Raw genomic sequence first — 72,089 nt, 5'->3', positions numbered from 1 at the left:
TTTAAGGAGCCCCACGGAACTCAGAGTACCTTTGTACTTTGCAGTAGGCAAAGGGCAGTCATTAAATGTTTTTCGTTTTTAAAATTTTTATTGGAGTGTAGTTGCTTTACAATGTTGTGTTAGTTTCTGCTGTACAGCAAAGTGAATCAGCTATATGTATACATGTATCTCCTTTTTTTCGTGTTACCCTCCCATTTAGATCATCACAGAGCACCGAGTAGAGTTCCCTGTGCTACGCAGCAGGCGCTCACTAGTCGCTACTTTATACAGAGCAGTGTATATATGTCAACACCAGTCTCCCAGTTCATCCCTCCCCCACTTTCCCTCCTTAGTATGCATATGTTTATCCTCTCTGTCTGCTTCTCTATTTCTGCTTTGCAAATAGGTTCATCTGTTCTAAGCATGGAGATGGCATAATCAGAACAGAATATTCTGAATATACAGCTGGTAGGACTTTTGAATTAATTGACAGGGGATGGACTAAGACAGGAAAAACAAAACAAAAATGTGCTGGCAGAATGTTTGGTATATAGTAGGTGTTGCAGAAGACTCTTGAGAGTCCCTTGGACTGCAAGGAGATCCAACCAGTTCATCCTAAAAGAGATCAGTCCTGGGTGTTCTTTGGAAGGACTGATGCTAAAGCTGAAACTCCAATACTTTGCCACCTCATGCAAAGAGTTGACTCATTGGAAAAGACTCTGATGCTGGGAGGGATTGGGGGCAGGAGGAGAAGGGGATGACAGAGGATGAGATGGCTGGATGGCAGCACCGACTCGATGGACATGAGTCTGGGTGAACTCCAAGAGCTGGTGATGGACAGGGAGGCCTGGTGTGCTGCAGTCCATGGGGTCGCAATAGTCGGACACGACTGAGCGAATGAACTGAACTGAATTGAACTGAAGCACTAATAAATGTTTGCTGAATGAGTGTATTATAATAGGAAAGGAAATACAGATTTTTTTCAAGGAAATTGACAGTGTTTGCAGATTGATTATGGGAGACAAGAGGGAAGTTGTGAAAACATTCACAGTTTCAGGTCTGGGTTCCTAGAAGTGTGGTATCATGAATAGGACAGGGAAAGCTTAAGCAGAACTGATTTGATGGCAAAGATTATCTGTTAGGTATTCAACAGGCTAAACGCAGAATATATTAGAGAGATATTCAATTGGAAACACCTAAGGACTTCTGTAATGGAAGATAATGGGAGACTGGGGCTTTAGAGAAAAACCAGGGTAATTGACATAGATAGAATAATGTGATAAAGACACGTGTGGACAGGATGGGCTTGGGAAGTCAAAGAAGTGAGGCTGATCCTGGGAAAAAATGACATTGAGGACAAGAGGAGGGGGAGGGAAGCTGAAAAGATAATGGCATGGCTGGAGAGGGAATTAAAAAAAATTCATCACTTCATATCCTGAAAACCAAGTGAGAGACGCTTTAAAGGAGAAAATAAACAACACAGTTAGATGCTCCAAGAGCGTAAGAAGGAAGAGAACGAGAAAAGGTCACTAGATGTGGAGCTTATTAGTCACCCTCAGAGAGAAGTTTCAAGCAGTGAGAAAGGAGGCCTGATTATCCTAGATTAAGGAATAAAAAATGATGGAACAAAATTAAAACAATGATATAGGCCAGACTTTGAAGAATTCCAGCAATGAATGGAACAAGGGAATCAGACAGTAATTGGATAGTAAGAGAATTTTTTCTTTGTTTTTTAAAGCTTGGAGAATCCTGAGTGTGTTTATAAGCACATTGGCAAAAGGGAAAGAGTTGATGGAGGGGAAGCTGATAGAAAAAAAAGAAAATTACAATCACGTTAAATTTTCTGAGTGATTAAAACCATACTTTCCAAATTCGGAGATACATTCAGTGAGAAGAGAATGGATGAAATGTGGACATAAGTCTTGTAATTGGATACTTATTGCATATTACAGCTGCATCTTAAGAAATCCCAGGAAATATACTTTACCTGGAAAAATGCTCTAGCATACCCAATTAGTCATCTGGCAAGAGAATAAGCAGCAGTGTTTTCAGCTGGCCCAGAAAACAGAGATGTTTAGTACCTTTAAACACTGCTATGAGCCATCATAACATGAGGCTGTTTGTTCACTGCATGAAAATATGGAGCTGTGATGCTTCAAAGAAACTAAGCTAACGTCCTCATACTTTGCCTAAGGCAGATTAAAACTCAGTCCAAGCCAAGAGGAGCCTAGGGAGCCACGAAAATCAAATGTCATGTGGCATCCTGTGGGTTCTTGGAAGAGAAGCAGACATTAGGTAAAAAATAAGGAAATGTGAATGAAGGATGTGTGTGTTAGTCACTCAGTCGTGTCTGATTCTTTGCAACCCAATGGACTGTAGCCTGTCAGGCTCCTCTGTCCATGGGATTTCCCAGGCAAGAATACTGAAGTAGGTTGCCATTTCCTTCTCCAGGGGATCGTTCCAACCCAGGATCGAAACCAGGTCTCCTGCATTGCAGGCAGATTCCTTACTGTCTGAGCCACCAGAGAAGGCTGAATGAAGGATGGTCTTGAGCTAATAATAATGTATCAGTATCGGTTCATTAATCATAATAAATGTAGCACACTAAGGTAAAATGTCAATAATCGTGGACACTGATGGCATGCGTGGGAACTCTGTTGTCTCAATTTTCCTGTATTCTAAAACTGTTCGAAGAAATAAAGTCTAAAGCAAAAAACACAAAACGAAACAAAACTCATTCAACCTCAGGGCCTGGAAACCGCACCTTAACTCTGGCCGTTTTTAATGTGTAAGACGTTAGAGCATAAATGCATGGGCCAGCTGGAAAATATCAGTGAGGTTAGTATGTACAAACACACACTAGCAGGGAGAGTTCATCAAGAACACTAGCTCTCTGCCTTGAGATTCTTTTTTTTAATTAAAGTGAGATATGATCACACTTTCTGTTTCGGCTACTGGAAAACACAGAGGCAGATTTGGGCCACTTCTGCCAAGCTTGATACTAACTTTAGTGCAATGATTGAAAACATGGAACCGAGTCAACTCTCAGGTTCAAATCCTGCCTCCACCACACATCAGCTATGAAAATTGGGTCAGTTGCTCAGCTGCTTTGGGTCTGTCCTCATCTATTAAATGGGGATGATAATGCCTCCCCCAGAGGGGCAATGAAATGAGTTAATGAATACCAAGAGATCAGAATGGTTATATTGTAAGACCTTAGCTATATTTGTGGTACTTTTGTGTGTTAGTCGTATCGTTTTCTTTCATTCAAAAGCAAATTTATTTCGCAGCCCTCATGGTGGCTGTACCCCAATGTCCTCATTTATTACTTTTTTTTTTTTTTTAACTGCTGTAGGCAGCATGCTGGATCTTAATTGACCAGGGATTGAACCCATGCCCCTGCGCTGGGAGCATGGTGTCTTAACCACTGGACTGCCAGGGAAATCCTTCATTTACTATTATTACTTTATTCCATCCTTTTGACTATAACATTTTGAGTCTTTAACCACATTAATTTTCCTTTAGGTAACTTAGGGTTGATTGTGGAGCTACTGATATTTTTCTTACTAGCATTCTTTTACAATTTTCAAAACTGTAAAATACACATAGAGTTTATCTTGAAGAAGTGAAGTGAAGTGAAGTCGCTTAGTCGTGTCCGACTCTTTGCGACCCCGTGGACTGTAGCCTGCCAGGCTCCTCTGTCCATGGGATTTTCCAGGCAAGAATACTGGAGTGGGTTGCCATTTCCTTCTCCAGTGGATCTTCCCAACCCAGGGATCAAACCCAGGTCTCCCGCATTGTAAGCAGATGCTTTTACCATCTGAGCCACCAGGGAAGTCTAATTTATCTTAGTGGGTTTTAAGTATACAGTTCAGTGATGTTAAGCACATTGCACAATCATTACCACCATCCATCTTCAGAACTTTTTTCATCTTGTAAAACTGAAACTCTGCACCCACTAAACAGTAATTTCCGCTTTTCCCCTCCCCACAGCCTCAAGTGACCACCATCACACTTTCCGTCTCTGTTACGATTTTGACTACGCCAAGTCCCTCAACTAAGGGGAATCATATGGCACTTGTGTTTTGTGACTAGCTTGTTTCACTTAGAATAATATCCTTCACGTTTCATGCAGTTGCATATATTAGGGAGCCTTCCCCAGTGGCTCAGACGTAAAGAATTCACCTGAAATGCGGGAGCTACGGGTTTGATCCCTGGGTTGGGAAGATCCCCTGGAGAAGGGAATGGCAACCCACTCCAGTATTCTTGCCTGGAGAATTCCATGGACAAAGGAGCCTGGTGACTATAGTCCATGGGTCGAAAAGAGTTGAACATGACTGAGTGACTAACACTTTCCCTTCACTTCCTTATCTATTCATCTGTCAACAGACACTTGGATTGCTTCCACATTTTAGCTATGTATTGTGAATAATGCTGCTATGAACACAAGTACATGGATATCTCTTCAAGATTCTGTTTTCAATTCTTTTGTGTATATACCTAGATGTGGAATTCCTGGATCAGATGGGAGCTCTATTTTCAGTTTTTTGAGCTACCCCCATACTGTCTTCCACAGCAACTATACTATTTTACATTCCCATCCAACAGTGCACAAGGGAGCTAGTTTCTCCATATACTAGCCAACGCTTGCTAGTTTCTGGTTTTGCCTTTGTCTATCCTAGAGGATATGAGATGTCTAACGGATATAAGATGGATTCTTAATGGATATAAGGCTATTTTTATGGATATAAGGATATAGGATGTCTATATATCTGAGAGGATATATTATGCCTATCCTAATGGATATGAGATGGCATTTCATTGTAGTTTTGATTTACATTTCCCTTGCTATTAGTGATGTTGAACATCTTTTCATGTGTTTATTGATCATTTGACTGTCTTCTTTGGAGAAATGTCTCTTCAAGTCCTTTGTCCATTTTTGAATTGGGTTATTTGTTTCTTTGTCACTGAGTTTTAGGAATTCTCCGTATATTTTGGATATTAATTTCTTATCAAGTGTATGATTTTCAAACATTCTTTCCCATTTTGTGGGATGACTTTTTATTTTGTTGAAGGTGTTGTGCTGCAAAAAATTTTAAAAAACTTTAATGAAGTCCTACTTGTCTTGTTATTTCTTCTGTTGCATGTGCCTTTGGTTTCATGTCCAGGAAATCATTATCACATTTTGAGTAATTTTTGAAACACAAAAGTACAAATTTTATATGCATGTCAGTTAGGATTTAGGTTGTTTGACATTTAGGACTGAATTTTAATATAATTTCTAAATGTCTGTGTTTCTGTGTATATATTTTATCTGAGCAACTAAAATCAGTCTGTTGAGGAAAATAGTTAACGTAAATGAAATGTATTATTTTGTGAAGCTAAGCCAAGATCATTTTGATATGCTAAAAATTCCCAATATAAACTGCATCTGTTGGTTCCGTAAATAAATTTAATCATCAAAGCGTCTAAGCAGTATACTCGACTAATTTTGCTTGGTGTTAATAGATGTCAGAATTAGCTCAACTTTAACTCTGACCAACACCCCCCCCCCGCCCACCATATGCAAAGAACTGTCAGTCTCCTGGTCCTTCAGGTATAATGTTTGTTTTTAACAGGGCCGAAAAAAGAGAAACTGGTCCATCACTTGTTTTTTAAAATATAAGAGGTTCCTATATTGAATGGGATGATTGAACTCATCATATGATAAGCCAACTTCCATATTAATGCTCAATCAGGGAGTCAGTGCAGAATGTTAAAAATAAAATTCTTTTTAGGAAGAAGGAGGGGTGGAGAGGTAAGATAGGGGTAGAGGATTAAGAGATACAATCTACTATGTATAAAATAAATAAGCCATATGGATATATTGTGCAACACAGAAAATACAGCTAATATTTATATAACTATAAATGGAGTATGGGGCGTCTCTGGTTGATCTGACAGTAAGGAATCTGCCTGAAATGCAGGAGATGTGGCTTCGATCCCTAGGCCAGGAGGATCCTCTAGAGAAGGGAATGGCTAACCACTCCAGTATTCTCACCTGGAGAATTCCATGAACTGAGAAGCCTGGTGGGCTACAGTCCACGGGGTCACAAAGAGGCAGACACAACTAAGCAACTAAGACTTTCACTTTCTCACTTTCATAAATGGAGTATAACTTGAAAAACTGTGAATTACTATGTTGTACACTTGAAACCTATATAATGTTATAAATCAACTATACCTCAATAATTTTCAAAGTAAAAAAAATTTACTTAAAAAAATGTTTAAAGACAAACATGTGTAAACTATCAATAAATGACACCCAGACCGTCTAAAAAAATTTCATAACAATGCTTTGATAAACTGGATCTGTTTTACAGTTCTGCAACTGTAGTTCATCAGTGGCATGGTTGGTCCAGAAGATATTAAAAAATATATATTTTCAATGTACTTAGCTTGTATAGGTGTCTTTTGCATACATGCTTAGTTGCTCAGTTGTGTTCAACTCTCTGCAAACCCACAAACTGTAGTCTGCCAGGGTCCTCTGTCCATGGGATTCTCCAGGCAGGAATACTGGAGTGGGTAGCCATGCCCTCCTTATAGATGTCTTTTCTCCATCTCCAATTCATTTAGTATAAAGGATGAGGTAGAGAAGAAGTTTACTTCTCTCCTAGTGACAAGGCAATTATCTCAATATCAATTATTCCATGGTCAATTTTCTTCCACTGGTTCACCATATTAGCTCTATTTTATATTAAATTACTTTATGCATTTGAGTCTATTCCTGGACTTGATGTCTGCCTCATTGATCTGTTTTTTTTTTTTTCCCTGCACCAGTTCAGATTTAATAACTATTGCTTGTGGCTTCATAGCCCATTTTGATATCCTGTATTTTATGTTACAGATATGCAATTTAACACTTCCTGGGAGCAGGATCCTTTGCTGTGTAACACTGGGAAGGTTTTCAGTGGTGGAGATGGGTCAGCAGCACATTGTAAACCTCTTAGAACACCACACTTCTCTGTCACAGAGCTGCTTTTTTCTTTTTCATCTGACACTTGTGATTTCAGAGTGTGAGTAGTAAGAAATCCCGGGTGTTCTGCCAGGGAACTGCCTGCTCCGTCTTGCTCTCATTCTTGGTTTATAGTTTTTTCCTCCAGTTTTATTGAGATTTAATCGACATGTAACATCATATTCATTGAAGGTATGTAGTATAATGATTTGTTATTTGTCTGTTTTGCAAAATGATGGCAACAGTAAATTAACACCTAGCACGTCACACAGTTACAGATGTTTCTTCTTATGATGAGAACTTTAAAACTTTACTCGGTGGCATTCAAATATACAGTGCAGTGTTGTTAACTGTAGTCACCATGATGCTTCACCTTACACCTGCAGAGCTTTATTGTATAACTAAAACTTTATACCTTTTATTACCTTTATCCATTTCTTCTGCCTCCCACGCCTGCCTCTGGGAACCACTAATCCATTCTCTGTTTCTATGAGTCCAGTCTTTCAATGTTCCATGTGATAGTGAGATGAGTATTTTGCCACTATTTGTCTTTCTGTCTGACTCCTTTCACTTAGCATAATGCTCTTGAAGTCCATTCATGTTGTTGCAAATGGCAGGATTTCCTCCTTTTTATGGTCGAATCATATTTCATTGTGTATGTACCATTTTCTTTGTCCGTTCATCCATCGATGGACACTTAGGTTGTCTCCATGTCTTGAATATTGTAAATAACGCTGCAGTGAACATGGAGGTGTAGGTATTTCTCTGAGACAGTGATTTAATTTCCTTTGGATACACACACAGAAGTGAGATTGATGGATCATATGGTTAGTTCTATTTTTAATTTTTTGATGAAACGCCATACTATTTTCCCCAGTGGCTGCACCAGTTTACATTTTGAAATTTACATAGTATATAAACTTGCATGTAAATACAGCTTATGTATATTAATTACATTAAAGCTGAGTCCTAAATACTGCATAGTTTAGAAGAGATCAAGAACCATTCTGGGTAGATAGAGCATCTGCTACGGTTTTATGTTTCTTTGAATCTCTTCTTGATTCTACTTGTGGGTCTCTTTACTCAGAAAGGATCAGATATGATCTCCATAAATTTTACTCTATGGAAATATACATGAGTATAAACTATGTCAACCTTCTTTGATGCTATTTTCCTAACAAATAAGTCATTTAGGTTATTATTTTGGTTCTCTTCCCTCTTCTCTTTTCTTTTCCCCTCCCTGTCAGTTTCCAATTGAGTCAAGTATCTTCTCCTTACTATTAGTATGCTGCCTAATGTATGCTTTCATTTTTACTACCAGTTATTATACTTTCATTCCTTGTTAAGCAAAAGGTAAGCAGCTTCCTTGTCTTTCCATCTCTAACCGAGAAGAGGGAGGAGGAGACATCACAGCATAGTCAGAGTCGACTCTGAAGACATGGAACTCAGAAAAAGGAAAGAAGGGGAAGACAAAGAGGAAGAAAGAAAGCCAGTTTATGTTTTCCTCGTTGGGCTGGCTGCCAGACGGGGTGTTAACTTTTTCCAGGCTGCCAGAGAGCCTATCCACATGAAGAAGAATCTTCCATCCACGCTTCTTCCTGCTGGGAAAGGCCCTTAAGTCTTGCCCTGCAAGGATGGGATGACTTTCTGGCCTGTCATGTGCTCCAAACTCTGATTCGAAGGAAGAGAAGGAGAAAAGCGGACCTGGCAATGGGAATGCCCATGGGCCTCTGGCCTCAGACTCTTCTCGCAAGAATGATCAGGATGGACTGAGTGGCTCACAGGTCCTACCAGTGAACGAGTTTCTGAGTAGGATGTGGTGACAGCCCTTTCCTAGGGCCTGGTTCCGTGTTAGTGTGACTGCTCTAGAGAAGAAGACCCAGCAGACTTGTGGGTCCCTGAAGGTGGTCACACCCCAGTGTCAGCGAGTGGATGCGCGAAGCAGCCCTAGGAAGCCAGAACAGCTGACCGAGTCTCCCCAGCAGCTGGCAGCTCACAGGATGCTCTCTTCAGGAGCCCTCCCTGACCCCTGGGCTACACAGGGCAGCTCCGAACTCCTCCCCAATATGGATTAAGCTTCATCAGGCATGTCTCTTGGATGCCTGTGCTTCATGGGCACAGACTATGTCGGTTTCACCTCAGGGCCTTTCAGAGCCTAGATCCATGACCCTATCGTCTATGGCTCAAGCCCACAGGGGCCTCTTTCCTTCCAATTTTTCCTATGTCCATGCTGGTATGCGTTATCTTATCACATCATACTTTGGCATTACTTTCAGAAGAGGGAAGTAGTCGGTGTGCTCTGTGAAATATTATAAAGAATCATAACAGTGGAGTTTGTTACTAGCATTCAGTTGAAAGATAAGACATACAGGAGAAAAGAATCTGTTAGAAGCTCTTTATTCTATTAGCCAATTTGATCTACAAGGTAATAAGACACCTAAAGTTTGACGACCAGAAGTGAAAATTAGTCAGCACCAAGTTAGAGGCATGCTTTAAATCCTTAGTTAAAGAAACAAACAATTTGAAAGAAATACAGTATCAGTATTATGTTTGCAGAAATACTAAAGGAACCAGAGAATTTTCTAAAATTCCATCTTTGGAAGTTTTACTTCAATGCATTAATTCTACAATGAACAATAAGGTAGAAATGAAGGCTTGAGAAGCAAAATATAAGATCGAGAAAACATAATTATATACTTCTCTGAAGAATTTCAACACTGAAGTCAGCTCTCTTTTATCACACATGGTTAAAGATCTCCCTATATTGGGGTTCTGGAGCATTTTCATGGAGTTTGATTTGGGAGTTACACTGGATATACTGCAATTGTTTGTTCTACCAGATTCATGTGGGAATCGAGACGTAAAAGACAACCCTTTGACCATATCCATGCAAGAGTTCGTATCCCGCATAAAGAGGCTATTAATTTTTACACACTTAGGATCTGAAGTCACAGCTTCTGCCTCTTGTATGAGACTGTTAGACAACACGCAGTGACACACGCCACCTCTCTCCATCCCACCCTAGAAAAGGAGGCAACTGAGATCACAAACAATAGTCTGTTTACCCAACTGGTTATACCACTGAAGATGCATATCCTGTTCTGAAGCTCAAAATCTCTGTAATTTCCTATTGGAACACTAGGCTTGAGCCTGGGCCGAGCACACTATGTTTAAGGGGCATGAAAGCCACCCTTAGCTTCCCTAAAATTATTCTTCCTAGAGAATTTACAAGGATTTCAGTGCTTGTTATAGCTCCTTTGAACCTCAGTTTCCTCATCTGTAAAGTGGGGACAATAGTATCCTCCAGATTAGGCTGCTGGGGACACACAGGAAGGCTGTGTGAGGTGAGCTGTGACACAGGGCTGGGCACTCAAGGGCACTGCCCCATGGAGGCTGACCATTCACATCCTGGCTGCTTGGCAGGCCCAGCCCTGCCCCCACACCTCCCCTCCCCTTGGGTCGGCCCAGGGTCTGTAGGATCCCCACAGGTTCCCCAAGAGTGTCCTGTCTGAGAACTCAGCTAGGGGTCAGTACATCACCCGTCAGGGAGGTGGATGGTGGACTGACCCATGGAGGTGACCACCATATCTGTCACGTGGTCCAGAGTCACGGCCCCACACCCACCAGCTAGAGAACCACAAAGGCATGCATCTCTCTAAAGTTCCCCTCTTCACTCAGGAAATTGAAGTAACTTTCAAGGGCAAACCTTCAAATAAATAAAAGGAAGACAAGAAAACTTACCTGTAGTTTTCTCTCCCAGAGATGGCTGTTGGCATCTCCAGTCTCTTCTGCTAAGCCTGTGTGTATCTATATTTAGATAAAAGGGACCAAGCTGTTTTTCTTTTTAATGGAATATAGTGTATGTCCTGGGTATTAGGTGGTTCCCAAGAATTATTTGCCGAAATCATGAGTTGAAATCAGCAGTATTTTGAGGCCAATAGAAGAGATGAAGCAAGTTGAGGCTGCTAGAGTTTGCAGCTCCTGAGTTATGTTGAGCAAATGCTACCAGCTCCAGGCACACTGGCCTCACTCTGCTGAATCCCCTGTCGTGATTCTGATTTGTTCCACTCAGTTTGAGGATCTGGCCAAAATTACAGTACCCTGCTCTTGGGCTGTTGGTAAGACCAAATGAGATCATCATCTAAAACACTTAATATAGAACCTAGTATATAGGTATATAGGTTCTATATTAAGAACCAAATGGAGAGATAAGAACTGTGGAATATTCTGCAGCAATTAGAATCAATACATGTGATATGCACACAGCAACAAGGATAAATCTTAGAAACCTAGTGAAGTAAAAAAAGAAAAAGATACACAACACAGTAAGTATCATTATGTAGATTGATAGTACAGGTTTACACCATTTGTAAGAATGCACACAAATAAATAAATACACAGTAAACACATTAGAGCAATTATCTATGGGGGCAAGCAGGGAATGGTTAGTGCAGAACAGGTATGTGCAAAAAATACATGAAGGAAGAGCAGGCACTGGGAAATTGGCACTGAACGTGCCATGGGACTTCTCTGGTGGTCCAGTGGCTAAGAATCTGCTTGCCAATTCAGGGGGCATGGGTTCAATCTCTGGTCTGGGAAGATTCCACATGTCGCAGGGCAACTAAGCCTGTGAGCAGCAACTACTGAGCCAGTGAGCAGCAACTACTGAAGCCTGTGTGCCCTAGAGCCCGTGTTCCGCAACGAGAAGCCCCCGCACAACTAGAGAGTAGTTCCCACTCATTGCAACTAGAGAAAAGCCTGAGAAGTAACTAAGACCCAGCACAGCCAAAAAAAAATTAGAAAAAAAAAAAAAAGTGTGCCGTGAACTGAGCAGTATAATTAACCCCATTCCCTGCATCTGAGGTTAAAAATAAAAACGATAATAATAGTTATGATTAATACTCTCAGACCTCCCACATCCTTTCAACTGTAAAACATTGGAATATCCTTCAGACGGCATCCTTTTTGCCCCTGCTCAGGAAGGAAAGCGTTTTCCTCCAGCTTTCTGGGTGATTTAACACATCGGGGAATAAGTATCTGAAAAGACATGGAGCTCCCGTGTAGCCATTTCTGGACCTCAGAGCTAAATTGCCAAGTCGGTTCTACACATGTGGTTTCATCTACGAAATTAGGGCAAGGTAGGAAACTGACACGGAAAAAAAAGGAAAAAAGATTTCTTATAGTGTTTCTATCCCTTTCAGTGGAAGGTCAGCTGCCTCTTTTTTTTCCATTAGTTCAAGGCAAGATTGACTGAATGTGGCTGCTATAGCATCCCTTCAAAAGCACAGCCTGTGAATAACGCTTCAGCAAACATGGGAGTGCATATTCACATTGGCCAAAAATGGAAACAGCTCAAATGCTTATCAACAGATGCATGGAAAAAACACATGTGGTACACATACATAACAGTTTAGTCATGAGAAAGGAGGATATCCTGCCAGTTGTGACAACCTGGATGGACCTTGAGTATATTATGGTAAGTAAGATAAATCAAAATACAAGTGCTATATGATATCAATTATACATGGAATCTAAAAAAGTCAAACCTGTAAAAAAATAAATAGAGTAAAATGCTGGTTACTAGGGAGATGGGGAGTACCAAGTAGCAAATAAACCATAGAGATCTAATGCACAGTGTAATGGATGCAGACAATAATGTGCTGTAATTATGCAATGTAATAAATATCACTCAACAGCATATCACAATACATAAATGTATCAAATTAGCACATGGCATACCTTCAGCATACACAATATTAGGCATCCCTGGTGGCTCAGACGATAAGAGTCTGCCTGCAATGCAGGAGACCCAGGTTTGATCCCTGGGTCAGGAAGATCCCCTGGAGAAGGGAACGACAACCCACTCCAGTATTCTTGCCTAGAGAATTCCATAGACAGAGGAGGGAGTCTGGGGGGCTACAGCCCTTGGGTCACAAAGACTCGGACTCGAGTGAGCGACTAACACTATACAACGTTACATGGTAAATTAATTCAATAAAAACTTTTTTGAAGTAAGAAAAGAAAACCTACGGACTGGAAAAAAACCATTGCAAACCATGTATTTGACAAGGGGCTAGCATCCCAAATATATAGAGAACTTCTACAAAAAAAAGAGAAAGAAGCCAAAAACCCACAGCCTGACCCAGGAGCTGTGCTGCCCCCACCTGCATGGCCAGGTGCAGTGAGTAATTGTGGCATCTTGACGGTGCAGACTCGCACTTAGCCTGATCAGTGCTGGCGCAGCAGAAAAGAAGGGATAGGGCAATGTTTGGATTTTAGAGGTAACAGAGAGAAGTTGGAAAACAATTACTGGCCAAGCCTGAGAGCTCTGGTGGAGGCTGGTGTGGGACTGTATTTTTCTGCTGACAGCTGAAAGTGAGCCCAGCTTTAATGGAGCTGTTTTTCTTCCTTTTTCAAGGTTCCCCCAATTCTAATGATCAGTTCTCTCAAGAAAGCAAGAAAATGGATTGGGGAAGGGGGGAGTTCGGTTCGTTGTTTTATTATCCATAATAGGACTGAAAACATGTTTTCCCACCAAGTGTCTGCTCGTAAACACACGGCTGCAGGCACACTAGTGCTTTTATGAAGGTGAACAGGTCTCAGCAGTCCCGGAAGGAACCCCGTTTCTGCAGCTCCGCCAGGACTGCCACCCTCTTCTTATATGAGACGTCTCACCCCTTCCCCAGGCTTCACTACGAAGTCCGGTCCAATTCTCCTCCCTTGGCCTCTGACTGATCCTCTCTCGGATGGCTCATTTTGTTCAACTTTCTCTTCCCATCTGCCAACTCAGGGATGCACAAGTGTGTGTGCGTGTTGTCAGCCTGTGTATAGACACGTTTCAGAGTCTGGGAGTAAGGGCTGAGTTCAAAAACAAAGTGGCATTTTGTCCTGTTGCTTTGATTTCATTCCCCACATTTAATGGGATTTGCTGGCTCAGAAGGTAAAGAATCTGCCTAAAATGCAGGAGACCTGGGTTCGATCCCTGGGTTGGGAAGATCCTCTGGAGAAGGAAATGGCAATGCACTCCAGTATTCTTGCCCAGAGAATTCCATAGACAGAGGAGCCTGGTAGGCTACAGTCCATGGGGTCACAAAGAGTCAGACATGACTGGAGCAACTAACACAGGGCATTATAAATAACATCACGGGTGGATATGAAGTTCTTGTGCTCATCACAGGGGGATGTGAGTTTTTGAGAGTCTAAGAAACATGACTCCATCGGTAGATATTCTCAAGGGTCTAAGCACCAGCCGGTGATCAGCTCACCATCCCTGCCCCTGTTACTGGTGTGTCTCTCTCTCTTCCATACACTTAATTTCACTCTCCTTACTGACCTCATTTACTGTTACAGCTTTAATTTTTATTTCTCTGTAAACAACTCCTGACTCTCTAGTCCAGAGGTACTCCCTCTCTCCCTCCCCCTCCCCTGCCTCCTTCCCTTCCCTTCCTTTCTCTTCTCTCTTTCTCTCCCTCTCTCTCTCACAATCTTCTATGAGTATCAGCCTAGTAACTAAGAGCAGGGGCTCTGGGGTCACAATGCCTGAACTGAAATCTTTGCTCTGCAGTAGTCAACTGGTGTAACAGGCAAGCTACTTAATTTCTCTATGACTCAACATTGTCATCTGTAAGATGGGCACATGGTACTTACCTTAGAGGGCTGCTGGGAGCATGGCCTGCAGTAACTACTGGTTGTTTTTCTGGTCCCTTGGTCTGGAGTAATGCACACACCCAGTAAGTCTTACAAATAATTTTGAATGGCCTCTGAACCTACTCTTTTCAAGATCACCAACAAACCTGGGGGCTCTAGGTTTAGTGATCACTGGTCCTGATCTGACTGGTTCCCTCAGCAGCACCGACCAGTCCCCTCCTCAGCCCCCCCGGGCTTCCTCCTACCACACTGGCCTGACTTGGGATGCCTAAGGACCCAGGAGTCATTTAGCTTCTCCATCTGCACTCTCTTTAGAAGGATGACTGGTCCTGCCCCGTGGTTTTGAGCATCTGTCATACGCTGAAGAAACTCAGCTCCTCAGCCTCCGTCTCTCCTTTGAGACTAAGCCACCTGCCAACTCCTGAATATCAGATGCTTCTCAAAGCAGCACAGTGGGGTCTCACTGTCCTCCAGACTTCCATACTTGCTTATCCCTCACTCTCACCTCTCCCAGGTGCTCAGAGAGGAGACCTGCGTAGGGAGAGAAGAAACCCACTGCAGAATCCAGGCAAGAGTGGTGTGTGGCTTGGACTGGAGCTGTGCTATGGGGAAGGTGAGCGGTGGGCATATACCAGCTTGCCTTGGCAAAGGATGGGGTGAGGAGAGGAGAAGCCTTGAAGGCAGATGCCAACACGCAGTGTATGTGAGACGGGCAAGGTTGAAAGAGAGTGAACTTACATCAAAGACGGTTCGAGGCAAAGGACAAGGCATGTTCTGGGCACCTGAAAGAATGTGTGTTGTGCTGCCTACCATTGGATAGGTGTGGGAGAAAGAAGACTCGTTTCATGAAAGAATTTTTAGGGAAGCTAAGTTACAGCTAAAGGAAATGGAATGTTGCAGAAAAGGATAGATAAAGGCAACACAGATCCTTATAACCAGATATAATTGCCCAGTTCCCTAAATTAATTCTCCCAGTAGTAAATACAATGCTATATACATTAAAAAAAAAAAAAAACTTTTAAATGACATTTCAAACATGCAGGAAACTATAGACTTGTGTTATAAATATCCTTATATCCACCACTCTGTTGTGATGTATATATATATATTTTTCAATTTTTAAATTTAAATATATTAAAAATTTTTTTACAATGTTGTATTGGTTTCTGCCAAACAACAATGCAAATCAGCCTTAATTATACATTCATCCCCTTCCTTTTCCACATCCCATCTCTCCAGGTCATCACAGAGTACCAGACTGGGATCCCTGTGCAACACAGCAACTTCTCACCAGCTATCAGCAAATATACACTATCAGGTGTAAGATGTAATCTATATATCTTTCTGGGCTTCCCAGGGTGGTGCTAGTGATAAAGAACCCACCTGCCAATGCAGAAGACATAAGAGATGCTAGTTTGATCCCTGGGAAGATCCCCTAGAGAAGGAAATGGCAACTCACTCCAGTATTCTTGCCTGAAGAATCCCATGGACCGAGGAGCCTGAGGGGCTGCAGTCCGTAGGGTCACAAAGAGTCAGACACAGCTGAAGGGATAAGTGTCTTTTTAATGGCACTTGCCCCTGTAGTAGTATTGTGTTGTTATGCATTCACTTTATTTTCTTGTATTATAGAAGATGCCTTGAGGGCAGAGGCTCACCCTCCTCTTTGTATCTTAGAGGTATCTTACATGATGCCTCACACACACAGTAGGTCCTCTAATCTTTGCTAAGTTAAACTGAATTCTTGAAAGACCTCAAAGGGATCTTCAGAAAAAAAAAAAAACTGTGGCAAGCAGCGTATACTATTCTTACAGGTTTGAGAATCTGCAGCTATTTTTAAGAGTTATTAATTCAGAAGGAAGGCTGTAAGAGAAAATAGGGCAGTCGCTGCATCTCATGACATAAAACTAAGAAAATGTATTTCATTTGCTGACATCCTTGGCTAATATTTCTGACTCTGGAATCAAAGGCACAGGTAACCCAAATCTCAACTTTCCCCTGTAGGCTTTCAATATCTGTGCCCTCCTACAAACGCTAAGCATATTTGATTTATTAAGAGAGATGTTTGCTGCTGCTGCTGCTGCTGCTAAGTCGCTTCAGTTGTGTCTGACTCTGTGCGACCCCATAGACGGCAGCCCACCAGGCTCCCCATCCCTGGGATTCTCCAGGCAAGAACATGGAGTGGGTTGCCATTTCCTTCTCCAGTGCATGAAAGTGAAAAGTGAAACTGAAGTTGCTCAGTCATGCCCAACCCCCAGCGACCCCATGGACTGGAGCCTACCAGGCTCCTCCGTCCATGGGATTTTCCAGGCAAGAGTACTGGAGTGGGGTGCCATTGCCTTCTCCCAGAGAGATGTTTAGGCATGTAATATGGTAACAACTATCAGCTATGGCGGGTTTACCGTTAGGCAATGTTAAAGGTTTTGTCAAGTCCTAGTTGCTGTATCTTCTGCCCTGATAAGTCTTTTACCTCCTACACATTCGGGAAAAGTGTTGTACTGACTGATACATTAGAACCTTCCATTGCGCTCCTTGACACAGAGCTACATCAGTGACTTACCAGAATTCCCGGAAGAACTTGCTATATACCATGGTAAACGAGACTTTTAATAGCCGTGGCAAGTACTTAGGGTGACAATGGCATCTGGTTCTCCTGGATAATCTCACTTTAGCCCTGTTGTAGATCAATAATGTCTCAGTTATTATTAGGAATCCCATGTCACTCTCAAAAGCATCTGGGTTGAGATAATAAATTATCTTTACCTAAACTTTTAACACCACATGACTGCCCTATGTGAATGAGGCTTCCATTTTTTTTATTTATGCATTGTCCTGACAGACGGATTAAATAAGACTTTTTGCTTTGTTTTAGGAAGCCACGCTAGACATCAGAAACAAGACTATTTGGGGCAAGCTTTCTGAACAGAACACAAATTGAAATAAATCCGTTCACCCAGATGTTTCCATCACAAATTGTGCCGACACGGCACAACTGCCTTTCCACAGGGAAAGAGCAAAGCGTCAAAAACCAGTAGGAACTAAAGCTTAAATTACACAGTAAAAATGTTCAACATTTAAAGTCTAGGGCTGTGGTTACAGAATTTAAGTCAAAACCAGCTTAAATTTCAAAAACAACAACAAAGATCCAGGATGGCTTCTTATTAGAGAAATGATCTCTCTCTTTTATCTCATCTGCATCAACTTAAAAAAAGGAAAATTCATATAACATTAGAGTAAAATGTATTTGTAACTATATTTTAAGCCTAGCAATTTCAGCTCAATTTTCAGCAGCAATGTTTCACTAGAATCAAAGATTTCCTAGATGGTTTAAAAACACAGTGACAATTTGGCACTTTGAAACCTTACGTGAATACAGCTTTAACTTCCTATTTTCAAAGAAAAATGAGATTTAACATAAAAATAACTAAGGCAATGCCCCTTAAGGTCCTTAAAAAAGAGAAAGAAAAGAAATTCAACCTGCTGTACACATTAAATAATTCAAATCAATGGTCCTTTTAAGCCCTTAGCAATGCATGAACCAATGGGGAAAAGCAATCTAATACTTCATGCATTTAGGCGATTGCATTAGAAAGACTCTTAGCCTGCTTCTGCTTTTATAAATGCAAATATATGCAGAGCAGACAGATTGGGATCTGTACAATTTAGCAATGATCGAAACTTGTAATTTTTGAAAATGGGACAGATGTCCAGACTAGTTATATTAAGATGTTGCTTATTGAAGAAACCAAACAAACAATCCAATTCCACCTCCTCCTTAAAAAGGAAACAAATAAACAATGCTACCACAAATTCAAATAAGCTGTATGTCATCTTGTTTCTTTTATAGAATCTGAAAGCTGAAAGACAGCTTAGGGTAGAGGAATAAATATTTCCTGACTGTATCATTCACTGCATTACTCATCTTCCTGTCCCTAAAACACAGAAATGGGGGGGAATGCTCCCCCATTCAAGGGCCACTGAGGTCAGAGATCAGCTAGATCTCTGGTCAACAAATAAGGGCTGAATGAATGCCATCTTACTTTATTCACTCAAAGTTGCTGAGTGCTTACTGTCTTTCTATACTTGGAATATAATGGCTCCCAGGGCTTATTTGATGATATTGAGTGCCTAGAACGTGCCAGGCACTGAGGAAATATGATGAGAACATAGTAATTGCCTTAAGTCTCATGGGGAAGACAAGTAAATAAATACATGATTTAAATGGCGTGCTAAGTATGGTAATGAATGTATATGAGGTACCATGGCAAATGAGATGAGGATGGATTGATTCTGACTGGGTCATGAAAAAAGACTTTATTACTATACGCTTGGGCTTTCCTGGGTGGTGCAGTGGTAAAAAATCCACCTGCCAATGCAGGAGATGCAAGAGATGTGGATTTGATCCCTGGATCAGAAGATCCCCTTGAAGTAGGAAATGGCAACCCCCTCCAGTATTCTTGGGTAGAGGAGCCTGGTGGGCTACAGTTGTGGGGACACAAAGAATCAGACGTGACTGAGCAACTGAGCTTTTATGGACTATATGCTTTGAGACTTGAAAAATTGCTGAGTATATTTCCTAAGAGTTTAAACAGAGAAATGACATGATCGGTTGTGTTACAAAACAGCCACTCTGGAGGCGAAGTGGAGTATAGTAGCATAGGGAAGAGGCTAGTGGTGAAGAAGTCTGATTGTGGCAGCTGCATAGCCCAGGTAAGAGATGACAAGGGTGTGAGCTAATAGAATGATGCTGGGTCTGGAGAAAGGATGTCTAGACACGAGATTCAACCAAACATGTCCACCATTGAGCCTCAGCTACATTTCCAGAGAGCTCCAATGGCTACAGGATCCACTCTTACGCTGAACTGGAATCAACGTCACTCCAACTACCATTTGCTGGCCTAGTTGTGCACTCTGGAGAAATTCAGACAGGACAGATCCTCAAATGCTGGCTCTGTGTTCATGCCTGATTGCCATCAGCGAAATTCAGATAAAATATTTATATTCTTCTAACTAAAAAAACAGCAGAGTCGGGACATACATTTCAAACGTGCCCTAAATCTCCTGCCCTAAACATTCACCTTCAAGGTAAGCTGAGATCTGCTCTGAGAGGTAAAGTAGAGCGGTTGGTTTTTTAAAATCTTAAAAAAAAAAAACCCAACAAACTTCAGCTTCATAGATGTTTGCTGGGTTTTGAAATCATTCACCTTATGAGTTACTCCTCTCCTTGCTTTACAGACTCTACAAATGAGGTTCTTCATTCAAGAGAATAGGATACGGCCATTCTGAAGGCACCTGCTTCTCTGATCAATGGCCACTACTTTACATGAATAAGGGACAGGAATGCAGGAGAGGTCATTCATGGTTCTACAACCTTGCTCTCTGCACTTTCACTGTAGCAATTCAACCGGCTGAATCTACCACTAGAAGCCTACAATTCCAAGAATTGTCCTGGATTTCCCTCCGCAGTTTTAGAAAGAGAGTCCTTCAGCCCAGCCCAATCTGCCTCCCAGAGCAAGATGGTGAGCAGAAGCCCTGGTCAAGCAGGTCTCTGTGTGTGTCGTCGGCAAGGTTTTCTATTCAGGGAGGCCAGGGATTGATATACTATTGAGTTTTGTTCAGGGAAAGAGAGATTTTTTTATTAAAGTTTTCAGATGTATATAAAACAAACTCACATATGACCTTCCTTCAGATTCAACATTACCAACATCTGCCACTCTTGCTTCATTTATCCTTTTCATCCTTTTCCTTTCCCCTTTTCTTGACTTCCTTTTTCTTTCCCTCCCTCCCTTTCTTCCTCCCTCCTTTCTTTTGTGTAGTACTGTTAAGCAAATCTCTTATAGTGTGTTGTTCTATCCCTATGCTGCTGCTGCTAAGTCGCTTCAGTCGTGTCCGACTCTGTGCAACCCCATAGATGGCAGCCCACCAGGCTCCACCGTCCCTGGGATTCTCCAAGCAAGAACACTGGAGTGTTGCCATTTCCATCTCCAATGCATGAGAATGAAAAGTGAAAGTGAAGTTGCTCAGTCGTATCCAACTCTTAGCGACCCCATGGACTGCAGCCCACCAGGCTCCTCCATCCAGGGGATTTGCCAGGCAAGAGTACTGGAGCCGGGTGCCATTGCCTTCTCTGTTCTATCCCTATATGTCAGAGTAACTCTAAAACATACTTTCTAGCCACTTCCCTGACTGTCCAGTGGTTAAGCCTCTGAGCTTCCACTGCAGTGGGCACAGGTTTGATCCCTCATGAGAGAATTAAGATCCCACGTCCCACAGCCAAAAAAAAAAAAAAAAAAGACATTTTCTTATATAAACACACTGACCAAATTCACTATTACACCTGACCAAATTAATGATCAGTCTTTAAAACCATCTAGGATCTAGTTCACAGGAAAGTTTTAGAAGTAAGAAGCCTTATAATCTCTGTTGCTTCTCTAGGGAAACACTATGCCACAGAGCTTCCTTAGATTATCAGGATATTTCCCTTTATACTCAGCTTAAATTTGCATCCTATCACTATATATTATATCCTCATGTATCATGTTAAATAATTAATCTACCTTTTTAGTGTCTACACCTTTAAAGTATTTGTATATAGTTAGCTGGGTTTTCCCTAGTCTTTACTTAACTGAGCTATACATATTTAATTCTAATCTTCTCTTATTCACTGATGCCCTCAGCCCCTTAAGCATTTCGGTGCTTTGCTTTGAACCTTGTCCAGCTGGTTTCCATAAGCCCGGTGATGAGTAGCCCAGAACCAGATGCAGTGTTCCAAAAGTGTTTGCACCCAAATGAAACTGCTCCCCATTTTCCCCCCTGAATGTTCAATGCCAAACCACAAGAGCCGTGCTCTCTGTCATATTATAACAGAAACAAATGTCTTATTTTCTGCTTTTATTCCCAGTTATTTTTTGGCATTACAGCATGTGTTTCATTCCTCCCACTAAACATCTGTGCTTCAGATCACTTTCCTCCAGATGTAATACAAACAGCATCTGGGAATCAAAAGAGTACAGAGACCCAGCTCTGCCACTCTAGCGATGCGCCTCTGGCAAGTCACTTAGTGCCACTTCAGGTCCTTCACCTAAATAACAGATAAAGACATTCTTTCTAATTCACAGGATTGCTGGAGGGTCAAATGAGATGATGTAAATGAAAAATGTTTACTAACCATTTTTTAAAAAAGATTTTTTAAAAAATTAACGAATTTATCTATAGCTGTGTTGGGTCTTCATTGCTGCATGCAGGCTTTCTTTAGTTGTGGAGGGCAAAGGCTACTCTCCACCTGCAGTGCACAGGCTTCTCACTGCAGTGCCTTCTATTGTGGAGCACAGGTTCTAGGTGCATGGGCTTCAACAGCGCCCAGGATCAGCAGTTGCGGCTTGTTGGCTGCAAAGCACGGGCTTCGTTAGTTGCAGCACAGGGGCTCATCAGTTGTGGCTCATGGGCCCCAGAGCATTGCAGGCTTCAGCAGTTGCAGTGCACGGGCTCAGCTGCTCTGCAGCATGTGGGAATCTTCCAGGGATTGAACCCACGTTCCCTGCATTGGCAGGCAGATTTCTAAACCTTGAGAAGTCCACAGTTTACTATTAATAACTTTAATGGCATATGTGTTTATGTGTGTGTGTATCTATCTATATTAGTACATGAAATATAGAAAAGGTGAACACTGACATTCGCTAAAGACTTTTTCTACTTGTATCAATAACCTATTGTACCATTTAATAATCTCCGCTATCAGGAATTTTTTTCTTCCAGCCCTGTTCTTTTCATCAAAACAGAATCGTATAAAGCATCTTATATACCTGGACTACATAAGCCGAAAGAATTTCAGGTTTATCCTTCACTTACATGTAAATCAGGTACAGGACATTTGCTTCTGTTTACTACTTACTGAGTTCTAGGGAAGTATGCTAAACACTTTACCTGAAAAATGACCTCATTTAAGACTTCATAATTTCATGAAATAGTCACCATTGATATACCCAATTTACATATGAGGAAACTGGGGCTCAGGAAAGTTAATTAACTTTCTTAAGGTGAACAGCTGAAGATAAGCAGTAGAGCTTAGTAAACCTAACAACTTCAGAGCCCTTGCTTCAACAACGGGCATGAGTTAATATTTCAAATAATAACTAGGAACCCCTAACTACAGATGAAATTCAACAAACCTACTATATGCCAGACACTCAGAGAAGTGAAAAGGAATAATTCTTTTCAGGAGGCTTATTGTTTGATCACAGAACTTATAGCTGTTATAAAGGAACAAGTGACCATGGCTGTTATAATGATGACTCATGGCCATCGTTATCAGAGGCAACTGTACCAACTATCCAATGCCCAAGAAAATGCTTAAAAGTGTTAGTCCCTCAGTCATGTCCAACTCTTTGCCATCCCATGGACTGTAACCTGCAAGCTCCTCTGTTCATGGGATTCTCCAGGCAAGAATACTGAAGTGGGTAGCCATTCCCTTCTCCAGGGGATCTTTCTGACCCAGGATTGAACATGGGTCTCCTGCTCTGCAGGCAGATTCATTACCATCTGAGCCACACTCTTCTGCAAAAAATCAGGTTAGCTTCTTTTAAGAAAATCTATTTGATGATTATTGCTAATCATTTTTCCTCCAATTCTCTGGCTGTCAATTATCTAATAAATCACTGAATAAAATCTCTTTCTTTAAACTGTCCATTCAAAGATGTATTATCTGAGAAGGCTCTAGTTCAGACTTTTTATTACCTCAGTCCTGGATTACAGCATTAGACTCAGTTCCAACTGACTTTCTGCCTATTTCCACCTACTCTGAGCTTCCCTGGTGGCTCAGTGGTAAAGAATTCCCTTGCCAATGCAGGAGATACAGGTTCAATCCCTGGGTCGAAAAGATCTGCTGGAGAAGGAAACGCCAACACACTCCAGTATTCTTGCCTAGGAAATTCCATGGACAGATGTGCCCGGAGGGCTACAGTCCATGGGTTTCAAAAGAGTTGGACACGACTTAGCAATTAAACAACATTTCTACCTCTTTAGTTCCTGCCAGACACCACTGCCAGGTAAACCTCCTTAAAAGAAAGCTTCCATATGAACCAGTCCCTCCTCTGAAGCTTTACTCAGTTCTGCCTTTCAAGGCTCCAAATGATATCATGGCAATTTGCTTTTCTAACCATAACATAAATTCTCCTCTCCACCCAGACCATCCTCTTCTTTGCTGATTGAATGTGCCTTGTATACCACCATCTTTGCGGGAACTCTTCTCCCCTCCATCTGACTTGTTTCCTCTTTGAATAGTATCTATTGTTCAAGGCCCAACTCAGGTCTTCCTTCTTGAGGTAGCTGTCCTGCTCACTGAATGTCCATGTTCTCCTTCCTCTGTTCTCAGTAGGAGCTCAGCAAGTGTTGGCAGAAATTCATTATAGCTCCACTGAACATCAATAGCATTTTGGGGGCAATATCACTCACTGATACAAGATTAAGTATTGTCATGTGGCACCGCATGTGTGTGCTCAGGCGCCCAGTCATGTCTGCCTGTTTGTAACCCCATGGATTGTAGCATGCCAGTCCCTTCTATCCATGGAATTTTCCAGCCAAGGATACTAGAGTGGGTTGCCATTTTCTTCTCCAGAGGATCTTCCCAACCCAGGGATCGTAACCGGGTCTCCTGCATTGGTAGGCGGATTCTTTCCCACTGAGCCACCTGGGAAGCTCAGTGGTGTTACTTAACTTTCTATATGTACATTTCTTGAGTTCCTATTTGAAGTAAAGTGAAAGCTTCTTAAAGGCCTGAACCATGTCTTCAAAACTTCTTTTGTATACCCTATATTGTTCCCCAGGCAAAGGCATTGTATACTTAAACTGACATACAACTGACCCTGATGCTGGGAAAGATTAAAGGCAGGAGAAGGGGGCAACAGAAGATGAGCTGGTTGGACAGCATCACCGACTCAATGAACATGAGTTTGAGCAAACTCCAGGAGATGGTAAAGGACAGGGAAGTCTGGCGTGCTGTAGTCCATGGGGTTGCAAAGAGTCAGACACAACTTAGTGACTAAACAACAACAAATACTTAAATAATAGGGAATAAAATCACCTAGTCAACACCTTTAGATAATATAGCCAGTTTGGCAGGCCAAAAGAACAGTCACGACTTAAGAAATCTGGCCTCTAAGTCTTAGCCTTACTAATGCATTAATTTGGAGCTAACGAAAATAAACTGAAAATGCAAGAAATTCAGATGACCTCAAAAGGATAAATGCAAAGGAAACCACGTAGACACATCAGAGATAAACTGCTGCAAGTCAAAGATAAAACCTTGAAGGCAGCTACAGAAAACTATGCAAGCCAGAAGATAACTGAATGATGCCAAAGTGCTTAATGGAAAGAAAAAAAAGTTAGCGAATCAAGATTTATATATCCAGGAAAACTGTAATTCAAAACAAAAGGTAAAATAAACACTGTTCAGACAAACAAAAGTAAAGAAAATTCAGTGCTCTCAGACTTGTGTTATAAGAAATGTTAAAGGAAATTATTCAGAAAGGAGTATGATACCAGATAGAAATTTAGATCTACATTAAAAAATGAAAAACACCAGGATGTAGATAAATATAAAAGTTTTAAAAACCTTTTTAGATTTAGAGGTGTTCAGAAGATAACTAACAGTCAGGGGTCGGCAAGCTACAACATGAAGGTAAATATAGTTTTATTGAAACATAACCACATCCATTCATTTATATGTAGTGTCAAGAGCTGCAACCTCTGGTCTAAAGCACCAAAGTAAAGAACAATTTAAAAAAACCCAATATATTATAAAGTTTATAATGTAAAGTATATAATGTAAAAGCTTATAATGTAAAAGCATGAAAATAGCCCAAAATATAGAAGATATTTGAAGGTACTCTGTGATAAGGACATGTATCATAAACATAAAAAAATTTTAGAGAGGTAATATTAACAAGTCAATAGGGAGATATAACAGAATACTGCTGCTGCCGCTGTTGCTAAGTCGCTTCAGACGTGTCCGACTCTGTGCAACTCCACAGACGGCAGCCCACCAGGCTCCTCTGTCCTTGGGATTCTCCAGGCAAGAACACTGGAGTGGGTTGCCATTTCCTTCTCCAATATTCAAAACTGAAAGCTAATCAAGTGCCCATCATTCAGAAAAACAGATAAATGTAGGTATAGTCACACAATGGAATGCTAAACAATGAGAATGATTTATGACTGTATACAAGACAATGGAAGAACCTCACAAATGTAATCGTGAGCAAAAGAAGCCAGACATAAAAGAGTATATATACTGTTCACTTTATCTATAGAAAGCATAAAGGCAGACAAAATAACAATCTGTAATGTTAGATGTGGTTACCCTTGGCGGTGGGGTGGGGTTAGAGGGCTAGTGACTGGAAAGAACTTTCTGGAGGACCTCCAGTGAATTAGTAACCTTCTGTTTTTTTAATTTAGTTGTTGGTTACATATGCTTGCTTTATGAAAATTTACTGGGTGATATATTTATGATATATGCAATTTTCTATATGGATATTAAATATCTGTAAAAATTACAAACATACATATGTTAACTTTTACTGATACTTATATAAATATTTATGATATGCTGCTGCTGCACAGTCATTTCAGTCATGTCTGACTCTGTGTGACCCCACAGACGGCAGCCCACCAGGCTCCCCGTCCCTGGGATTGATATATACTTAAACTAAAACCCTGATGAAAGAATATGACAACACACACCAAAAGAGGGATTTTGGGAAAAAGCTGATGTTCTATAAACTTTAAAAAGTCACAGTATTTTGAAATAAATATATAGGTAAACAGTAAATTAAAATAGCAGAAGAATGAATTCATTATCTGGGGAGAAGGTTAAAGGAAATTCTCTAAGAAGAAGCACTGAGATAAAGAGCTGAAAAATATGAAAGAGTAATTAGACACAGAATAAATTGAAAAGACATAAATCTAACAGGACTGCTAGATGGAACAGATGTGATATTCAAAGAGATAAAGGATGAGGACTTTCCAAAATTGATGAACAACATGAAAGTTCAGGCTCAAAAAGAACGGGCTCTGAACAGAATAAACACAAATCATCTATACTCCAAAGCGTATGTTAGTGCTGCAAAAAGGACTAGCTGTCTCCTTTGTTTTAAAGATAAGAATACTGAGGCCTAAAAAGATTAAGTGATTTGCCTCAATCAAAAAGCTAATAGTAGAGATGGAAATAATCTTAATATGTTACAGTTTAAGGCTTACTTATAGATAAGAGGAGCAAAATCGTAATTTCTGACTTCAACTTTCCTACTGGAATCATCACTTGTAATAGCAATATGAGATATTACTGTTCACAGAGAGAACTTAACTCAAGTTGAAACTATGAAGAGATTACGGATTCAAGTGCATGCAGTTAAGTGTTTAACAAGTGATACTCAATAAATGATTAGGCCAGGCTACTGCTGCCCACATATACCTTAAAGAAGTAGTTTTAAGATAAATTTCCTATTTCAATTAACTACAAGACCATTATAATCATTTCAACCAAAAAAAACTTATATTTTTCATATTCCTCTATTTAAATGTTTCAATATTTTAGAGTGCTTTTGAATTACAATTTTTCTGTTATATGCACCAACATATAAGGTAAATTACTTTCTTCCTTTGAAACAGAACTAATTAAACCTCTAAATGCCCACTGTAAGTCTGATACAAATTTCAAACTGGTCAGAGAGACAGAAAATGTACTAAAGACCTGATATAAAGCATTCTTTTCTTATGTAGTACAGTGAATAATTTCTGACGGTGGATCTGGAATAGGTATTAATTCAAGTATTAGAGAAGAAAAGATCTAGTTAGTGTTTAGTTCTTATTCAAATTTTATAATTTTGAACTATCAGAGAAAAAATTATATTATATGATCCTGGATCTTAAAGCTATAATAAAAAAATTCTATGGCCAAGTCTGTTGACTTTTCAGACAATATTTTTCAGAAATATAAAAAAATTAAATGTCAAAATAAAATGATCTGTATATTCCAGGTGGAAGCATTTTCAGAAATTTCTAACACATGTTTTCTTACAAATAAGACAACTTTATTATGACATGAAATACATAGGCACAGGTATTTCTTTAATACTTTGACTGAGTGAAAAAAACAAAGCAATTGGTACATAAATACCAGACTCAGGAGAAAACTAATTCGTTTTATGGACGAGTCAAACTTTCTAGAGCATCTTGATCAGTTACAGCTGCTTATGAAAGTTAATGTTTTTAATTTTCAATAAATTTTAACTATTCATACTCATAAATCTGGCAACTATAAAAGAATTCTTAAAATTAGTTAGCAAATTTAGTCAGTAAAAATGAAAAATGAAACTAAAATAAGACAACAGACCACGAAAATACTTCTACCAAGTATTTACTGCACAAATAACTCACACAAATGTATAAAGAAACCATTAAGACATTTATTTATACAAGTGACAAAGTATATGAAAAAGTCACACAGAGGTAAATCAGCAATTTCGAACTCTTTTAACTTAATAAATTAGCAACAATAACATATAAAACCCCCACCCAAAGCTGTAAACTTCTGGTGAACTGATATATTCAAATGGTAACACTATAAAATGTTACAACTCTCTGGGAAAGCAATAAGGCAAACTTATTAAGAACCATAATACTGTTTATATTACTTCATTTAATAATTTCACTTCCAGGAACTTCTCTTAATAAAACTGAAAATAACCTAAGAATTTAGCAATAGGGAAATGGTTTAAATAAAGTAAAAAGATTAAATAATCATTATCAAAACTAAATACAAATAGTCAAATGATATGAAATAAAATATAGTTTAAAAAAGAGTAATACAAAATGAAAGTTCTGAAGTCACGGTATCAGGGTGGGGAGGATTATGGGTAATTTTTCCATTTGGCAAAATTTTCTTCAGTGTCTTCAATAAAAGAAAAAGATCGGTTACTGTTTCAGAAAGTCACTTGTCTTTTCAAAACATTTACACGCTTTACCATTAGCAAACTATACATGCCAAAATTTAAGTTGCGAAACAGAGCCAAGGTGCCCCAGGTGCTTTCTATTCCTTACCAGGCAACGTGTGAAGGTGGACAGTCACCCGTCCCATTCCAACAGGAAGAGGCAACCACGGCCACCTTTGGTTACACAAACCGCAGGGCACTAGACACGGACAAGCAAAGCTGTAAAAGTTTCCATTTACAACTCTGTATGTCTGAAGTTTTATTTAAGGCATTATGATAACTAGCTCTTTTCCTTATCATTTTCTGTGTCACTTAAGAAATCTCTAACATTTTCGTTTTAAAAATGTTGACAATACGCTGAAAGTGCTCTACTGAAGCATATAACTTTTTAGACTGAGTTTATATGAGGTTCACCACAAATACGACCATTTTTCTTCACATATTTAAAATTTCGAGGTTAGAGGTTACCAAACAACCACCTTTGCAAGAAAGACAATCCATAAAAATCTAAAAATTCTTATTTGATGAAAATTCAACAACTCTTCCCTTTGAAACTATATTTATTTGAATAAATGCACTGGGATTTGAACAGACTGGCTGCATTATATATTGCTTTCCCATAACAAAAGTATGAAGCACTCATTACACATGAAATTTATTCTTTTGGAATGTGACTGTTTTCAAAACTATGGTAAAGAGGGACAGGAACTTGTCAGTAGGCCACTTGAATGAAAATGTTTGAGAACAACTGTTTTTCAACATTTAAAGAGAAGGGATAAACTGCAAATATAGGGCAAACCTCAGTGTTTGTAAATATCACTTGAAAAAGCAAACTGAAAACAAATTACCAGGGGCTTGATACCCTAGAAAAAGGTATAAATAAATACTAAAAAATAAAGAAGTTTTTAATTGAAGACACATTTTTTAGCTTAATTTTAAAAAATTAGGTTATTTAGTATATTGGCACGGGGTGATCAACTGTATTGATTACCAGGAGAACATCTCATAGCTGCCGAAACATAAGCCATAGGAGCAGTCCTATGCTAATGGTAGAGTAGAGGTGAATTTAATTAAACATTTAGTTTTCTCTTTACATTCCATTAGTGGTAGCAGCAATAATTTGGTTCATTTACAAATATGTATTATAAAAGTTTATTGGTTTCCAAGATCTAAACAATCACAGCTATTACCAAGATAAGTGTAACATTATTAAAGAAAGGTTCTTAATAATCATAAACTCTCTAAAACGCAAGAGTTAAATAATGGCTTTTTCAAACATAGATAAGGAGTTTCAATAACCAGAGCCACCAGGAAGCCAAAATAAAGTCCAAGAAACAAATATACATTCACTTCATGACACCAAAGAAACATGTAGCTCATTGTTTTTCCTCTCTGATTAGAAAATATGGTCAACTTTTTCATACGAGAAGACTTTTAAGAGAGATCAAAATCAGAAAGTTGCTTTTCCTGAATCTGATCTAACAGCATGACAATATTCTATAGTACAGCAAGAAATGAACAAGTGCAGGGCTATTTATAATGTATAGCAAATAAACTGTGCACCATAGAAACCATAAATGATGGACATTTTTCTTCATGCAAAAAAAGAAGAAAACCCATAGGTATCATTTGTCTTTTGCACGAAGCCTGTCATTCTGCACACAGGATTCAAATGTCAACCAGGAAATGATAGCAATCCCAAGCCAGTCTTAAAGTGTCTTAATTACATCGTCTTCTCCCTTTGTCTCATTCAGAGTTATATACTCACAGCTCAAAACTTGCTCATTAGACTCCTCAGGTTTTGATTTTTTAAGTGCCAGCTCTGCTGGGAAAAGAGATGAGCACCGCTCGAGAGACTGTGCAATGTCATCAATCGTCCACTTGTCCTCGGGCAGGGCATGCTCCTCCAGGGTGAATGGTCCCTGCTTGGTTCGCGTCAGCTCTAGCACATTGGCACAGGAAGAGAGTTCTGTGGCAACAAAAAAGAAAAAGAAAATGCATGATAAATGATTTAGTATTTCATAGTCTATCATTTTTCAAATGACTGAGGGACTCAATTCAAACCTTTCAAAACTACCCTAAATGTAATGTTGTAATCATCCAAAATAATAATCAGAAGCCTTGTGATTAAGAAATGATTAAGTAGCCAAATAATATTTAATAGCTCACCTAATAAACTGGTTTAAAGTTAGAAGGAACTGGCACTCACTTTTCTTATTTAACCCATGAAGCAACCTCCTGAGGTAATATTACTCTCACTTTGCAGATGAGGTAATGAGGCCTGTCCGACGACACCACAGCCAGCCAATGGCAGGGCCAGATCGCCAACTCCCCGGTTGTTAGTAAGACGATGGCTTCTAGGTTGTTTGAAAAAATTTGACGTGTAGCAATGAAAACAATTTTTTTTTTTTAAAGGAGTAATCTTTTCTTTTTGTCCCTACTTTTGAGTTAAAACATTTTATGCTTGAAAAAAAAAAGTGTTGGTCCTTAGATTCACTATTCACATCTTCACTTTCTGTTCCTCTTTTTCTCCTCTCTCCCATTACAAGCATTTCACTGCAGCTGTGGATGCTGCTAATTGTCTGCCATAAACCTAGAGTGCTTTTAAGGCTGAAAGCACAGCCTTCAGTACTGGCACAGTACTGGCACAGTTCCTAAGGCCAGTACTCAGAGACGTGAAAAACGGAAAATTCCATCTTCCCATCAAAAAGGAATACTACTCTCTAAATGGTAATTCATAATTCATCTTTATGCTTACCTTTGCCAATGTCACTGACCAAGCTTCTGATATAAAAACCTCCTCCACATTCGACATCTGGAATGTTAATAGTGACATGGTGAATTGCTAAGCTCCTATGAAATCCACTTTACATAGAAATGATGCCCCTAAACAAATGTAAAAATGCACTATGCAAACAATCGTGTGATAAAATATTTATGTGCTAAAACATAAATTATTCATCCAGCAGCATATGTGTGAGACTGAAAAGTCAGAGTGTGGAGAAAGCAAATAGCAGAAACTCATGAGCATGTTTTAAATTACATGGCAAGCCATACCACTTCAATACTTCAGCCTTGTTCATTTAATAGGTTTTAAATAGTCAGAAACCTCAGCTTTGCTATCATGAGCTGCAGACTTAAAAAAACATTTTTCAGATTTGCACATCTTATTCATTAATAGGTTTCAAATGGTTAAACATCTCAGCCTTGCTATCATAAGCTGTAGATTTTAAAAATATTTCCAGATTTACATACTCAAAAAATACAACAAACAAACAAAAATTCCCTTTTCAGTGGCAGGAATTATGTTTGGGGTAATATATTACAGAGAGAACTCAGCATATTTAAATGTTCTTTTGGAAATATTCCTGAAAAAAAACCATGAAATAACTTAAAATTACACAATGTACCAGAACTGACTGCATGTCTTAACAGCTTCTTAGCTTAGCCAGTATAATACACATTTATTGGTTAAGAGCAAGGCTCTGGATTATTTTTATTCATCCACAAGACATCCTGAAAAGAACTGTATTTCCACACAAAAAGACCACATTCCACCTGTTTCTAGCTTAGCATACAAATAAAGTTATTTGAGGGAATTAATCAAAATTTCCCACCTAGGTATTTTAATTTCTTTTTTTCCCCATCAGCTCAAGGTGGGAGCCACTGCTGAGATTAAAAAAAAAAAAAAAAATGAGCACTAGGACCAATTGGAGCTGTGCTACATTCTTGCACTATATTTGACTTTGATGAAAAGAGTCAAATGTGGCCTACTATAAACTCCAATGAACAAATGCAACTGGAAAAATTTGAGGGTTTTTTTTTTTTTACTTTCATAGATAATATCTGCTTTGCCAACACAGCTGCTGCTTTTTCATGGAACATAGTAAAACACTTTTTAGCATATTTGTTTCACTGTTTATCTAATATTTTAGAATCAGGAAACTTAAGGAATGACTTCCTAAAAAAATTGTACAAAACTCACAATCTACAGGAACTTACATTAAATAATAATGTCAAAAAGAGAAAAAAGAGCAACAAAGTTTAGAAAAAAAGATTTGGGAAATTACTTCTAAAAGTCAACCTATTCAGAATGCACCATGAAATTAAGAACAGGGTCAATTTCAGGGAGCAGGATCAATTTCAGGGAGATTGAAGATTAAGAAGAACTACAGCTTTTGATTTTTCACAACTCTTACACATTCAGGGCTTTAGCCAGGAGATCATAAAATTTTCAAACAATAGAAAAAGCCTTTTGGGGTTTTAAATTTGTTTCAAATATGGATTATAGATAAATTCAATTTGTTAATTTGAATTAAACTTGACCACATGTCCAGGAATACATTTCTGCATTACCCATTACTCCTACATTTTCATGATCTTTAGCAGTAATTTGCTGGTGACAAAGAGAAAAAATAATCACTCAACTTTTAGAAGTTCTTGTTCAAAAACTGAAAAAGCATTGTTTTAAAAGGACAAATAAATGTTAATTAAAAATACTGAGTATAAACTATCAGGTACTAGCCAAAATGGGAAACAAGTGTTCATAAGACAATAAAATAGAAAATACAAAATTTTGAAAATATGTATTCCTTACCTACTCTTCTCTATAGAGATCCAAAGCATGTTACTTACAACTTTATAGTAAGGTAATATAAGAAACTCAGATGATTTAGGACAACTCTGAACCCCTATAGAGCCATAGGTATTCTCATCATATGTGTTGTCAAAAAGTTATTAACAAATTCTAACCTTCTTTAAATTCAAACTTTAAAAAATTTCCAATATCCTCGGGATCCATTAAAATTACAGAAAAGTAGCCAACTATAAAATAAAGGCACATGTAAATACAAACGATTTCCAATTTCTCCATCTTACCTAGAGTGAAAAATGGTGGCTGGAATTTCTGAAGGGAGAGACTGTATACAGTAACTGGCCTGGCGGGCTTTGCTTCCACTTCTTCACCTCTCTTCATCAAAGCTGAAAGCCTCTGGCCATCTTTCTTCAATGCAGAATAGCTTGCAAAGTAGAGAAGGGAGACAGAGAGAGAAGAAGGGAGCAAGAATAGAGAGAGATTGAGAAAGCGAGAGAGAATAATTCCAGATTACAGCGTGGAAAGAGAAGATGATTAGCAGCCCTTTCAACTGAAAATCCTTCTAAGAATGAACTCTTTTTTCTTCTAATCTACTCCACACTGGTGTCGGGGATAGAGATCCTAAATATCTTTGAGGCTAATACAGTTCATTCTGGCACTCAGTGAGCAATGTTGTCAATATTCCTCTTTAACCATCTTCCTGGAGAAGATCTATTCATGTCGTCACTGGTCCTCATTCTGGGTAAAGGGTACAAGGCATCCAGTAACAATGATCTCAGCTATATTTCCTTGAAACAATGTATTTCCATTGTAATTATATTCATTTTCATATAAAAGTTACCAAAATGTTTCCAAAGAAAAAATAAGTAAATAATCTACTTAACAGCACTTAACTTTGTGTGATTAAGTGTGATTAGTCCACAAAAATCCTTGAACAATCACAGGGAAGAAAATCCTAAGACAATTCTTAAATATATAAATGTTTACTATATCTTAACAATAGTGATCCAAAATGTTTGTTCAGATCCTGCTACAATTTCTAAGTCTTCCCATTTGAGGCAAAATTATAAAGAAACATGTCCCCATAGATATTTCAGTGTTCTTAAAAAAAACTAAGATTTTAAAAAACAAAATTCTAAAAGAATTTTTAGTAACATATCCTGACACATTCTATATGCTATTTGAAAAAAAAGGAAGCAATTTGCTTGAAATTATAATGTGCACAAAAATATGGCTTAGGTGGTAAATCAATATATTTTTAATAAGTTATAATTCTCATCTGTTTCATTTGTTGCAGAGAATTGTGAAATATAAGACTCTGGGCCCAAAAAGAATGGTCCCAACACCGGACAGGAAGTGTCAACTGGACTCTAAAGCATAACTCTGATGCCTGTACCAGATGGGACTGGGCTCTTTTCCTGCTGTTCTGGGAAAAGCAACACGTCTTCTGCTCTCCGTAACTGCCCTGATGACTACAGGTAGAATCAGAAAGACCAACAAACCCTGGAAGAGCACAGATGTTAGGCTGGGGCAATATCCAGGGACAAAGGAGACTGCACCCCATGTGTGTATGCGCTGTGCTCAGTCGTGTCTGACTCTTTGTGACCCCACGACTGGAGCCCACCAGGCTCCTCTTAAAGACATCAGAGGCTCTGTATCCTGTCTGAATCAGGGTCACCTCACTTGATCAGTTGCTAGGTCTAAAACGTGCCATGCCGTAAAGTAAAAGGAAGCCCCTCTCCTTTTTCTTCATTAACACGATGTCAGCCACTGGAAAATAAAATTAAACATTTATTCAAATTCAACAATTGAACTTACAGGGGAGGTACTTGCATTATATTCCCAGTGAATTTCTGTAGAATGCTTTCAATATCTTCTTGTGTTATTTTATCTGCCAAAAATGAACCCAAAAAAGTGACACTAAAACAATCACAGAAGAACATATGCTATTTTCACAGCACTGACAACTCTGAAAATTAAAAAAAAAAAAAATTTCAACAAAGCACTTATTACAGTATACATTTTGTAGGTCAAATTCTACCTTGTTGAGATGGCTAAAATATACAATAATGAGACAAAAGGGGGAAAGTCTTATACTGTCCAATATTAAGACTAAATTCAACTTCCTATGCTTCATTTTTTTCTCCATTAAAAAGAATCCAATTATTTTATGTGCATTACTACATACTCACTAGGGCCTTCAGAAGACCTAAGAAAAATGCTGCATTAGCTACAGAAATGGTCCTGCAGTGATCAAAAATAATGTGATCACAAATTAAGTAGAAAAATACCCACAGAGTTATATCTAACGTTCTCCAGGGTTCAGATATTATAAATAACTAAGTAAGTTATTGAAAGCTATCAAATAGCAATCACATTTAAAATTTTACCTGATAGATTTCAAAACTGTTGTCTGTATGGCATGATATGAATTTCCTACACTCACATGTTAACTCTGTCCCCAAATAAAGCTGTATTTATCCGTCTCCTTCCCTCCCTTCACTGCTCTTAGAATTTCAGTCAGGAGTCTGGTCTCAAAAATAAGCCAGTGTAAGAAAGGAAATATATTGGGTTGGTTCGGGTTTTGATGTTATGGAAAACGTGAATGAACTTTTTGGCCATCGCAATACATAACAAAGACTCTGTCTGTCTTAAGGCATGTTTTCAGCGTTTGTTTGATACTCTTTCAAACAAAATGATGCAATATTAAAATACTGTTCTATAATTTTAACAACTGGAAACTAACACACTAAAATTCAATATTGGGTTTTTTCACATATAGATAACTATACAAATTTCATATTCAGTAAAAAACTAGGTTACAGAAATATTCTATAACTTCTATAAATTATAGTCAATGGAAAGAAAATTAGTCTTCTATTTTCACTCTGTAGGAAATTTACTTGAACTTTTTATCCTGGTATATACATGTTGCATTTGATCTTATTTGAACAATATTAAACAAAAACTAACTGTTGTGTTTTGAACTACTGTACTAACACCAGAATAAAAATTAAAAGACAGCAAGGAACACTGTCCAGATTTTAATATCAGTGCAGCAAGAGAGCTTTAATCTCTGTGTGACCTTGATCCTTATGAGCTAAATATGAACAAAAGACCAGAATCTACAAGACTCAAATAGAGAACACCTACAAAACTCAAAAGAATAGCACCTAGCAGCTCCAAAAAGGTAGAGCTGAAATGCCCATCTTGTTCAAATTGTTTTACAAACAGATGTATCTCATGATCTGAATGAGGATTTTTTTCCATGAAAAATGTTTACTCTCTTGAAACATTAAGACATAATTACTGTTGATATTTTAGTTATGCAAGACTTCCAAATCTAGAGAGCCAATGCTTCCACCATGCTGGTAATTGCTGAAAGAAATGCCACTGCTGATAAAATTGCTACAGTTCATAATTTAGTCATCCATACATTTTAAAAATAAGAGCAAACAGCTTTCTAGTTCCACCAAGCTGGTCTCTTTACTGACATTTCTGCCAAGGCCAATTCCCCTGTCCTGCCTGGGTGACTCATTTACTGATCTTGTCCCACACAAGGTGACGAGATGTATTCTTTCTCATTCTACTTCTGCCATGGTGTCGCCTTCTGACTTAACATCCTAGGCAGGTATGGTTTTGCTGTTCATTCTGCAATTAATCATTCACAATTTTTAACAGCTATTATATATATACATATATATATGTAGGTATTATCTCACCAATGGAATTCTAATCTCCTAAGCTTTTCTTCTTATATAATGCACACAATTAAGATAGTGCTCGAGACATTCTTGTTGAATTTAATTTGCTGAGGAATAATAGAATCTCAAGGTCAAAAGAGCATTCCTGGTCACCTAGGAATCATTTATTTGATGCTTGAATCACCAGCCAGACAGCCTATGCAACAAAAAAATTTTTTTAATAAAATTCAATAGTTGTTCATGATTAAAAAAACAAACAAATGGCAAATTAGGAACAGAGAGCAATTTCCTTACTTTGATAAGAAAACTAAAAAGCCTATAGAAAAAAATCTATAAAAATAAGGCACAAAATTTGCTCTTTCAGATAACAAGATTTATTCTAAAACTACAGCAATTAACATAGTTTGGTGTTAACACAAGGATAAACAGACCAAATGCAACAAAATAGATTCCAAACAAACCCACGCTTATAAGATGCTTGATTTGTGATCCAAGAAACAAGGTAGCGGGGAAAAGTGCTGAGTGGACTGGATATCCACACAGAAAAAACGGTAGACTGTAGATGTAATATGAAAGGCAAAGCAATAAAGCTGCCAGAATGTAGAAAAATATCTTAATGCTTTTGGCATGGGAAAAGTTTTCTTAAACAGGACGCTAAAAAATTAACCACAGACTAAAGTAAAATCAGCAACTTCTGTTTTCCAAAAGACACAGCTAAGAGAGTTTTGTAAAAGACAAGCTACAGAGAAGACAATATCTGTAACACACGTGATCAAACAGAAGAGCACATATCCAGAGTTGTTTTTTTTTTTCCATAACTCTTACAAATCAATCTTTAAAAAAAAAAAAAGGTGACTCAATAGCGAGGGAAAGAAGAAACAAAACAAAGAAGTGGGCAAGAGACCTGGACAATAAACAAAGATGGCTTAGTACCCAAAAAACACATGATAATACTGCTGAATCCCATGGTGTGTGTTAGTTGCTCAGTTGTGTCTGACTCTTTGCGACCCCACGGACTGTAGCCTGCCAGGCTTCTCTGTCCATGGGATTCTCCAGGCAAGAATACTGGAGTGGGTTGCCATTTCTTCTGCAGAGAATCTTTCTGACCCACGGATCAAACCCTGGTCTCCTGCATTGCAGGCAGATTCTTTACGGTTTGAGCTGAATCTCATTAGTAATGAAATTAAAGCCACAATGAAACACCATGACCTACTGACCAGAATGGCCAAAACGAAAAACACTACTCATTACCATGTGCTGCCAAGGGTGTGGTACAAGTAGAACGCTTATACACTGCTGGTAGAAATGCAAGGTTGTACAACCACTTTAAGCATTACTTGTCAATTTCTGGTACAGTAAAATATGCACTTACCCTATGACCCAGCAATCCCACTTGGGTATATATCAAGGAGAAATTATTGCACATGTCTATCAAAAGACAGGCATAAAATAGCAGCTTTATTCATAAAGACATAGCAGCCTTATTCATAAAGTCTCAACCTGGAGTCAACACAAATATCTCATGACAGAAGAATATGTATGTATACACACACACATCTCTCTACATATTTTATATAGATGCACATAAATGTATGAGTGTGTGGACGCTAAGTCACTTTAGTCAGGTCCGACTCTTTGCAACCCTATGGACTGTAGCTTGCCAGCATCCTCTGTCCATGGGGATTCTCTGGGCAAGAATATTAGGGTGGGTTGCCAAGCCCTCCTCCTGGGGATCTTCCCAACCCAGGGATCAAACCTGCATCTCTTAGGTCTCCTGAATTCACAGGTGGCTTCTTTACCACTGATGCTACCTGGAAGCCCACATAAATGTCTATGTATACGTACATATATGGGCTTCCCAGGTGGCGCTAGTCGTAGAAGAACTCACCTACCAATGCAGGAGATGTAAGAGAGGCAGGTTTGATCCCAAGGCTGGAAAGATCCCCTGGAGGAAGGCATGGCAACCCACTCTAGTATTCTTGCCTTGGAGAATCCCATGGACAGAGGCTTTGGTGGACTACTGTCCAAAGGGTCACAGAGTCAGACACAACTGAAGCAACTTAGCACATGTAACTATACATATCTTTTTCACACAGTAGCATAGGCAAAGCTATACTATAGGTTTAGGATTATCAGCAAAGTGTTGGATGTTAGAATAGTAGTTATATTTAGAAAAGAGAGATGTTATAGTCACTGGGATGGGGCAGGAAGGGGGCTTCTAAGAATTTTTCTTTTTTTTTAAGGATTTAAAATATTTATTTATATTTTTGCTGTGCTGGGTCTTCACTGCTACACACGGGCTTTCTTTAGTTGTGGCAAATGGAGGCTACTCTCTAGCTGCTGTGTGGATTTCTTACTGTGGTGGCTTCTCTTGTTCCGCAGGCTCTAGAGCGAGTGGGCTTCAGTAGCTGAGGCATATAGGTTCAGTAGTTGTGGCTCCTGGGCTCTGGAGTGTGGGCTCAGTAGCTGGGTCTCAAGGGCTTAGCTGCCCCATGCCATGTGGAATCTTCCCAGACCAGGGATCAAACGGGTCATCCCTCACCACAAGGCGGGTTCTTAACAACCGGACCACCAAGGCAGCTCCCTCTATTTCTTGACTAGACTGGGAGCTGCATGGATGTTTGTTTTCTGATAGTTCATTAAGTTGTAAACTTACACTTTCTTCACGTTCCTTTATTTGCATAATACTTTACAAGAAAAAAGTTTCAGTATAAATAAAAGGTACCATGGGATGACTGATGCCCAGCTACACCCTAGCCCCAGTACAGTGTGTGCCTTATTTGTTTAAATGACAACTGGAGACCCAATTCAACTTTTCAGCTTTCTCTAGGAAATGTGGGCAAGCCAGACCACAATCCAGGAGGAACCACTTGCATCAGATACAGGGGACCAAGAGGTGGTGGTGTTTAGAACAGAGGATTAGCAAGAGATGGCCCTTACAGTTTACATTTCTTGCCTCCCAGTAACAAAGCCACAGGAGGCATCGAAAAAAGCTATTCCCATCACCAGAGCAGTAAGGCCTTCCCAGAAGCTTGGCTCACATCCAGGACAGCTTGGGAAGCCACAGCTTCAATGTCCTGAGCTCCCTGAAGAACAGATGAGCACACTGGAGCCATGTATCCTCAGAGACACACTGTACCTGAAATGTAATACCTCACTGTGGCTGAGAAAAGAGCAGCAGCAGGTAGGAAGATGCTTTGTCTTTCCTGGGACTTCCCTGCAGTCTTTTCAAGGCCTCTATCACCAGCCTGGTTTATTCATACCCACTAAATACTTTATTCTACGTGCCACGCATTGCTCTAAGCATCAAAAACCAAGAGAGACATGGTCTCAGCCCAGCTTAGGAATTAATAGATAAAAATATATTAAATAAATGGCAAAAAATACTATTTAGAAATAACAGAAGGTGTCAGGATAGATAATAAAAGGGCCCTATTAATAGGGTTTGAAGGTTGAGTCTGAGCTAGAGACTCATTTTGTATGGCTAAAAATAGTAATTTGTCTAGATAGGATAAAGTGACCCAAGGTCATTCAGGTGCCACTTACTGCATAACCCCTTGTTTTACCCAGATGGCGGCTGTTTTCAACAGGTCAATTAGAAGCTGTATTTTTTATTGCTGTGATGACTGGTGGGCAGCGACAGCAGCAGCACTTAATAGGAGGCCCAGAGATGCCAGAGCGCCTGTGACGTGCATGGGCGGCACAGCGAGGAGCTGTCCACACTCTGCACGAGTGCCGGGCAGCTGCCAGATGCTCCAGTGGGCAACCTTCTGTTTATAGTTACTTTAGGCTAGCGCTGGGTTTCCCTTGTGGCTCAGGTGGTAAAGAGAATCCACCTGCAATGCAGGAGACCGGGGTTCGATCCCTGGGTTGGGAAGATCCCCCGGAGAAGGGAAAGGCTGCCCACTCCAGTATTCTTGCCTGGAGAATTCCATGGCTTGTCTAGTCCACAGGGTCGCAAAGAGTCAGACGCAACTGAGCGACTTCCACTTCATTTAGGCTAGAATCGAAGTCCATTTTCCACTTAAATACAGAATTTTTTGTACAGTCTTGCTGCTTAGTTGCCAAGTTGCATGTGACTCTTTTGCGACCCCATGGACTGTAGCCCACCTGCCGCCTCTGTCCATGGGATTTCCCAGGCAAGGATACTGGAGAGAGCTGCCTTTCCTTCTCCAGGGGATCTTCCAGACCCAGGGACTGAACCTGCGTCTCCTGCACTGCAGGCGGATTCTTTACCACTGAGCCACTGCGGAAGCCCCCAAATCACTCTCTCCTTCAGTCGCTCCCACAAGGAGATACTGAACTTTCCAGTACTGAGTCATGAACACAACACACCTGTCTGTCTGCATTTGACTTGTGGCATTCACAGTGATTGATGTGTGAGCATCTGTCATATATACGTATCTGATTACTTCATGAAGACTTTCAGTGTAGTAATATCTGTGCTTTTACATACTGATGTGACTATTTTACTATAAATTCCCTTTATTTCTTCTTTATAGTCCATTTACTATAGTACATTGATTTTTTTTTTTAATGTGTAGGTAGGGGAGAAAACCTCTGAGTTTTATTTCAGCATAATAAAGAAGGCATTACAAAATACCGGTTACAGGTCTTAGGATTAAGTCTCAGAGGGTTGAGAACACAGGTCCTAGTTCTCCATATGACACAAGTTTCTTAAGGATACAAGGTAGGTTTTATATTTATTTCCCCCTTGGTACCCGCTGTGCAGCTTAAACAGATGACAAACTATGCTGACTATACCGAAAAATCATGTCAATCAGCAAAACTCTCTGAGCTCTCATTTTCTGGGACTACAAACAGTGTTCAGTCAACTATGGGAGCTCTCCTTTTGAGGGCCTAAAGAAAGTTGTTTCGTTTCTTAGATTCTCAGATTTCAAGATTATAAAGAGATGATTTTAACACACTAACTTACTTTCCTTAAGGTAAGTAAGGTCATAAATGATACAATACAAAGTATAGTTTTTAAAAATTCCAAAATGCTTCAGGGTAGTCCTTCCTACCAGTGTATATTTAAGTGGTTCATTACCCTGGTCCTCTTGTAATATTCCCTACTCAAAGAACTGCACCATCATGTAACAGTTTTAAAACCCAGAAACCCAGATCTTTTTTAACAAACTTCCTCTCTGTCCCCATCCAACCAATGACTCTCACCAACTTTACCGCCTCACCATTCTTCTAATTATATACAAACTGACATATAATGTAGGATACTCTGGAAATCTCTGACATCCTCCTAGCCCTCTTTAATCTTACGAGCATTCTGGCTGAAGATTACGGCTGGGTTTCCATTAAGTGGGCATATCCTGTTATTCCATAATAATAATGATTTCAAGGTTAATTCAACATTTATTTTTTAAAAGACTCAAAATAAATTGGTGATTTTTCTCTTCATTATGGTGCTTGATTAATCATGCAAGATACTAAGCCACATATAAATGTTAACAGGACAAGAGAAGCCATAATGAACAAGTAGACGGTTGGTCTCTCTACTGGGGGAATATGTAATATACATTAAGACCACTCAACACAAAAACATAGGGAAGCAGATGTTAAACTGCCTAAAGCTACATTTAAAAAGGTAACATTAAGCACAGGCAGAAAACAAAACAAAACAGAAAGCTTACAAATAATTCAGTTGATGACATAATAATTTAGGTGAACGGACGGTACAAAAACCACAACTGCTGCATTATAAATAGCATAAGCACTATGAAAGTTGCTAGGAAACCATTTCATTTATCTTTCCTTTCTTAAAGAAGTGAAAGAAGGGATGGTAGAAAAATTAAAGTGTGCCTCAGTGAATTCTGTTTATTTCCAGAGAAATAGCTTTCCTTTTGTTATATCTTTTTGTATACTCCAAAAGCACAGGAATAAGATCAATTTTAAAGTATTAAACCTAGTACATTTATTTCAACAGCTATGAGATAATTATATAAACCAAAACCAAAACAATAACAATGACAAGATGCAGGTAAAATCGAGCAAGAGAGCAAGAGAATTTCTCTGCTTTGTTTCACCTAAGACTAGGAAGAATGTCCTAGATCCTATCTATTGTATAAGTGGTTTTTGCCAAGGGAGTTATTCGGAAGAATTCTGCATGTTAAAAAAATATTGATTATAGGAAAAGGCAATTACTGCAATTCTTTACTAATAGGCATATCATATAAGCAACAATGTGATAAACAATTTCCAACCTTTTTAACCTACAGAAATGTACTGACAATTAAAATCACCGGAAACATAAGAGGCTTATTTTTAAATTCCAAATTCAGAGAAACTTCCTTTAAATATTAGAAACAAGGACTACATATGATGAGCTTCATACCATAAGGTTTTTCTTCTGTTACTTTCCCTGTAGAATCTAGCGTGTCAGTAGCCTTCCCCAGTTCCCCAATGGCAATATATCTCTAGAGGAAGAGACACAAGAGAGGGAAACAGGCCATAAGGTAAAGAACTGTTATGCATATCTTAAAGCTTATACAGAACCTTACTAATAAACCTAACTGATATAAAATAAAGGCAAAATCAATAGACTGTAACTGCTTGGTTAGTTGTTGATATGTGGGAAGCATTGTATAAAGTAAGGAACAGGCAAAAATTTGCCAAACCAGCCAACATGACAAGAAAAAATCTGATTTTATTGATAATCATCGCTCATAAATATACAGTTCTTGTTGTTCAGTCACTAAGTTGTGTCCACCTCTTTGCTACCCCATGGACTGCAGCATGCCAGGCTTCCCTGTCCTTCACTATCTCCTGGAGTTTGCTCAAACTCATGTCCATTGAGCTGGTGATGCCATCCAACACTGTACAAAAAGTTTTAAAAATCAGTTTTCTACTGAGCAGTGTAGACTGTGAAGGAAAAAATTTAAATATACCGAGGAGCAGAGATAATGGTACAGTAATCCCCTACTTAGTCATCACAAGATTCAATAATCTGTTGCTGTTGCTCAGTTGCTAAGTCGTGTCCGACTCTGTGACCCCATGGACTGCAATAATTTTACTCCACATGCAATTAAAATTAATTTTAAATTATTATTTCTTATATGAAATACCAAGCTCAGTCTTAGGAACTTGATTATGCATTTAAACAAAAGCTAAACACATAAAAAAAAAACTAGCATAGCAGAGATAATGTACATATGTGTTTCTTGTAAGAAGAAATGGCTACGTCTTAAGCTCTCTGAAAGGATAAAAGTCACTTCTCAGAACTGCTCATTACTCACAAGTGAAGAATTAGATCACTCCTAGTTAACTGAGGATCGTTCTGCTTTCTGTCTTGGGTCTCACTGGTACTACATATTCTTTATTCTCCTCTCGTTTGGTCAAATTCAAATTTCATTTCGAGGATCACAGGAATTAGCAAAAAAAAAATGCAAGGAACAGAATTCTCACTGAAAAGAATCGGCAGTTATGTGAGCAATTTAAGCTGGAGTACTTTGCAGAAAAATGAGTTTATTAATGATAAGCTTATTATGCTACCACACTGAAACATGGTTTTGAATATCTTCATTAACAAGGAACAGCTCTATACAGTGCATAAAATGTAAGTCCTTCAAAATTTTCAATATAGTACTTATGAAATATAATGAATATTAATAGAGTGCAAAGAAAAGGTACAAATTGGACGAACCTCTGCAGAAAGTGGATTAGAGATGCTCCAACTTTAGAGAGTTGCTAAGTTTCACAGGAGGAGCTTTACTCAAGTCACACTTCGCAGTTGACACTGATTAGTTAACCTAAAAATGCTTGTGTACATCTGGGGGAAATTACTGTCCTCTGAACACATCTGGGGGGGAACATCTGTAGACCCCAGTGACGATACCCTTCAATGATTGGAGGGGATACGAAGGCTGCTTTCTGCTGAAATGCTGGCTTTGCCTACAGGCACTATGGTTTTTCTCTACATAGACACGAGAGTAGCCTTATACCTGGGAAATGCTAGTTAAGAGCATTTTCACAGCACCAGCAATCTCGTAACAGAACATCAACCCTTCCATGGCTCATCTGGTTTCAAAAGCACATATAAATAACCAACTTTTAATCAGCAATATAGGAAGCTAATAAAGATAACACTCCAAAACCTCATCAAAGGCTGTTACTTCAAGGTACATCTGCCATCCAGATTCTCCTGAATGACTGGCTCAAGGAAAGTGTAATTTAGGGAAGACAGTAAAGGGACTGTGAATCTATTGCTGTCTTCTGGGTAAGCTATATTCCATACTTAGATCAAGTTAAGACAAAGGGATATGTTCACCTAACCCCCTTAGAATCATTCTACCTGTTGTATTTCATGCAGAGCCACTTCCATACATGTTGTAGAACTATTTTTGAGAACATCTATCATTCAATCTCCCTTACTGTAAAAAATTTCTTTTTGACTTTAATACCCAGAGTAAAGTTTCTTCCTTAAATAACTGGCATGCTTCCTCTTTCTCATCAATGTCATATTTTTGCCTAGGCCATCAAAAAGTCAGAGATAGAAATAAAATGAATGAAATTAACTGCATTCAAGATTTCCAACAGAAATTGCTTGAATAAAATTAATGTCTATGGCATCTGTAGTCAGAGCGATCCAACAGGCCTGTAACTCAGGAGAAAGAGATTTGGGGATAGATGAAACACATGGAAACAGTAATAACAGTATTTACTGAGCAACTTTTGTATAACAGGCACTGTTCAGAAAACCTATGTGCTTTTTTTACATAATACACTCAGAAGCCCAAAACAGAATGCAGCGAGAAAAAAATGATTCAAGAGAAAGTTGATCATTGGCAGAGCAAAGCCTGACAGGAGAGAAAGCTAATGATAATGACAGGAAAGGCTCTTTTCTTAAACATACTCTGATCTGACTGGGTAGGAAAGCATATAAGGAGTGGTGGTGGCGTAGTTGCTAAGTCGCATCTGACTCTTGCCACCCCATGAACTGTAGCCCACCAGCCTCCTCTGTCTAAGGGATTTCCCAAGCAAGAATACTGGAGTGGGTTGCCATTTCCTTCTCCAGGGGATCTTTCAGACCCAGGAATCAAACCTGAGTCTCCTGCATTGTAGGCGGATTCTTTACCTCCGAGCCACCAGGGAGTGGGATGCTCTAAATAATTTGTGGTCTTTACAAAATGAAGGCAAATTAATCCAATGGCCTAAAGATTTTAATGAAGAGGTTAGTTCTCTGCTCATTAATTGATAGCGTTGCATGGACTGGTATTTAGCACACTGAACAGGATTCTAAGGATGTCTCTTGGTTCAGCAGGAAAGAGTGTTAGGCCCTGTTCCATTAGCAACCTCTTTCATTAGGACTGGATGGTAAGGCAATGGGGTATATGATATGGTTGTTACCTAAACATTGAGTATCTGCCATCCTGGAACTAGATATCTCTACTCTTGTGGTAACTCCCCTCTATATATACCAAGATATGTTATGGGTCCTGGTCAAAAAAATTTTTTAAGTCACTGCTTAAGAAAAAAGATCTCCAAGATTCTAGCCAGTGTGAAAACAAAGGCTATTAAAAAAAATTCATTAACAGCTTCTAACTACTTTGATAAAAGTGTCATCTTCAACATGAAAGTGAAAGTGAGTCGCTCAGTCATGTCCAACTCTCTGCAACCACATGGACTGTAGTCTACCAGGCTCCTCTGTCCATGGGATTTTCCAGGCAAGAGTACTGGAGTGGGTTGCCATTTCCTTCTCCAGGGGATCTTCCCAAGCCAGGGATCAAACCCGAATCTCCCGCATTGCAGGCAGACGCTTTACCCTCTGAGCCACCAGGAGCGCTGATAATTTAAAGGTAAAATGTAAAAGATTTAATTTTTTCAACAAGTGAGTGAAAGTCGCTTAGTCGTGTCCGACTCTTTGCGACCCCATGGATTATACAGTCCATGGACTTCTCTAGGCCAGAATACTGGAGTGGGTAGCTTTTCCCTTCTCCAGGGGATCTTCCCAAACCAGGGATCAAACCCAGGTCTCCTGCATTGCAAGTGGATTCTTTACCAGCTGAGCCACACATACATAATCTAAAATTAAAAGTATAAGAAATACAAATAGCTACCAAGATAATAACTCTTATTTTGCAAAGGTGAAGTACCCAAGAACTAGGTCTCTATAATAAGATACACCTGGAGTTTTCTTACACTAGAGTCATCTGAAGATCAGTGATTTCACTGTATGACATTCAGCTTTCCTAGCTGAATACCAAAATGATATGTGATAAATAAAATTTAAACAAGAGCCAATGATGTATGTATTTTTCCAGTCATCATACTTCTGGAAATGTGTCTGGAATTTACATGTAAAACCTTTCAAAAACATATAATGTGTTACATGTACTAATGGGGTTTTTTTTGGGGGGTGGATAATGAATATTTCAGTGAACTTAACATGTTTTATCTTGGTGGGGAAAACAAACAAATGCCTTAATGTAAAATATATCTTCTGTTTTTATTAAAAAGTGACTTTTCATTGTAAAGATTTTGAAGAATACCAAATAGTATGAAAAAAAGAAAATAAAATCATCCATAATCTTGTATCAAAATAACCACGGTTTATATTTTAGAATTAAACATATATTAAGCAATTGGAAAATTCTGTACCAGAAACAGATTCTAACCTCCACATGTCAGTATTTAAATACACTGTTCAAATTACTGTACAACTGTCAAATTCCTCCATTTTAACACAACTGTTATATACTATGATTTTGAAGATTCTTCCATTTATCTAAGGCATGAAGATCCTTCCCAACTGAAAGACAGGCTTTTATGCCAGTTAGTAACTAAAATGGGGTGTTAAAGGCAATAGGCTTTCCAGGGCTTTTCATTTTAAGAAACACTTACTTAGACCCCTGGCCCTCAGAGTCTGGCCCAAGGGCCAGTACCTACCATGAAATAAGTTCAGAAAATGAAGGTGCTTAGAAACTTATTTAGCAATTTGATATTAATTATATTTTTATAAGTCTGCAGTGAAATAGTAAGTATTTTAAATGGTCTTTGACCACATTTTCTTTTCTAAGAAAAAATTTAGACGGAAAGCACCTTACCAACTATTTATAACCTGCTTGCAACAAGGGTTTTAAAACAAATAAAAAGTTTAGTCCAGGAACTTGCTGAAATTCTCCCCTTCCTAATGGCATATTAATCTTCCTTCCACATTTTCCACATTTCCTATCTTCCCCATTTTCACTGGTCCCAAGTCCAAGCTATTATAATCAGCATCTAGCTGCTAATTAGAATACAGATATTATATCTCTTTTAAAGCTGGAAGAGGCCCAGAGAGGCGAAACACTGACATCTAGACTTGTCTCAGGGCTCTTTCCACCTTGCCAGTTCAGTGAGGGTTCTCACTCAAGGCCTAAAGCCCAGGTTTAGAACCTCTCCTGTCCCCACTTAATCCCTCCTCCCTCTCCTATTCAAAGCCTTAAAGATGCTTTTGGATGCAGTCAAGGAATGATGTAACATCATCTTTAAGAAGCCCCATTCTTTTAGTTAGTAAACATTTTGTAAACACTGAACAAAACATGTCTTTTGTTGGAAACTGCATGGTTTACCAAATGATATTGTTTCTACAAAAATTCTAAGGTTTAAAAAAAATCTTCTAATAGAATTTATGATCTGTAAGTTTTCTTTAAGAACTATAACTATACAAACAAAAAGAAACATACAAAAAACACCCTCACAAAAACTAAACACATATACTTTAAAATTATAGGTACCACAAAATTTTTGCTTCTATAAGTCAAATTTATTTTTCAATTACGAATTTACAGTCTCAATATTTTGAATCTCAGATTTCATGATTATAGACACTGAGATTAATACCCAGGGTTGACACTCATTTAAGCAAGTTATACAGTTTATTTTTTAACTGATAAAATCCAACACATGGGTCATTAAGAAAACATTCAAGAAAAACAGAACCATTCCAGTATTCTTACCTTGGACCCTGATAACATACTGGTCAACATTTTTGTTCCCCTTCCAATTCCAACCACTACAAATCAAAGAAAGAGATATTATGACATCCTATTGTGAAAACTAGGTTTTAAAAATATGCTTTATGACATACACTGGGCACAGTTTCCTGGCATATGTAAAGTTAGAAAAAGCACTTATTTAGCATAATGTCAGGGCTCCCATTACTCCAGTCAGTTGAGCTTGTCATGCAAGTAAGAAATTCTGAAGTGGGGGTGGGGGAGAGACCTTCTTTCTTTCTCTAAGTGTGAAACATAATATTAGAAACCTCAATCCAGACAATCAGATAACAAAAAGTTTTGAAAAAAATCTCCAAGGACTCACTGGAATTTTATATGGGCATCAGTGAAAAAAAATGCTACAGTTAATCTTGGTATGATGAAGTCTCTGACAGAGTTCACTATTAAACAAAGCAAAAGTTATCATCGTAACTAATGAACCATTTAAAGATGATTAGTGCCCAGAAGTATACAATCAAGAAAATAGAAACATAACAAATCCACTCAACGCAAAGAATAATACAGGGTAAAATATGAGTCTGGAGAGTATATGTTTGCATTGACCAAATAAAAAGTACAATGGCCCACTTGTCTCCTCAGTTTCAAACATTATCCTTGTAACCACACATTTCACCAGCCTAAGATGAGAGGATGTAATCATTTCTTCACTTACCAGCAAGCAAAGTTTCATAAGAATTGAAGTATTTCTCATTAGTGGATACAATTTTGTAAAAGAACACACACAATACAACCGTCACAATTCAGAATTATAAGAAAGAGAAATGACTGGCAAGTTGAATGAATTATCATGAATATTTGCGGCAGATATCATCCACTGAGTTTACCATGTATCAAATTCTACTCTACGTGCTTTCCATTCATTAGCTCATTTAATCCTTAAAACAAGAGGATACGATTATCCCTATAGGATAGCTGAGGAAACTGAGGCATAGGAGTCTAAGAACTTTGCCCAGTATCTCGCAACCAGTAAATGCTGGAATTAAAATTCCAACCAAACTAACAGCAGACCTCCTTCCTTTCATCCCCCTGCCAACTCACTCATCCAGGCTTTCCTCTCACCGCCACCAGCCTAAATCAACCTCTCTGTTCTACATCCTATCTCTTCTTCTCCCAATTCATACCATTTCATAACCATTTCTGAAAACTCCACTGCACAAAGCTCCTGAACAATCCTCAATAGGGCCCCAATGCCTACAGTACCAACTTCTTCGTAAAATATTCAAAGTCTGCCTTTGAAACCCAGCTCACATCCCCATTCCTTCATAAAGTCTATCCCAAAGCCCCTCTCAGCTTCTTTGATAGTCATAGTGGTTCAAGGACTAACATAAAAACGGTCTGCCTTAGGGATCCTCTGTTGAGCAGAGCACTCTTCAAATAAGAGCACCTGCTGCTAAGGCAAAAACTTTGTATAATGATAACAAAGATCCAATTCAGTTTTATTCCATTCAAGAAACCCCAATCAATATTTTGCAAGCAGCTACCAGGCACTCCATCCCAAGAACACTTTTAATGGAATAGCACATATCCTGACTTTGAAAGGGCTTATAATTTCATGGGCAAAATACAATACAGACGAGGGAAACTGCAAATGCGCAAAAAAAAAAAAAAAGGTTGCCTGAATTAATGAAAGAATAACATTAACTAACAATACAACAGTACATGATTGTGTCAAAATGAACACAGGGATGATAACTACTGTAGGAGGTCACTCTAAATGGCAACAGAGTCCAGAGAATGCTTCATTGAGGCATTCAGTTAGGCCTTAAAGGAGGTAAAGGATTTGAACATGCAGACAAGAGAGGTATGTTCTAAAGAAGAAACAAATTGACAAATTCTCAGACACAAGGATGAGCACGGTGGGTTTATCATCCAGAATGCAGGGTGTCTTAAGAGCAGGCTGATGTGTCTGACTCTATCATAGTTAAAAGGCTAGACTGATGACGATTTCTCTGCTAGTTCAGTGATCCACAGTGAAACAGGAAGGCATCTGAGAGTAACCCAGCTCGTATATGTATACAGTGTCCAGTGTCAAGGGCTCAGTTGCTTCTGACTCTTTGCGACCCCGCCAGGCTCCTCTGTCCGTGGGGATTCTCCAGGCAAGAATGCTGGAGTGGCTTGCCATTTCCTCCTCCAGGGGATCTTCCCAGCCCAGGGACTGAAGCCACGTCTCCTGTGTCTCCTGAAATGTAGGTGGATTCTTTACCCACTGAGCTACCGGGAAAGCCCAGAGTATGTATGAAAGAGCTCAATTTTAAAAAAAATCTGCATAGACAAAAAGCTAGGGAGAAATATAACCACAATGTTGACAATAATTATTACTGGAAGGTGGATAGTTTTACTTTCAATTTGATGTTTTCTTGTATTTTCTAACATTTTTCACCATAATTTTCTAAGTTTTAAAGTTAAACTTCAAAATAGTATATCAAAACTTAGTTCCATTTTAAGTAATTTATACTGAATATCACCTTCCTACTGTTTGTGCAACAAATTACCAACACAGTGGTTTAAAACAACGCAAACTTATTATCCTACAGTTTTGGAGGTCAGAAATCTGAGGTGGCTTTTACTATGGTAAAAATCAAGGGGTCAACACACTGCCTTCTTTTCTGGAGGCCTGAGGGGAGAATCTTTATCTAGAGGCTTCCCAGGGGAAGTTCCTTGCCTTTTCCAGTTTCTGGAGGCTCTTTGTCTTCCTTGGCTCAGGACCCCCTTCCTCACCAATGCCAGCAAACACATCACTGCAATCTCTGCTTCCATTGCCACATCTTCTCTGACACTCTTCTGCCTTCTCTTCCAATTTAAAGACCCTTGTGATTACACTGGATCCACCAGGATATTCCAGGATATCTCTTAAAGTCAACTGATCAACAACATTAATTCCATGTGCAACTTTAACACATCCTTGTTATGCAACCTAACATATTTATAGGTTCTGGAGACTGGGACACAGACATCTTTAGCGAAGTCATTATTCTGCTTACCACAGCATTTTTCAGAATTTTGTAAGCCCTCTTTATAGAATTATATATGCTTCATATAATATATATTATATGTAATAATTATTTAATATTTGAAAACATTTTATAAATATTTCTAGTACTTATAAAATATAGATTAATAGAATTATAAAGCTGAATTTCAGATTATATTTTAAATTGTCAGCTAAATTCTTAAATCTTTACCATCAATATTTCCCCCTCAAAACAGCAAAAACAGCCAAAAATGTTGAAAGTAAAAGTATATTTTTCCACTAGGTCCAGTTTTGTTAACAACAACAATACAAAAAAGCCCTTTTACAAAGTTCTTCACAGGGTAGAGTATATATCAATACACTATAGACACTTCTCCAGTACTTTGGCCACCTCATGCGAAGAGCTGACTCATTGGAAAAGACTTTGATGCTGGGAGGGATTGGGGGCAGGAGGAGAAGGGGACGACAGAGGATGAGATGGCTGGATGGCATCACTGACTCAATGGACGTGAATCTGAGTGAACTCCAAGAGTTGGTGATGGACAGGGAGGCCTAGGGTGCTGTGATTCATGGGGTCGCAAAGAGTCGGACACGACTGGGCGACTGAACTGAACTGAAGATATTTCAATAAACCTTCTGAGAATTGGGCTTCCCTGGTGACTCAGACGGTAAAGCGTCTGCCTGCAATGCAGGAGACTCGATTCCTAGGTTGGGAAGATCCCCTGGAGAAGGAAATGGCAATCCACTCCAGCACTCTTGCCTGGAAAATCCCATGGACGGAGGAGCCTGATAGGCTACAGTCCATGGGGTCGCAAAGAGTCGGACACGACTGAGCGACTTTACTTCACTCACTCTGAGAATTACAGTAGCTGTTATCACTTTTCAAGAGAGAAACTGAAATTCTGGGAGGTTATAGGATTTGCTCAGGGTGTATGTACTTAGTAAATAAAATAGCCAGTATACAACTCATGATGATTACAGCCCAGTGTTCATTTCACCATACACCAAAAATCAACTTTGCTTAACAGTCTGTAGAATTTAGACAACAAACTTCCCTTATTCTGTGACTAAATGTCTACTTTTTAAAAAACTATTCTTAATAGAAATCACAGGTATTAGGAAAAAAGTTAATAATTTTGACACATGAACACATTATATCATCATCGAAGGACATGTGTGATCAAATATAAATTAAGCCTCCAAATAGAAAATTATTTCCAATGCAATTTCTTCTACTCACACAAATCTCTGCCAAATGCCACCCCTTCACAATATTAAAATGGAAGCTTTCAACAAGATCCCTTAGATTTAGGGTAAAAAATAAACTTCTTTACTCAGTGCCCTGAATATCACTATTTTCTGCAAGCCAATGAATAACAACAATCATAAATTAATACAATTGGTCTATTCATAAATAAGCACACATTTTATCCCCTTTCTTCTTGGACTTCTGTTCTTGTGCTTTAGAAAGGGGCTTCCCAGGTGGCTGGGTGGTAACAAATCCACCTGCCAATGCAGGAGACACAGGAGACATGGGTTCAATCCCTGGGTTGGGAAGATCCCCTGGAGGAGAAAATGACAACCCACTCCAGTATTCTTTCCTGGAGAATCCCATGGACAGAGGAGCCTGGTGGGCTCAGTCCATGGGGTCACAGTCAGACACCACTGAGCGACTAAGCATGCACGGACACCTTAGAAAATGGAAGACTGTAATAGGCTTCAACTCCAGAAGAGCTGAACTGATAAGAATCATGAACCCACTTCTGGAAGCAATGGTAAAGAATGCTGTGATTGATTAGTAATTTCTGCTGTGGACATGGGGAACAAGGGCAGGAGTACCAGCTATTTGCCATCCCAGATTAGGGCAGAGACTTTAACACTCAGCACGTCCAGGTTCAACTCTTGATCTCACCACTCACTAACTAGGGGACCTCACATACAATAAGTGCTCAATAAATGATTATCAATTATTATGGTAAGAAACAGTAGTTAAGGTGTCAGAATTTGCCTATTCAAGTTCTCTGCTGCTGCTGCTAAGTCGCTTCAGTCATGTCTGACTCTGTGCGACCCCATAGATGGCAGCCCTCCAGGCTCTCCCATCCCTGGGATTCTCCAGGCAAGAACACTGGAGTGGGTTGCCATTTCCTTCTCCAGTGCCTGAAAGTGAAAAGTGAAAGTGAAGACGCTCAGTCGTGTCCGACTCCTAGCGACCCCATGGACTGCATCCCACCAGGCTCCTCCGTCCATGAGATTTTCCAGGCAAGAGTACTGGAGTGGGATTCAAGCTCTCTAACTCAGGAAAATGAATTTTCATGTGTTTTTTCCTGTCTTAACCTCAAGTAAAGATGTTTCTGCCAACATGCATCACATAAAATCTGTAAATTAAAAAAAATGCAAATCATATACTGTTTCCAATTTTCTTGAAAAATATAATTTTATTCACCAATTTTATCCTTTTCTTCTAAATAAGCATTCATTTCCTCTGGCTGGCTTAGATCAAGTTTGTTTTTATTCGCATCTAATTTTAGCTCTAATAAAATGGACTGGAAGCTGTAGCACAGTATTTTTCAAAGCATGAGTCACATTCCATTAGGGCAGCATGAAATCAATTTAGGGGATTCTGATCAACACTGTAAAAAAAAATGGAATAGAGTAAAATGAAAAAACACCAGGGCATGTAAAAAGGTAGGCTTGTCCCATAAAAGTTTGTTTCTACTATGTGGGGCAGGGGGAAATGGGGAGAATTCCAAATGTGTATTTCTGTGACTATGGATACAGTTATAAAAAGGTGTCTAAAAACATACCCCATCCTGCGGATACACACTTTGGCAGTCTAAAAAGATAGACTTCACGATCTCTGCATGTGTGCTAAGTCATTTCAGTCGTGCCTGACTCTGCGACCCTATGGACTGTTGCCTGCCAGGCTCCTCTGTCCATGGGATTCTCCAGTCCAGAATACCGGAGTGGGCTGCCATTCCCTCCTCCAGAGGGTCTTCCCCACCCAGAGACTGAACCTGCATCTCCTGCAGATCCTGCATTGCAGGCGGATTCTCTACTATAGAGCTGCTGGGGTGTTCCCTCAGAATCTCTACTAGATGCAAAAAAAACAAAACAAATTACAAAGGTGGAAGAAAAAGGGGCAAATGACTCTTCTTCCCTCAATCAATTCTATCAATCTTCTTCCACATGCAGTAAGACACTCAACTAATGCCCCCAAGAGAAAGTGACTTCCTCTGAGGAACTATAAGGTTCATTTTCTGAAGATACAGGCAAAAAAAAAAAAACAAAAAAAGTCATATACTATGTCAGGAGTCCCCAAGACTCTCCCACGCTGAAAGATTCATCCATGGCTAAGATTTATCTACAGTGACATCCTAAGGTTACACAGCTGGATCCTTTTTCCTTCCATAATTGAAAAAGGAGTAACATGTGTACAATGTTCCTGCTCGAGGGAGCCCACTGGAAACCCAGCATCCAAAGTTTTATTGGAGGGGATGAGAGGAATGGTTATCATGCACCCTCTCACTGTATGGTGGGAAAAAATCTCACTGCATGGTGGGAAAAAATCTCAGACTCCAAGGTGGACAGCAGGTGTCATAAACCACACTGTTCACACAAACCAATGAGGCACACCAAACTGCGCTTATTGGATGGGGAAGGGTGGGTTCAACCCCAAATCCAGGTCCCCAGATGCAGGCAGGCCTTCAGAAAGATAGTGAACTCAGGCCTGCTGTGTTAATTCTTTTCTGCACAGATACAAACCCTTTCTCAAGGTCCAAGCACACTCCACACATGAAAGTGGCTATTTCTAATAGCCTTCTGTACCTTGTAGAAGGGCTTCTTGAGAAGATGGCACTGTAAATCTAGTAGATCTGAAATACTGCAAGTAGACTGGAAATGACATGGCTTTAGTCAATTCTGCCTGTTCTTAATCAATATTTCTTTCTAATTTAAGTGGCAGTTACATCAAATTTCCATTCATATCTCTTACCCAGGACTCCTCGGGCTGCACTGTCTAGGGTCCCTCCATGCCCAATTTTCAAAGTCTGCTTTTTCCTCTTGGTCCATTCTGGAGAAGGCATTCCAGCTTCTTTAAGAGTAATTGGGATTTAAAAAAAAAGAAAAAGGTAATTACTTAGAGAAATGAAGTAGAATCTCCATTACTATGGGATGAGGCAGTGTGGATGGAGTACTCAAAACAAATAAAAAGTATTGGACAAACTTAATATATTAAGGTTATAAGAACTGTCTCATATGAAAAGACCCTGATGCTGGGAAAGATTGAAGGTGGGAGAAGAAAGGGACAACAGAGGATGAGATGGTTGGATGGTATCACCGACTTGACGGACGTGAGTTTGAGTAAGCTCTGGGAGTTGGTGATGGACAGGGAGGCCTGGTGGGCTGCAGTCCATGGGGTCGCAAAGAGTGACACAACTGAGTGACTGAACTGATAACAGCAATACTGACAAAGAACAGACTTTAAGATATACAGACACTATCTAAATTACAAAGAAACGGTATTCCCAAATTAGTTGTCGAAAACCTAGAACTCATTTTGTAAGCGGGAAAAAAAAAATTTTTTTTTAACTGGGTAAATATCCACACTAATCCACAAAGATCCAGTAAATTCCTGGCAGTCGTGGGCTGGTAGATGGAGGATGATGAGCAGAAGTTTTTACATAGGCAGCTAGTTTTAAAAGTCCTCAATTCCACCTCTAAAATCTCTTTTGTTCCCTGTGTTCTCTGCTGGTCACTCCAGCTACCTAAACATCTGGAGTATATCTCATACAGGGTTACTTCTGAGAACACTAAGTCCCCAAACTATCTGTATATCTGCCCTCCTCTCCTAATCAAAAGTTACCAATTCCTTAAAGAAGCTAATCTCAACAAAAGGTTACATGGGAAGAAGGTAACAGTTTAAGATGCCACTTATACGCCAAAGCATTCAGATTTTAAAAAGAGAAAAGGAAAAAAACAAAAGATGCCAGCCTGGCCTATCTCATATTCCTACTGTAAAGAATAAAATGAAATAATGCTATCTGAACATGCTTTGGAAACTCAAAGCTCTATACCAATATGCTGTTATCATCATCATCGTGGTATATAACAATATATTGAGAGAATACTGGCTACCGGACTTCAAATGAGAATGGAGAGAGAAGCAGGAAGAGCTGTATTGATCTGTATCCTTCCAAACCCATAAAACTTTCCCTACTTCCCAGGTGACGCTAGCGGTAAAGAACTTGCCTGCCAACGCAGGAGATGTAAAAGACCAGGGTCTGATCCCTGGGTTGGGAAGATCCACTAGAGAAGGAAATGGCTACCCACTCCAGCATTCTTGCCTGGAGAACCTATGGACAGAGGAGCCTGGTGGGCTACGGTCCATAGGGTTTCAAAGAGCCCGACACAACTGAAGCGACTGTGCATGCGTGCATTACCACTGACACAGAGAAGATGGGAAACAGAGTACAAGAAACTGAGAAGCAAGGACAGAGCAAGGCGAGGAGAGAAGGCAGAGCAACAATGAAGAAGCCAGGTGAAATGGCCAAAAGGATGTGCTGGGTTGTAATCACCACTTAATTACCACCTTAGTGAGTTGGAGGAGAAGGCAATGGCACCCCACTCCAGTACTCTCGCCTGGAAAATCCCTGGACAGAGGAGCCTGGTAGGCTGCGGTCCGTGGGGTCGCGAAGAGTCGGACACGACTGAGCAACTTCCCTTTCACTTTTCACTTTCCTGCATTGGAGAAGGAAATGGCAACCCTCTCCAGTGCTCTTCCCTGGAGAATCCCAGCAACGGGAGAGCCTGGTGGGCTGCCACCTATGGGGTCACACAGAGTCGGACACGACTAAAGCGACTTAGCAACCGCAGCAGCAGTGAGTTAGAACTCTGCGGGGTCTGGAACACAATCCTAATGTTACTCTCTGATTACGGTATCACCATGCTTGGAAAGAGATGAGGATATGCTTTAACATGAACCTGTAAGGCTAGGCCTAGACTTCAAACCCTTCACCTTGACCTGTAACCCATTACGACTCTCTCAAACTGTATTTATAGAAACATTTTGGGATCTCTTTTGTATTTTTAACTTAACAGTGCTTGGAGAATGGAGGCCCTAAAGTTTACTGTCTTCCCTTTTTCCAAGTCTGAAGACACCTTACCTCTACTATGTCGGAATCTGGTTCACCCCATTGGCATCATGGATGAATATTTACTAAGATCTTTTCTAGCTATAAAATTCTGCCATGTTTTAGGCCTTGAAGGATTCAAAAAGACAGAAGAGCAGAGATTTTAGTGCCAGATGAATCAATGTAAGGAAAGGCAAAGAACATTAATAAGGGCCATGACAACTGACTGTGGCCTCAATCGGCAATTGTCAAACCTGGCTGGCATTAGAATGTTGTATTCTGAAATCTGTATCTTTAAGAGAACCTTCCAGGTAAATCCTGACAACCAGTCAGAATAGCATTTAGAAAGCCCTGGTCTAGCTAACAGAAATATAGAATCAGCCAATCACAAGCAATATAGAAATGGAGAGTAATGAGAATGTCTACTTCTCAGTGAGTGGCTTCCAGAAGACAGTTCAGCAACAGCATGGAAACAATCAATTTTAACTAAGTTTCAACAAGAAATTTCAGTTCCTGGAGACCAATTAACCAGAAAGCCAGGCTATCGCTTTAATCCTATGAGAACTCCTATGAGAAACCTATCTGAAAGAGAACAGAAGTTATTACTTTGAGGAACAAAAAAGCCATAGCTTAGCTAACAAATAAGGCCAAAGGAAAGCAATTCTATGAATGAATCAACTCCATGATGACACCACAAAGCTTGTCTCTGATGTAATTCCTTCCTTCAACATCCTTACAGGTAACAAAGTATAATGAAAGTATAACAAAAGAATGAGCAGATATAACACAGGTATTAAATATCTTCAGGAATTTACCAACAAACATCTGAACCTGTAATGGGTCAGTTTTAATTAACAAATTCCTACCAGAATACTTTGTTTTTGCAATAAAAAGGGAAGCAGTAACATTTGCCAGGGGACACTATTCAAAGAAGAAATCTCCTGTACTGATTTGATGGAAAAATAAGCCAGGGCCAGACTCTGGAGGGCCTTGAAAAGCTAGTTAAATAGTTTTATCACCAAAGGCTACAGAAATTACTGCTATGAGCTCAGTTAAGGAGGAGTCGGTGTCTCTCAGATCTGGCTTACTGCAGGTGTCAAAAAAAAACTAAAAGTTCCTTGATTTCATTCTATGAAACAAACTACTGGATTGACAAACTGAGAGATCCTTTAGAATTTTCCAATATTCTCCCAGTGTATATAAAGACACAAACAAACAAAAAGAATGCTCTTAGAAGTGACCAAGTTATAGTGTTCAACAAAATGTGGTCCATAGACTGCTTATACCAAAATCACCCGGAGCAACAGTTTAAAGACGGACTTTCCGAAAAACACCCCATACCCTCAGAATCACTATCTCTGGAAGGGTAAGGATTAGAATCTGCATCTGTGCAAGGGACTTTAAATAATTCTTACGTCCACTCTGTGAAAAACACTGTGTTAAGACTTGGTTAAGTAATATCTACATTTCCAACATATTTTTAGGAAAGCAGCTTTGGAGTGTAGAGAGCCAGTGATTCTTTTGGGTACAGTTCACTTATGTGAGCCAAACAAAAGGTTTCTGAGGGATTAGATTACAGAAAATTGGTCTGCATGCCCAAGAGCAGAGGTTTATTTGTGGGTGTGTAAGTTTTGTTTTTGTTTTTGCTTGTTTTTTTCCCTTGAGAACGACAACTGCCAACTAGGCTACAGGAGTTCACGTTAGGACAAGTCCTAGCCGGAGATGCTCCAGATTTCTGTCCAGAATTTATACAGTGGTCGTTCTCCCTTTCCCTTCCTTTTATCACTTGAGCCTTGAAAGGGCAAAAAGCCTAGCGTGCCCCGTGCGGCTTCCGCTCTCACGGCGACCGCATGGCCTCCGCCTGTCCCCACCCGGCTGCAGTACCTGCCAGCAGCTTCTCCTTCAGCCGATTCAGCAACTCGGCTGAAGTGGTCCCTTTGGGCTTGTGCACAGCGAACACGCCGCTCAGGGACAGCAGCTTAGTAGCCAACGCGGGCTTCGAGACCCTGGCTTCGGATCCGGTCCTGGCCGCGGCCGCAACCGCCGCGACTGCAGCCATCGCTGAGGATGTGGCGGCCGTTGCTGCAGCTGTCCCTGCACTTTCGGGGACTGGGGCTGGGTCTGGTTTCAAACAGGACGACAACACCACCGCCGCCGCCTCAGCAGCTGCCATGCTTTTGTAGTCCAAACCGGTTTTGTATCTTGGAGTCGCACGCTAATGACGCAACAAGGAGTGCGCCCGACATCCAGCCTGCCTTTCCCTTGCTTCGAAGTTACCTGGGTGGGTGGAATCGCAAGGGCTTGTGGGAATTGTAGTCTTTGGTTTTTCTCGTGCTGGCTGAGAGTCGCTGACCCTTCTGAGGGCTCTGATGGAGTAATTTTTTTTTCTATCATCCTGTTTGCTTGTTAAGTAGGGTTAATTCCGTGCCGCACATGTAATTCACAGTTTCCGAACCCGAACACCAAGGCTGTATAGATTTTCTGCGAGAAATATCTTCACATCTCTCCCGCATCCCTTTCAAGAATTAAGAAGACCCAGACCCCACTCCAGTACTCTTGCCTAGAAAATCCCATGGACGGAGGAGCCTGGTGGGCTGCAGTCCATAGGGTCGCTAGGAGTCGGACACGACTGAGCGTCTTCACTTTTACTTTTCACTTTCATGCATTGGAGAAGGAAATGGCAACCCACTCCAGTGTTCTTGCCTGGAGAATCCCAGGGACGGGGGTGCCTGGTGGGCTGCCGTCTATGGGATCGCGCAGAGTCGGACATGACTGAAGCGACTTAGCAGCAGCAGCAGCAGCAGCAGCCAAGAACAGAAAATTTACTAATAAAATGCTGACTTCTGCTGCAGCTTGTGAAGACTGCTTTATTCAATGCATTGTGCGCTTGGATTCATGATTCAGAATTAAAATACACCTAAATGTAAGCTCTGTTAGAGCAAAGAATCTGTTTTACCTAGTTCACTGTTGTATTTTGATGCCTCACACAGAGTAGGCACTTAGATATTTGGGAACACATAAATGGATACGAATCCTTCAAATTCCTGAAAGAAACCTCTAGGCCAAGCCAGTGTTAAATCTCGTGAGCTTCCCTTCATGCAGGCCTTTCCACCCCTTGAATCCTGCAACTCACGTGCAATTCTTAAGAATTCTAAGACATTTAATGGTAATTCTTCTATGGATTGCATTCTTTAGTAACACGTTGCTTAGGCATTATTGCAGTTCATAAAATTAAACTTTACTTTTGATCTGAGACCTCTCAAAGTTATTCACTCCCAAACAAGATTCAGGAACACTGTTCTGATCCTGGTAGAAGGCAAATGAAGAAAAATTCTTCATTTTACTTCCCCAGATACATTAAATGGTATGATGAGTATTGTGAGACAGATCAAGTTTGTGTTCACTGTTCTTAGAAAATTCCTTACAATCACCCTTTCTCCGCATCATCTTTTTTCCCATTAGTGTCGAGAATCCTAATGATGCCTCTTAGCTACTCAGAATTACCCATTATGGGATCCCATTTGAATTTGCCCCATTCCTTTAAGAACAGGGGGAAAAAAAGTTTTAAATACAATAGTTATTTCTTCCTGTATTTCCAACCCTCCCCTGCTTCAGTCAGATCACCAGACCCTCATTAAATCTTTGGGGTGCCCAAGAATGTAAGTGTACCTAGCCACACAACTGTATACTTTTAAATGGTTAAATGGGAGATTTTATGATATATATTAAAAAAGAAAGGAGGAAAAACACCCAGTATCTGAGGAGGAGTGGAGAAAGAGAGAGAGTTTTTGTAGGGTGGAAAGCTGAAATACCTAGAAGGAATTTACTTACTCTTGTGGTCTATTATAAAAACCTAAACTAAATGAAAACATTGTATGCAGTCTACCTTGGATGCCAGAAGAGAAGAGAATTGTTTTGAAAATCAGAAGAGAGAACCTGAGATTGACAGGTCCCATAATTAGTGAACATGTGGGCCTCCTTCAGGATGTTCCCTTTTTCAGAAAGGTGGCTTGACTTCAGGTGGGATGGCTGCACCCTAGGGAGCAAAGTATCCTTCGACCTTTGGAAGGTTTCTGTGCTCTCTTCTTGGCGTAGAAGCAGAGAGCCAGGGACTTTAGGAGAAGATATACAGCAGGCTTGTACAGCGATGACCTGATTAGAGAGCCCATAACGGTTGTCTAGACATCAATAAGCTTCTCTAATTCTGTTGTGACTCTAGGGTCAGGGAAGTGGAGGGAGGTCATAACTGGGGGTGAAAAATAACACTTTCATTTGAATTTTCCACAGGCCCATTGCAGGATCAGAGGTAATTTGATTCAAAGAAAACAAAGAAATAAGTTATTTCTTGTACATTTTATTCCTGAATGCTAGGGAACAGGAGAGGGCTTCCCAGGTGGCGCTAGTGGTAAAGAACCTGCCTATTAGTGCCCAGAGTCCTAAGAGACGCAGGTTTGATCCCTGGGTCAGGAAGATCCCCCAGAGAAGGGCATGGCAACCCACTCCAGTATTCTTGCCTGGAGAATCCCGTGACACAGGAGCCTGGTGGGCTACAGTCCATGAGGTTGCACAGAGTTACGACTAAAGTGACTTTGCATGTGCAGGGAACAGGAGAATTAATTCAACTCTGTATCACACACATCTTCATTCTTGTCAGCAGAAGCACCAACTTCTAATTTTCTGAAGTAACCAGCATCTCCCACTTTGAGTGAGCATTGCGTTTATGCTGCTGCTGCTGCTAAGTCGCTTCAGTCGTGTCTGACTCTGTGCAACCCCATAGACGGCAGCCCACCAGTCTCCTCCTTCCCTGGGATTCTCCAGGCAAGAACACTGGAGTGGGTTGCCATTTCCTTCTCCAATGCGTGAAAGTGAAAAGTGAAAGTGAAGTTGCTCAGTCGTGTCCGACTCCTAGCGACCCCATGGACTGCAGCCTACCAGGCTCCTCTGTCCATGGGATTTTCCAGGCGAGAGTACTGGAGTGGGGCGCCATTGCCTTCTCCAATTGCATTTATAAGTTATCCTAATACATGTGTGAGTTAGGATTCTTTGATTAAGAGTGATCAAAACTGATTCATTTCAGCTTGGAATTTATCAGAAGGATTTATTTGGGAAAAGTTTATCAGAAGACTACAGAATATTATGCAGAACCTCAGAGATTCATTTTGTCCCTCTCTCCCCTCATTCTCCTTTCATGATACTGTCTTGTATCTTTTCTCTTTTGCTGACCTACACAGCATATTAAAAAGCTGAGACATTGCTTTGCCAACAAAGGTCCATCTAGTCAAGGCTATCGTTTTTCCAGTGGTCATGTATGGATGTGAGAGTTGGACTATAAAGAAAGCTGAGTGCCGAATAATTGATGCTTTTGAACTGTGGTGTTGGAGAAGACTCTTGAGAGTCCCTTGGACTGCAAGGAGATCCAACCAGTCCATCCTAAAGGAGATCAGTCCTGGGTGTTCATTGGAAGGACTGATGTTGAAGCTGCAAGTCCAATACTTTGGCCACCTGATGCAAAGAGCTGATTCATTGGAAAAGACCCTGATGCTGGGAAAGATTGAGGGCAGGAGGAGAAGGGGACGACAGAGGATGAGATGATTGGATGGCAACACCGACTCAAGGACATGGGTCTGCGTGGACTCCAGGAGTTGATGATGGACAGGAGGGCCTGGTGTGCTACAGTTCATGGGGTCACAAAGAGTCGGACACGACTGAGCGACTGAACTGAACTGAACTTTTGCTTCAACAGACTTTTCCCCCCTACTCTTTACTCTACATTCTTGGTTCAGACCATCCTGTTTTGATCCAATTCCAAAAATACCCTGGATGAAACCACTTCTGGCCACCTACCAAACATAGCACTTCACTAATTTCATTCCTCAACTATAGCACTTTCCTTGCTTCTTTTCCGGCTTGCTTTTTCTCCATAGCATGTTTTATCTGACATACCAGGTATTTACTTATTTTGCTTACTGTCCTGTTTCCTCCATCAGAACGTAAGCTCTGTGAGAAATGCCTGTGTGTTTTATTCATTGCTCTATCTCCAGGACCTGAGCTAGTGTCCGATGTAGCACTCAATAAATAGCAGTTGAAAGGAATGAATCAACATGACAGCTTCAGCAGAAACCATGTAGATGGAGGAGAATTAGCAGCTGTTCCCAGAAAAGTAGAGTGCTGGACACAAAAAATATGTATATTCCCACTGCAGCTTATCTCCTGTGGCTTCAATTTTTCAGTCTCCATTTTATATGTGTGGAACTGAAGTAAAGAAAAAATAAGATTACCCAATGCTATATAAAACTTCAGCTTTCTAGACAAGCTTCTGTGCTGCCCTCACTGACCCATGTGTCTTGAAGGACTGTTAATTAACAGCAATTGAAAATTGATAAGACTTTCAGGTTTTATTCCAAATCTGTCCCTGGCTCTGCTGTGGTTGCGTCGCTGGGGCATTTCTCTGGTTCTTGCTATAGGCACAGATGCCTGAGAGAGCTATTCTTTACGAAAGTTTCTCCAGTTGTTGGTCATCTGTGCCACTTTCTATAGAGATAGAATCATAGAAAATAGTCCTTGTTGAGGACTTACAGAGGATATAACCTGAGTCTTTCATTTTAAAATGTGCTCCTGATACCCAAAAGAGAAAGCTCAAATCTATACCATGGACTTGACAAAAGTGTAGATTTTTAAAGTTTAGAGAAAAGATGGATATGTTTCATTGCCTGAAATTTGAGAGAGCCAGAAACTCTCCAAAAAGAAACCCTTCTGTTTATTACATCGAGAATTGTCTTAATAGGGAAGAATATGGTAAGATAATTAAAGAAACCAGTAACACAAGGATCTCTACTGTGAGCTGAAGTAGATAAAAGAAATACATTGTGATTTCTTTAGAGCAGAACTTCAAAGAAAATTTAAACAAGTATTTTAATTGTTTTAATTTTGACTATACATTTCTTTGTAATTGGGAAAAACATGTAGCAATAAAATATTTTTTTAATTAGGCAAAGAATTTTTTTAAAGGGTAGATAATAAAAGATGAATATGAGAAAGTGCCACAAATATGTAGGAGTAAGGCCAGAAAAGTTTTATTGGGAACAGGAAGAAAATACCAGAGAGAGGAAAATAAAATGGAACTTTTAAAGAAGATCGAGAAAGAGATATATTTACTGCTTGAGGCCAATAACTAATAAAGGTCAAGCAAAGCTTCTACTTCGCCTGTCTTCTCTATCGAAGAGAATGATTTTTGGATGAAAATAAAGAGTAATCAGTTGATAGGAGGAGGATGTCCATGGGGGACAGAAAGGTTGGAAGAGGACATCACTGTACTCATTGAAGTTAAATTTCCTAGTCCAGACAGTTGCATCCAGAGGTGGGGAGAGAGGGGAGATATGAGAACTCACAAACAAGATTGCTTAAGAAAACTAACTTTTGTTGAATACCTATGCTTTGTGCTGGTACTTTACATTTTCCTGGAGTTTCTATAGTAACTCTTCAAGTTATGCTTGCAAAGAAAATACAGTGTAGGCTGGCTGCCAGAATTTCACTGCAAAGCAGGTATTATTATTATTATTTTACAAATGAGGAAAGTACAACTAAATGAGATTAGATAATTTCATTGAGGGTATACAGCTTGCATAAAGTGAATGTGCCAGGGGTCCCCAAGACCAATCTTAGACTGAATTTGCTTGAAGGACCAGCAGAATTCAGAAGAGCTCTAATGCTCATGATTATGGTTTATTATAGCAAAAGGATACAGATTAAAACAAGTGAAAAGAAAAGGCACATGGGATGAAGGCACCAGGAGAAATCAGGTGTGAGCTTCCAGATGTCCTCACTTGGTGTAGTCCCAAGGACCGCTCTTAACTCTCCCATCAGGGAAACGTGACAATATGTGTCAAGTGTTGCCTATCAGGGAAGCTCATCTGAGACTTGGTGCCAGTTTAACTGGGGATCAATTATGTAGGGATACAGTGCCTGTGGGCTTCCCTGGTTAAGAGCTCAGTTAAGAGCCCTTAAGAGTTCAGTTAAGAGCCCTTAAGAGTTCAGATGATTAAGAGCCTGTCTGCAAGGCAGGAGACAGGGATTCAGTCCCTGGGTCAAGAAGATCCCCTGGAGAAGGGAATGGAAACCCACTCCGGTATTCTTGCCTGGAGAATCCCATGGACAGAGGAGCCTGATGGTTGCCTCACAGTCCTTGGTGTTGCAAAGAGTCGGACACGACTGAGCAACTAACACACACATGCCGTGCCTGTATGACTAAACTCAGGGGCTCAGTCTCGCCTTCCAGAGGTCAGACTGATGCAGTGTAGCCTAAGGTCTCAGGCACACAGAAGCATCCTTGTCAGGCAAGACACACCAAGGGCTCAGAGGTTATCTTCCAGTAGCTTGACAAGGGCTAGTCTTTCCTTTGAATGTGCAGAATTAGCACAATAACTCATCTGACCCACATGTAACTCATTAAACAACCCTGAGCAGTATTATTGCAAGGTAAAGATGAGGAACTGAGGCTCAAAAAGATTAAGCAACTTGTTGAAGTTCCAACAGCTAATAAAAGGCAGTTAGATTTAGTAGAATTCAGGTTTGCCTGACTCCAAAATCCATAAACTTAACCAGTTCTCAGTGACTTGTAATCAGAATGGATAGCTGAATTCAAATGAATTTTTACAGAGATGAACTTAAGTCCTAGAATATAGATGCCAAAAATCAATTTTCAAGGGCAAGTCATAGAAAACATGATATGGAATCAACCTAAATGAAAAAGTTGGAGGGATTTCTGTCTACAGTGAGGCTTACACAAGTGCATTATAAACTTTATATGAATATTAAATGGCCACTGGAACAACTAATGTAATCTTGGGAGCAATAACAGAATTAATATGTCTGGAATGAGGGAGGTGTTATCAGGCCGTGATAATATGGCTGACTCTAGGTGGTGTTTCATACTCCAAGACTTTCCCTTTAGCAAAGATCTCTGCCCTCTCCTTCCTTAGTTTTAGTTCAATAACAAGGCTATCTGATAAACTATTCCTATGAAGGTATGATGTTGAATCAGATACGAGTACTACCTATGTAGGTCAAAATGTTTAAATATCAGCAATTTCAGTCTAATATAAACACCTAATAATAATTTAATATGTCATTTCTCTGGGGTATTTGCATTTTAGTGTAGAAATCCATGAGACAACATTTCAAATTAAGAAAGACAGATACTTGTGAACTTGGAAATATTCTGATGCTTGCCAAAGTACACCATACCCAACCTATGTTTTCTTGACAGCTTGTTCCATTAAGCCATACCAATATCTCTTTATGGCCCTGTCAACTCATGTCCATTCAAATATATTAATGTTCCTATCTCAGCTGACTCATTTGGCAGTAAAAGCTAGTTCACATGCCAATGCATTAGCTGGCTCATATGACCTCTCTATCAAAAAAGGCATGTTTTCACAGCAATAAGCAAGAAGGAGCAATATACCCTTTCTTGCCCAACGTAGTAGTTCAATTTAAACAAATGTGAAAAACGTAAAGGGCAAAGGAATGGAAAAGATGGGACAATGCAGAAAGACCTGGGATGATACAGATATCTTACAATGTATAAGAGTACTTAATGTGTTATGTTTTTAGGTCTATAAAAAGATGATTGTAACTACTTCTGAGCTCTCAGAATTTTCATTCAAAGGGCACAACTGATTCCCTACAATGTATACAATATTATCAAGGTACATTAAGGACATTTAATAAACTCTCAAATTAAATCAATATGCACAATTGTAAATATTAAAATTTATTAAATGGTATGAATAATATAAAGTTGATAGTTTAATGTAAGCTAAATATATGTGATTTTATATATATATTAAAGTGAAAGTGAAAGTTGCTCAGTCGTGTCCGACTTTTGCGACTCCGTGGACTATGCAGTTTGTGGAATTCTCCAGGCCAGAATACTGGAGTGGGTAGCCTTTTCCTTCTCCAGGGGATCTTCCCAACTCAGGATTGAATCCAGGTTTCCCGCATTGCAGGTGGATTCCTTACTAGCTGAGCCACAAGGGAAGGCCTTTCACTTTCACTTTTATATTAAGCAAATTACAAATACAAAAGAACGGATTACTCTGGGGTTGGTTAAATGTTGTCTTTAATGCTGCAGAAGTGACACAGCAGATCTGATTGTTTGTGTGTTATTTAACACTTATTTGTACAACAAATGTTTATTATGCACTTGCTCTGTGATAGGCATGTGAAATAACTTTCATATTGACCACTTCTGCAAATAAAGTCATTTATAAACAGCTTGGAGAAAGTGTTATCAGTATCTGTTTTTAAGTAGGCTCTCAGGATTTGAAATATTTAAACCGGTTCTACATCCACATTCCAAAGATAATGTACAAATTGTCTTCATTGATTAACGATGCTATCATAAGCTGGGAAATGTCCTTCTATGACTTCAGTTTTCTTTAAACGTTTAATAATGTTCTCCACTAGAGGAAAGGTTTAAGGCTGGACTCAAGAGACAAAGGTGATGGATGATTCCCATTACCAGGTTGAATGAAAAGCCTCTCATTTAGCATGGACTATGCCTAGAGGCTAGCTGAACAGGAAAGCTTCAACTGGTCATTTGTTATCTCAAAACTCCTGAAAGATTCAACCTTTTCTTTTACTACATAATTGAATTTAGAAAATTATGATTTCTTCCTTTTAAATATTTTACATATTTTTACGTGTAAAATTGGATTTTTTTTTTTTTTTGGCCTGGAGAAGGTTTGGATATGTTCCTTCTAATCTGTGATTTGCTATCTATTCCGCAGTTTTAAAACATTATAATGTTTTGGTTAAGATGGAAAATAAAAGTATGTTCTCATATTTTGAAGCCAAAGCACAACTACTTAAGTTTCTTGATTATGTAGATATACCTTGCCTCCAAAAAGTTCTTGATTTTTGTGGTTAGCCTGAAGTATGGAAAACTATTTCAAAAAAAGCAAAGCTTGAGTATGAAATCCCAAAATTACTTCTTACTATTAAACATTGGATAACATATAGTATGTTATACATTTATCACTATGAAATAAAATTAATATTTTATGTCAATGAGAAACAAATTTTTTTAAGGACTGCTGCTGCTGCTGCTAAGTCGCTTCAGTCATGTCCGACTCTGTGCGACCCCCTAGATGGCAGCCCATCAGGCTCCACCGTACCTGGGATTCTCCAGGCAAGAACACTGGAGTGGGTTGCCATTTCCTTTTCCAATACATGAAAGTGAAAAGTGAAAGTGAAGTTGCTCAGTCATGTTCGACTCTTAGCGACCCCATGGACTGCAGCCTACCAGGCTCCTCCGTCCATGGGTTTTCCTTAAAAAAAAAAACAAAACACGTGTTTCGCTGCGCCAGCTCTTTAGCTGCAGCATGTGAGCTGTTAGTGGCAGCATGCGGGATCTAGTTCCCTAACCAGGGATTGAACCTGGGCCCCCTGCATTGGGAGCATAAAGTCTTAGCCACTGAGCCACCGGGGAAGCCCCTAAAAACTTAAACGTGAAAAAATTTTCTCTTTGATCTCCTCTCTCCATGCTACTGTGCACTGTGTATCTATATTAGGTATTGACCAAACCTCCCCATCAGCAGAAATACCTGCTCAACATAAAGAGCAACAGTCTCCTAGTATCAGCAAGTATGTGTGTGCGTGCTCAGCTGCTCAGTCATATCCAGTTCTTTGTGACCCCATGGACCATAGCCTGCCAAACTCCTCTGTCCATAGGATTTTCCAGGCCAGTTATTAATAAGTCATGTGTGGTTTTTTGTGACCCCATGCACTGCACAGTCCATGGGATTCTCCAAACCAGAATACTAAAGTGGGTAGCCATTCCCTTCTCCATTATTAGTAAGACAACTCCTTAAAAGATAATATTTCTTCTTGATCTTGTAAGGGGTCCCAATGACCCACTACTCACTAGACTGTATAAACTATCAATAATATATCACTTAATGTACAGCCCTCTGTCTCAAAAGCTTATACAACTGTTCTTTGGCCCAAAACTTGTTCTTAGGTTCTGAGAAACAGTTCATAGACCTTTCTGAGTGGCTGTTCCCAGGTTACAATCCTCAATTTGGCTCAAATAATACTTTCCATTTCATGAACTTATTTGCAAAATAGAGACTCACAGACATAGAAACAAATTTAAGGTTATCAAAGAGGGGAAGTGAGGGGAAGGATAGATTAGGAATCTTGGAGTAACATATATACAGTGTTATATACAGTACACACATATGCAGTATGATACATAAAATAGATAACCAACAAGGACCTACTGTATTTCACAGGGGAATATACTCAATATTTTATAATAACTTTTATGGAAAAAGAATCTGAAATATATATATATATATATTTACATATATAGTACACTTTGCTGTACTCCTGAAACTGAGACAACATTGTAAAATCAATATACTTCAATAAAATAAGTAAATAAACGAGTAAATCCTAAGAGTTCTTATCAGAGGAGAAAATTTTTTCCTTTATTCTTTTCTTCTTCTTTTTTTTTTTTTTAAATGTATTTGGCTGTGCCCAGTCTTGGTTGAGACATGTTGGATCTAGTTCCCTGACTAGGAATCAAACCCAGGCCCCCAGCATTGGGAGCTCAGAAACTTAGTCACTGGACCACCAGGAAAGTCCTTTTTCTTCTCTTCTTTTTAAATTATAATCTATATGAGAAGATAGATGTTAGCTGAACCTATTGTGATAATCATTTCACAATAGATGTAAATCAAACCATTGTGCTGTATACCTTAAAGTTATACAGTGATGTAAGTTGATTATTTCTTAGTAAAACTGGAAAAACTTACACTCCTAAAAAGTTTTTTCTGTTTGTTTCTTGGATCGGTTGATTTTTTTGTTGACATCACCCTATAGACTTCATATTAGGAATCTCAAGAATAAGACCTTAGTCCATAATAATTTTTCTTCTTTTTTTTTTTCTTTTTTCTATTTCACTCTCCCACTTTGAATAACCACTAACTCTCTATGAACACACTGGTCATTTTCCCCAGAAATAAAATTTGGGTCTACGTCACAGGGTTTTTGGAAGTGTCACTGGCAAAGCCCACTGGTGTAGGTGTGGGGGGATAGGATAAGGGCTAACCTCTTCTTTTGTGCTTAAGTCTAGCTTCACTAACCTACAGGCGGCACCTGCAGTAACCTTGCGCCTAGCACGTGGGATCAGCATCTCACACGTGGGATCAGCATTCTCAGTGCAGAATTGATGCACCTGGCACGTGACTGCAGAGGTGATGCACCTGACACTTCAGTCACCATGGCAACAGGGAGCTGTGTACAGAGATGCTGCACCTGGTGGGGCAATCTGGAGCCCTGAGCAACACACCTGCGCCTGCCCTGCCCACAAGACCTTCATCCCTCCCCTCACAGATGAGATCCCCATAAAGCAGCCTCACCCGTGGCCTGTCTGGAGAGTGTGTGCCCTGGAACTATGGCTGGCACCTCTCCGTTTTGTTTTGTTAAATCAAAAAGACTAAAGCTTTTCTTTGCTCCTGAACACTATTTGATATTTTTCTACTGAACTGAACGACAGTGGGCAGCAGGACTGCAGCTGGGGGCTGACTCTGGAGGGTCAATAACAGAGGGAAAGAAAACAATTTTCTCTCGGTTTAGTGAAGATCACTCTCAAACTCATTGTTACTGGGCATTGATCTGTTTCTTAACCAGAAGATGGGAACTTCAAGTTTATGTTTGGTTTGTGAATGAATAGTGCCAGCTCAGCTAATGGTGGAACTATCCTGCTAAAGGTTATGTCCTACCTGTAGGGGAGGAAAAAGTTTTCCTTCACTCCCTTAGGTTCCCTCATAGGGTCAGAAAATTAAGATGGCAGATTAATGGGAGAAAAGCATATACATTTTACTGAATTTTTATATATATGTGGGAGACTTCATAAAAGAATGAAGACCCAAAAAAGTGACCAGAAGAGGAGACTTTTACACCTTTCAGACAAGCGTTTTCCAACCTTTTTGGCACCAGGGACCAATTTCACGGGAAACAATTTTTCAATGGACTGGGAGTGGGGGCGATGGTTTGGGGATGATTCAAGCACATTAC

General features: G+C 39.6%; 1 protein-coding gene across 1 annotated transcript; it reads right to left on the bottom strand.

The window, feature by feature from the left end:
* Window positions 1–30,308: 30,308 nt before the first annotated feature.
* On the bottom strand, window positions 30,309–60,177 carry TRUB1 (TruB pseudouridine synthase family member 1). Its single transcript, XM_052661143.1, has 8 exons — window positions 59,889–60,177; window positions 55,868–55,966; window positions 48,849–48,904; window positions 43,247–43,328; window positions 35,012–35,084; window positions 33,478–33,617; window positions 31,358–31,414; window positions 30,309–30,568 (listed from the first exon to the last, which is right to left on the bottom strand). Exons 1-8 carry the CDS (start codon window positions 60,175–60,177, stop codon window positions 30,309–30,311), a joined length of 1,056 nt encoding a protein of 351 aa, XP_052517103.1.
* Window positions 60,178–72,089: the final 11,912 nt, after the last annotated feature.

Source organism: Budorcas taxicolor, chromosome 23 (genome assembly GCF_023091745.1).
Source record: "Budorcas taxicolor isolate Tak-1 chromosome 23, Takin1.1, whole genome shotgun sequence".
NCBI classification, from domain to species: Eukaryota; Metazoa; Chordata; class Mammalia; order Artiodactyla; family Bovidae; genus Budorcas; species Budorcas taxicolor.
The sequence above is the reverse complement of the archived record's forward strand: the minus strand, read 5'-3'. Positions and strand labels throughout refer to the sequence as shown.

What these genes read in the sequence shown, in the direction of transcription:
- TRUB1 (XM_052661143.1), bottom strand. Translation starts at nt 60,177, where the DNA reads ATGGCAGCTGCTGAGGCGGCGGCGGTGGTGTTGTCGTCCTGTTTGAAA. An exon ending in GAAGGAGAAGCTGCTGGCAG is followed by an intron (nt 55,967 to 59,888) that starts GTACTGCAGCCG and finishes TTACTCTTAAAG; the next exon opens with AAGCTGGAATGCCTTCTCCA. An exon ending in ATAATGCAAGTACCTCCCCT is followed by an intron (nt 33,618 to 35,011) that starts GTAAGTTCAATT and finishes CTACTTTGCAAG; the next exon opens with CTATTCTGCATTGAAGAAAG.